The sequence below is a fragment of the Pollachius pollachius genome (genome assembly GCF_949987615.1).
Source record: "Pollachius pollachius genome assembly, chromosome: 6".
In the NCBI taxonomy this organism is placed as follows: Eukaryota; Metazoa; Chordata; class Actinopteri; order Gadiformes; family Gadidae; genus Pollachius; species Pollachius pollachius.
This window is the reverse complement of record NC_136939.1, coordinates 843,623-898,622: the sequence shown is the minus strand read 5'-3', so window position 1 is coordinate 898,622 and position 55,000 is coordinate 843,623. Positions and strand designations below refer to the sequence as shown.

At 50.2% G+C, this 55,000-nt stretch overlaps 1 protein-coding gene across 1 annotated transcript; it reads right to left on the bottom strand.

Moving 5' to 3' along the window:
• Nucleotides 1-6,668: 6,668 nt before the first annotated feature.
• gabrb4 (gamma-aminobutyric acid type A receptor subunit beta4) lies at nucleotides 6,669-48,830 on the bottom strand (the record flags this gene model as incomplete). Its single annotated transcript, XM_079738729.1, has 10 exons — nucleotides 6,669-7,025; nucleotides 9,667-9,756; nucleotides 10,980-11,236; nucleotides 12,948-13,100; nucleotides 15,080-15,217; nucleotides 19,133-19,215; nucleotides 27,556-27,776; nucleotides 29,418-29,485; nucleotides 46,446-46,540; nucleotides 48,751-48,830. 10 exons carry the CDS (start codon nucleotides 48,828-48,830, stop codon nucleotides 6,669-6,671), a joined length of 1,542 nt encoding a protein of 513 aa, XP_079594855.1.
• Between the last annotated feature and the right edge of the window lie 6,170 nt (nucleotides 48,831-55,000).

Below are 55,000 nucleotides of genomic sequence, written 5' to 3'. Positions count from 1 at the left end.
CCAGGCTGTTGTCCTACTGCGGCTCTGGGGTCTGACCACAGACCCCAGAAGCCGTCTGGGGGGAACCGGTCTGCAGGGACTCTGCTCCCTCCCGGCTCCGTGCTCTGAGCGGTGAATCATGTCAAAGCGTTATGCTGAACTCGACAAAACTACAGCGTTCACCTGCTGCTGTTACTCCAAACGGTCTACAGCGAACCACACACAACCCGGAGACAGGCCTACACACTGAGGGGGCTCCAGGGAGAAGGTTCTCCCATCGAGAGGCTTCTACCAGTGAGAACAAAATGTTCTCCAGTGAGAACGTCCTCCCATCGAGAGGGTTCTACCAGTGAGAACAGAAGGTTCTCCAGTGAGAAGGTTCTCCAGGGAAAACAGAACGTTCTCCAGTGAGAAGGTCCTCCCAGTGAGAAGGTTCTCCCAGTGAGAAGGTTCTCCAGTGAGAACGTTCTCCAGTGAGAAGGTTCTCCCATCGAGAGGGTTCTACCAGTGAGAGCAGAACGTTCTCCAGTGAGAAGGTTCTCCCAGTGAGAAGGTTCTCCCAGTGAGAAGGTTCTCCCAGTGAGAAGGTTCTCCCGGCGGGTGCTGGTCTGGGTCCATTGTAAACACGCGGCGTGGAGGTCCTGGTTGTGGAGGTGAAGTCCAACGCAGGAGGAATAGAAAAATAGGAAAATTAATCCTTCCCAAAACTCAGGTCATGCAAAACAAACCCTTGAATACGGAGCATGGGGACGGCACAGGGCTGACCCGGGGGCCGGGGTCCGACCGGGGGTGACCCCCCAGGGGCTGTCTGGTGGCTCTGTGGAGGGCGGCGGACGGAGACGTATGGCTTAGTGAGGCCGCTCCCACTTCCTGGTTTGCCTCGTCCGGGGGGCGTGGCCCGCGTGCGTCCGGGGGGCGTGGCCCGCGTGCGTCCGGGGGGCGTGGCCCGCGTGTGTCCGGGGGGCGTGGCCCGCGTGCGTCCGGGGGCGTGGCCCGCGTCCACCGTCTGTCTCCTAACCTACAAGGCACGAGGTCGCAACCTATCCGTGAAACCTACGAACTACGCCGGGAGGTCGAAACGACGACAGCTCTAAAGACGAACGGAGGGGCCCCGGACCGCCATGGCGCCCTAAACACCGACGCCGAACCTCCCTGACACAGACAAACAGTGAAACTTGTGTTACTATTTCCCGAAAAGCACTGGTCGTAAGAAGTGCGCGTCACGTTCCACTCCTTGTGCGAGTGTCGTTTGTATCTTTGGTTTACCGCCACCGTTCCTCAGCCGGTCGGTTCCGGCTGTATCGCCGCACAGTGTCGGTTGGGGTGTGATGGGTGCTGCTCTCTGCTACTGTTGGCCGACTGAGGGGCTCCACAGGAGCGGTGCGGTCAGGGTGCCCCCGGTTGAGGACGTGTTTACAGCAGCCTGGTGTCTCTACAGCCCCACAGGGCTACTGTGGGCCTCCTCGCCTACCAGTGGTCCTACATTAGCCCCCCCCAACATAAAGTAGGTTAGAAACGTCCACTAGTTCACCTGTTGCTCACTCTGGGTTTTACGGTTAAAACAACTATTATTATCTGAACAAACGCGCAGCAACAAAGAAATCCACCGGAAAGCAAATTACATTTCTCCCTATTTTCGCGTATCGGACGCGCCCCGGGGAGACGCGGTATGGACCCGGAGACGGCGGACGTGTTCTCAGTGCAGCTTCAGACGCACGCCGTTACGTCAGAGCTCTGGACGGACGGATGGACACCGTGCCGTGAGAGACGCACGCCTCCACAGAGCCAGTCAACGCCCCCCCCCGGGACAGCCCCCCGTCGGAGAACCTGCCGTCCCACCATGCCCCGTATCCCTCCTCCTCCTCCTCCTCCTCCTCCTCCTCCTCTTTTGTTCTCTTGTTTTGAGGTTTAGTTTGCAGAAGTTTGCCGATGCTAGAGAAGCCGTCCATGCCGTTAGCAGTGAGGCCAGCTGGTATCACGAACTGCCATGTTTTTGTCATGCATTAAGAACTATTTAGTAAAAGATATCATATTTACAGTACAATTCACATGTAATTACACATATACACTAGAGGCAAGAAAATTCACATTGAAATCAGTTCAACAGTTTTTTTTCTCCTCCTTTATACTCTTACGTCTTGAACATAAGTCTCGAAAGAAACATAGTTGTACTCTTAGATAAGAAACGAAAGCATAAAAACAGGTATTCTCACAGCTTTGGGGGTGAACGGGGGGGTTCCAGGTCCAAAAAGCAGGTCAACGTGTTTGGTGTGAGGATGACTTGTGGAATCACCGCAGGCATGCAGTGGTGAGCGTCTGGTGTGAACGTGTTCAGTCAGACCGAGCAGCGATCCAGAACCTGGGATGTAAACACACACCAGCGGCCAGGGGCGTCAGGACTTCAAGAAGAGCAACAACAACCTAAAGGCCAAAGGTTTGGGTGTATAGGTGTCACAGTTCCTGTGTGTAGGTGAGTGAAGTGATGGACAGCAGAACAGATTAATACGCCTTCAAACTCCTCTCTGTTTACGGCGGATTGTCCTTACTCACAAACCCTGGGGCCAATAGTGTATCGTCGTCAATAGTCAACAGTCAAACTCTCTTCACAGTTTGGCTGTTTGCCCCAAGGTGTAGATAGGTTGCACAGAACATGTACAAAATTTACTTTCTTTTATAAATACATCATTGAATTCTAAAGTTTCTTTGTGGAGGTCGAGGTTGGGGGGAGGGGGTCTGGTTGTGTTTAGGACACCCCCCTGAAGGATCCTGATTCAGCGATGATAAATCACTCTACGCACCGGGGGGTATCATTTGGTAACTATCAATCTGGGGAAACCGAATCAACCGCCATTCTTCACCTGATTGCAGGGTGCAGGAGTGGTGTAGGGAGCGGAGGTAAAGATGACTGAGATACGGAATGAAACCGTCCTCCCGGGCACCTGGGGTTACCGCCATGGCGCCCGCCTTGTGTTCGCGGTCCCACACGAGTCTGGACGTGACACGGGGGGGGGCGGTCCTGAACGACAGCCTGGACGTCCCACCACCAGCGCTGGTTGTACCTCAACATTGACGTCACACCGAAGAACGCGGACTAACGGAGGCTGTTGCCGACAACCACAGATCCCTTCTGAGGAACACCGCACAGAGAAAACCTACACCATAATAGAACATGATATGATATGTCAACGACCAGTGTGTCTGCCGTGACGCACACTCACCCCAGCCGGTGTCGCCCGGCTGGTCTGGCCGAGGGAGGGGGGGGGGCTTTATGTGGCTCTGGGAGGGGTCCCTGTTGGCTCAGATTTAGTGCAAATTCAATGGAGTCTTTACTCACAGTCTCTACTCACTGCTCACAGAGGGACGCTCTCGGCTCAGACGATGGTTTTTGTTTATTTCTTTTTTTAAGAGTAGTTTTAGCTACAGAACTGTACTGAAGGTATGTCAATCAATGACCCACTTCCTCTCTGCCCTCTCTCTCTCTGACTCCTTCCTCTCTCTCTCTCTCTCTCTCCTGTCTTCTCTCCCATCTCTCTCTCTCCACTCTCTCCTCTCTTCTCTCTCTCTCTCCTCTCTTCTCTCCCTCTCTCTATCAGAACTCATTAGTCATTTCAGTCGGACAAAGACCTTAACTACTATGTAACAGTGATGGAATCTTCCTAAACTTGCACAGGCAAGTAACTTGTGGTGAGCGTGTGGTGAGCATGTGGTTAGCGTGTGGTTAGCGTGTGTGTGCAGTACGAAGATGTGTTCCTTCTCTCAGATTGTTCTAGACCACATCCCCCAGGACGGTTTTTGGATCCAACGTACAGAACTCTGAGCTCCGAGAGGCCAGCGCCCGCGGCCCACGACTACGTCCATCAACATGTCAGAGACAATGAGCCTCATCCATTCTTTACCTCACCCTATTCTATCTATCCACACACACACACACACACACACACACACACACACACACACACCATGCCCAACAGAGTGCACGTGTTCAGCTAAGCCTTTCGTGGTATCGCGTTCTGCTAAATCTCTTAGTCTCCGGCGGGTTTCTGCTACTGTGTGGATACACAACGGCTCTCGGTCTCTGGCGCTGCACTCGTCTTTCCACGGGTTTCTTTGTGTTATGGTGCAAAATGAGGTCACTAAAAATGTCTCTGTTCTTAAATCTATAGGTCTTCACAAGCCTCTGCGGTCTCGGATGAGTTGAAATAAAAAGACATCGGAGAAGGATATATGTACTGGCGGAAAGCGATGCAGAGTCTCACTGTAATGTGTCTCACTGTAATGTGTCTCACTGTAATACTGTATGTCACTGTAATACTGTATGTCACTGTATGAATGTAACACTGTAATAATGTATCTCACTGTAATAATGATTCTCACTGTAATAATGAATCTCACTGTAATAATGTTTCACGGTAATAATGTTAGTCACTCTAATAATGTATGTTACTGTAATAATGTTTCACTGTTATGTTTCACTCTAACAATGTAAGTCACTGTAATAATGTAAGTCGCTGTAATAACAGCGTATGGACTGAACCCTGGAGGAGGCCCAGATGTTCCTGGTTTTCCTCATCTGGGCCGAGTCAGGCCCAGATGTTCCTAGTGTTCCTCATCTGGGCCGAGTCAGGCCCAGATGTTCCTAGTGTTCCTCATCTGGGCCGGGTCAGGCCCAGATGTTCCTAGTGTTCCTCATCTGGGCCGAGTCAGGCCCAGAAGTTCCTAGTGTTCCTCATCTGGGCCGGGTCAGGCCCCGTCTCCACCCTATGCCCCCCCGACCCAACACGACTGCAGCTGCTCCTAAACATCTTAGAGCGACTTCAGCCTCAATACGCCGTCTGCACGGCGCCAACCCCCGCAGGGCGGGACACGGCGCCGTGAAACCAACGGTTTGAGGAGCGCAGCGGACGATGGAGCCGGATGTGTAACACACATCAGGATGTGTAACACACATCAGGATACGTCTGACTCCTGCCCGGTAACAGGATGTGACCGGCTAAGGACTTTAGCCTTGAGAAGGCGGATCCATTTATGAATGAATATGACCAATGGAAACTTGCCAGGATAAAACTGAAAAATAATATCGTATACTGCAGGAGTTAGAGGCTTTTTGGTAAATATTTTAAATCCTGGATACCCATCATGACTGCATACTTTAGTTCATGTAATACTAATATGTGTCTAAATCACTACGGTGCTCGAGCCGTGAATCCTTTGTGTGTTTGTGTGTTTGTGTGGATGTGTGTAGTAAATAGTTTGGGTCTCTCTCCTCGACCTCATTTCCCCGGCCCGCGCCCGCTCAGCCAGAACGCTTCCCTCGGAAACACTCCACGCCTCCAAACATGCTGACGCTCTCATTCAACTCAGTCCATCTTTCACCGTGAAGAAAAACCAACAAACACAAAGTGTGTCTCTCACCAGAGCTCCCAAGTCTCTGTGTCAAACACGGAGGAGGATGTGATGTCAGAGAGCAGGATGTGATGTCATCTAGAGAGCGAGTGAAGCGGTCGTAATAAACTAAATATAAACGCGTACAGGTCAACTGTTAGAAACAGGGTCATGAGACTAAGACTTCAAAATGTACAAAATATCCTTGATCCTCGTTTCCTATTTTCTCCTCAAACAATCAAAAAGAGCGATGCAAACCGTTCACGCATAATGCCCTAACGCTAAAACAAACCCCAAATATCACAGTATCTCTCAGGAAACAAAAATCATATCTACAATGATCCGCATCTCATTTCTCTTTCTTTTTTTTTTACCTTAACGGAAAATATCCACACACACACACACACACACACACACACACACACACACACACACACACACACACACACACACACACACACACACTCACACACACAAACACACACACCCCTCCTCAACCTCCTCAAAACAAATAAAAAATGTGGTAACAGACATAACGGACAGAAGTTTGACACGAAGTCAGGGGCTCGGAAAAAAAAAAAAAAAACGTTATTTTTTCTAACACAGACCGTCGATGTCCGGTAAAGAGAGCGACATCACTTCCTCTAAATGAGGCAGAACCAATAGCCAATCCCGTGCATGATGTCCATGGGTGATGCATGTCTGTACGTGTGTGTGTGTGTGTGTGTGTGTGTCTTTGTTTGTGTATGTGTGTGTGTGTGTGTGTGTGTGTGTGTGTGTGTGTGTGGGGCACACGTGCATGTCGCTATGACGACACGGCCGACCAGAGCGGCCGCTGATCGGTCGTCGGTTTGATGACGACCCAGGAGAGGATCAATAAAAAGCCGATCGGCGTCTTCTCCGCGCTCTCGCCCCGCAGAGTTCCACTTCCTGTTGTTTTGTTTGTTTTTTAGCAAAAATATCATGCAGTCTTAAGCTCCGACGGCCACACCGGCGGTCCGATGTCGACCCGGCCGTTTGCCAGAGCGGGAAAAAACGGGAAAACAGAAGGAAAAGAAAAACTCCCAAGTGTTGAAACTCTTCCGGCGCGATTCTTCAGAAACATTCACGTCATCCGATGAACACTTTGTACAGCAGAAAGGTCCTTCGAATTCACATGTGTGTATATATAAATATAATATATAGAAATATGCATATACATATGTTCAACTTGTATATGTGTATACATATTCAGCAGGGGGGAACTGTATCAAAGCCAAATCAACGAGCTCTCAAAATATGGCCCATTATTCCTATGGGGGTGCGCCTCAGTTCACGTAGTACAGCCAGTAGATGAGGTTGAAGAAGCCAAAGGTGATGGGGAAGATGACGCGCGACCACTTGTCGATGGTGCTGACGTCCGCCAGGTTGGGGATCTTCAGCTTGAGCTTGGACGAGCGCCGCCGCAGCCGGCAGTTAGCACGGCTACGCATAGCGCCGCGGTCCAGTGAGTGGTGGCCGAAGCCATCGCGCTGCGTCATGGGCTTCCTGAACTGGACGCTGGAGCTGTCGAAGGACATGACCGAGTTGAGCGAGTCGCTGACGCTGCCGCCGCCGCCGTCCGACGGCATCACCTCGTTGTTCATCTCCAGCGTGGTGAGCAGGATGTTACCGTAGGCGTCCACCTGGGGGAGAGGGGGGAGAGGGGGGAGATGGGGGAGATGGGGGAGATGGGGGGGAGAGGGGGAGAGGGGGGGGGGGAGAGGGGGAGAGGGGGGGAGAGGGGAGGAGAGAGGGGGAAAAGTGGGGGGAGAGGAGAGGGAGAGAGGGGGAGGGGGAGGAAGAGGAGAGGGGAGAGGGGGAGAGGACAGGGAGAGGGGAAGAAGGGAGAGAGAGGGGGGAGGGGAGAATAGAGGAGGGGAGAGAGGGAGGAGAGAGGAGAGGGGGAGAGGAGAGGGAGAGGGGGGGAGAGAGGGGTAGAGAGGGGGAGGGGGAGAGGAGAGGGGGGGAGAGAGGGGGAGGGGGAGAGGAGAGGGGAAGAAGGGAGAGAGAGGGGGGGGAGAATAGAGGAGGGGAGAGAGGGAGGAGGGGGGAGAGGGGGAGATAAGAGCGAGGGTGTAGGGAGAGAATGAGGACGAGTAGAGAAGGGAGAGAGGCAGACCAGAGAGCGATAGAGAGAAAGAGAGAGAAAGAGAGAGAGTCAAAGTGAGTCAGGTGTGGCCTATATCCCCCCCAGCCCTCCTCCCCATCCCCTAAGTCCCCAGATGAGTTCTGATCTATCAAGTTAACTACACAGGCCATGCACCCCCCCCCCCCCTCCAATAAGCCCCTCCCCCTAGCTCCTAGCTAAAGCAGCATGCAGGGATGACACGGAGGTCCTGTCCATCATGCTTTAGAGACACACATAGCTGTTATCTACGTTCACATGTTAGCGGTACACAAGTGATTCATTAAAGAACCGCACCGGTCTGAGTGATGAAACCACGGCAACCGTCTCCTGGCTTCATGAAACATCCGCTACCCGTAGCATTTGTCAAAATTGCTTTGTTGTGGCGAGCAGCATTCAGAACGCGTTCACCCTCGCAACGAACACAACAGCATTCAGCACGCGTTCACCCTCGCAACGAACACAACAGCATTCAGCACGCGTTCACCCTCGCAACAAACACAACAGCATTCAGCAGAGTTCACCCTCGCAACGAACACAACAGCATTCAGCAGAGTTCACCCTCGCAACGAACACAACAGCATTCAGCACGCATTCACCCTCGCAACGAACACAACAGCATTCAGCAGAGTTCACCCTCGCAACGAACACAACAGCATTCAGCAGAGTTCACCCTCGCAGCGAACACAACAGCATTCAGCAGAGTTCACCCTCGCAACGAACACAACAGCATTCAGCAGAGTTCACCCTCGCAACGAACACAACAGCATTCAGCACGCATTCACCCTCGCAACGAATACAAAGCATTCAGTAGGGGTGGGAAAAATAATCGATTCTTCGATGCATTGCGATTCTCTCTAGAACGATTCTGTCTCGATGCATATCAATTAATAATCAGAATTAAAATATATATGTATATATATATATATTTTTCAATTTGTTCACCTGCTGCAACATTCTGTTCGCCAGAGAGGGATCATTTTAGAAATTTTAAAACTATTTAATTTATCTTCAGTGTGTATTGATCAATCTGATTTGTCTTGACACGATTGCGATTCAGCCTACTCATAGCATGCACACAAACTCACAGCCAGACACAGGAACTCCTTCTAATTCAAGAGCAGCCTTTTCTTTAATGACATAGAAAAGAAACATTAGAAAGAAAATAAAACTGAAACCAATTTTTACAGACCTCCATATTGTGTTGTAATGCAAGCTGCATTGATTATTGCATTGTTCATGGAAAGTCATGTTTGTAACAAAAGCTTTCTCTCTAATAAAATATAAGATAAGTTAATTCATCTGTTGATGTCTTTAATGATCATCACAAAAGTAGGAAGTGATTAGAAAACTCTGAGTAGCAAACTCAGATGTATATATATATTTTTGAAAATCACGCATGGAAATGTACATAAAAAAATTTGTTGCATCAAGATGCATCGATAATCGCTTTAGAATCGAATCGTTGACCTCATAATCGGAATCTAATCGAATCGTGAGGTGCCAAGAGATTCCCACCCCTAGCGTTTAGCATGCGTTCACCCTCGCAACGAATACAACAGCATTCAGCAGAGTTCACCCTTGCAAAAAACACAACAGCATTCAGCCCCAGTTCACCGTCACAACGAATATACACAACAGCATTCAGCACCCGTTCACCCTTGCAACAAACACAACAGCCTTCAGCACGCCTTCCCCTCGCAACAAACAACAGCATTCAGCAGAGTTCACCCTCAAAACAAATGCACACAACAGCATTAAACACGCGTTCATCCTCGCAACGAACAGAAAAGCATTCGTGACAAGTTCACCCTCGCAACGAATATACACAACAGCATTCAGAACTTTGTCATATAGGAATTTGATCACCACACAAGTTCTCGACCCGATGATGAGTTTCTACAGAGACTAAAGTGCTGCTGCTGTTGTCAACATTCGTCTGAGAAAAACTCTTCGATGCTCTTCTTCAGGATCGGTACCAAAAAGCAATTTTAACAATTTCTATGGGTTGCGGATGTTCCAATGATTCCAGGAGAGACAGATGGCTTGATCAGCGAGACCGGCGGGTCCTTTAAAGTCTGGCCTAGGTGGGTAGCCCTCAACTGGGGGGCTCTGCCAGCAGTGTCCTACAACTGTGATATGATTCCTAAATCATGTACCCCGACTTTTCTTTGCTCCTCGAGATAGAGATTTCTCCGCTGTGTAAATGACCTGAAGGTGTTGGTTTGATACGGCGCGGAAATGGAGTCCTTGCAATGTGAAAGAAAAGATGAAGAGAACATTAAAACACCTATAAAGTACTGACAGAGTAAAGCATGTTTTTGATATAAGGTCACAAAGTGCAAAAGACAAGTCATTTAAAAACAGGTACAACTCTGGAGAAGCATTAGTCGTCTTTGAAGAAACAAACCACTCATCACAAGGGGCTTCATTCAGGGTTCCTTACGAGGCCGTGTCAGGACATTTGCTGAAGCTGCAGTGGCATCATTGAACAATTTTTATCTTTAAAAGTTATGTAGAAAAACAAAAACGAAACACGAAAGTAAATAAGTCAATGAAAAGTTGTTTCGCTACTCTTTAAAAATAAAGAAATAACAAGCGAAGCAAAGGTGCGTATCCAGGACACAGCATAGAGGGAGGAGGGAGGGAGGGAGAGAGAGAGGGAGGGAGGGAGGGAGGGACGGAGGGAGGGAGGAGGGAGTGAGAGAGAGGGAGGGAGGGAGGGAGGGAGGAGGGATGAGGAAAGGAGGGAGGGAGGGAGGGAGGGAGGGAGGGAGGGAGAGGGAGGAGGAGGTAGGGAGGGAGGGAGGGAGGGAGGGAGGGAGGAGGGAGTGAGAGAGAGGGAGGGAGGGAGGGAGGGAGGGAGGGAGAGGGGAGGTAGGAGGTAGGGAGGGAGGGAGGGAGGGAGGAGGGAGGGAGAGGGGAGGTAGGAGGGAGGGAGGGAGGGAGGGAGGGAGGAGGGATGAGGAAGAGAGAGAGGGAGGGAGGGAGGGAGAGGGGAGGTAGGAGGTAGGGAGGGAGGGAGGGAGGAAGGGAGGGAGGAGGAATGAGGAAGAGAGAGAGGGAGGGAGGGAGGGAGAGGGGACGTAGGAGGTAGGGAGGGAGGGAGGGAGGGAGGGAGGGAGGAGGGATGAGGAAGAGAGAGAGGGAGGGAGGGAGGGAGGGAGGGAGGGAAGGAGGGAGAGGGGAGGTAGGAGGTAGGGAGAGAGGGAGGGAGGGAGGGAGGGAGGAGGGATGAGGAAGAGAGAGAGGGAGGGAGGGAGGGAGGGGGAGGGAGAAAGGGAGGGAGGGGGAGGGGGAGGGAGGGAGGGAGGGAGGGAGGAGGGAGGGAGGAGGGATGAGGAAGAGAGAGAGGGAGGGAGGGAGGGAGGGAGGGAGGAGGGAGGGAGGAGGGATGAGGAAGAGAGAGAGGGAGGGAGGGAGGGAGGAGGGAGGGAGGAGGAGGACGAGGAGGGAGGAGGAGGAGGCAGACCTGTTCTCGTAGTCTCTTCTCCTCGTATCGCGGGCGCTCGTTGTTGACCTTGTTGATTCTCTCGTTGATCTTCTTCTGCTGCTGCGGCCCGCGACCGAAGAAGACGTAGTTGACGAAGGCGTACTCCAGCAGCGCCAGGAACACGAAGACGAAGCAGCCCATGAGGTAGACGTCGATGGCCTTCACGTACGGAATCTTGGGGAGCGTCTCCCGCAGGTGGGTGTTGATGGTCGTCATGGTGAGCACCGTGGTCACGCCTTCGGAGGAGAACGCCATGCACACAGACCATCTCAAAAACCAGTTCAGGGCGGATCAGGGAGGCTTTTGGTCAATGCTGGCACTAGAAAAGCATTTTTTGGTCATTTTCAGTTGTTTTGAGCAACCAGATTAATGCGAGCTATGGAATCAGCATTAGCAGGAACAATTAGCAGTGATGAGTATTGATGGTTCTGGTTTCCACAAATGATACCACAAACAAGTACCTTCAATTCTAGTAAAGAAAACGAGCATCCACCGCTGTTCCTCTTCCAGGAACAGTGGGAGTTCTACGAACGTTTTTGGAGATAGCGTTTCGTGGAATAAGAATCTAATTTGACTTGATTCGTCTTGAGTAGCCAGAGACTACGTTCAGACAAGGTGCTGTTTGTGATTTCAGTTAAAGCAATCATTGTGTCTGTGAGGTGACGCCTTCCAGCTCTGTACCGCAATCATCTCATCACCAGACCATGCGAGGCAGCTCCGATGAATTTACACAACTTAAATTAAATCAATTTAGAAAAAAAATAATCACGCTGTACGACTCTTGCATAAGTCGTATAGCGGCAATAGGCGATAATAATAATCTACCACTTTATCGATCACAAAGATATTTGTGAGTGAAAGTTGGTAAACTATGGGGAGCGAGAAGGAAGGAGGAGTTGTTCCGATGCGAAAACAAAAATAAACCAATGCAAAAAGATGTAATAAGGCAAAACATCTAAGAGGTTCCAAATAACTGTGAAGATGGATTCCCAAGACTGAGAATCAGAAGAATCAATGATTTGACATCCATCTTCCAGTCGCCATCTTACAGCTTCTTCAGAACTCAACTGGCGGTGGACTGGAGGTTTCTATCTGGAGCTCCTCCAGAAGACCCTTCAGATAGACCAGGAGGACCTCCAAGAGGACCTCCAGAAGACCCTTCAGATAGACCAGGAGGACCTCCTAGAGGACCTCCAGAAGACCCTTCAGATAGACCAGGAGGACCACCAAGAGGACCTCCAGAAGACCCTTCAGATAGACCAGGAGGACCTCCTAGAGGACCTCCAGAAGACCCTTCAGATAGACCAGGAGGACCTCCAAGAGGACCTCCAGAAGACCCTTCAGATAGACCAGGAGGACCTCCAAGAGGACCTCCAGAAGACCCTTCAGATAGACCAGGAGGACCTCCCAGAGAACCTCCAGAAGACCCTTCAGATAGACCAGGAGGACCTCCAAGAGGACCTCCAGAAGACCCTTCAGATAGACCAGGAGGACCTCCTATAGGACCTCCAGAAGACCCTTCAGATAGACCAGGAGGACCTCCAAGAGGACCTCCAGAAGACCCTTCAGATAGACCAAGAGGACCTCCTAGAGGACCTCCAGAAGACCCTTCAGATAGACCAGGAGGACCTCCAGGCCGGTCTGAGGCCGGTCTACCTGGAGGTCCTCCTGGTCTACCTGGAGGTCTTCAGGTCTACCTGGAGGTCCTCTGGTCTACCTGGAGGTCCTCTGGTCTACCTGGAGGTCTTCTGGTCTACCTGGAGGTCCTTTGGTCTACCTGGAGGTCCTATGGTCTACCTCGAGGTCTTCTGGTCTACCTGGAGGTCCTCTGGTCTACCTGGAGGTCCTCTGGTCTACCTGGAGGTCTTCTGGTCTACCTGGAGGTGCTCTGGTCTACCTGGAGGTCTTCTGGTCTACCTGGAGGTCTTCTGGTGAGGCCGGTCTTACCCAGGGCCACGCGGGCGGCCGAAGCGTCGTAGTTGATCCAGAAGGAGACCCAGGACAGGATGGTGATCAGGATGGAGGGCATGTAGGTCTGAAGGATGAAGTATCCGATGTTCCTCTTGATCCTGAAGCTCAGCGACAGGCGGGGGTAGGAGCCTTCAGGAGGAGGAGGAGGAGAGGAGGACATTGCGTTAACATTGAGTCATTATCCACAGCAAGGTCCTACGCTTCATTCAGAGTAAGGCTGAGAAAAATGAATATATTCAGATCAGATGGAGCTACCAAAACGTTACGGTAATACCAACCAACTCAAAGACAACAGAAGGTCTGCAGCAGCCATCGCTATCAGAAATACATCATTACTCAATGTAGTTTTTGTTTTTCATCAGCCAATTTCATCCAAAGCAACTTACAGTGAATTGTTTGTCGATACATTACATTTAGGAGCATGTAGGAGCACAGACACCAGGATACAGCAGGCAGGGGTTAGACAGTAACAACGATCCTGTAGGTGTTAGACAGTACCCAGGATACAGCAGGTAGGTGTTAGACAGTAACAACGATACTGTAGGTGTTAGACAGTACCCAGGATGCAGCAGGTAGGTGTTAGACAGTCTGGACTGTGGATACTGCCAGTCATGGTTGGCGAGATACTAGGCAGTTAGTCCCCACTAGGATATCACCTCTAATTCAGATTATTAATTTATCCGCATCGAGACGGAATCGTTCTAGAGAGAATCGCGATGCATCGAAGAATCGATTATTTTTCCCACCCCTAGCTATCACTACGCTATCACTAGTCTATCACTATGCTATCACTTCGCAATCACTAGGCTATCAATAGGCTATCACTATGCTATCACTACGCTATCACTTTGCTATCACTAGCCTATCACTAGGCTACCACTATGCTATCACTAGGCTATAGGCTATCACTACACTGTCACTAGGCTATCACTACGCTATAATTACGCTATCACTAAGCTATCACTACGGTTTCAATACGCTATCACTTTGCTATCACTTTGCTATCATTAGGCTATAGGCTATCACTACGCTATCACTAAGCTATCACTAAGCTATCACTACGGTTTCACTACGCTATCACTTTGCTATCACTTTGCTATCAGTAGCCTATCACTTGGCTATTACTATGCTATCACTTTGCTATCACTAGGCTATAGGCTATCACTACGCTATCACTAAGCTATCACTACGCTATCACTAAGCTATCACTACACTATCCTGCCCCTCTCCTCAAACAGTGAGTCAATGACTCCTACAGTCGGTTCTCTGACGATGGGCGCCGCCGTCATCGCTCCATTTGTTCAGATGGAGCACTTAATTTCCCCACTGCGAGGGAGTTCTTTCCAGGGATGGGTTCAATTCCAATCAAACATGGCAGAAAGTCGCAAAGACGGCAAATTTTTCTGCAACCCCTTATCTGTGCAGGCAGATCACGGCCCAGAGGACCGTCATAGAGAGCGGACGTTTACCACCACTCAATCTGTCCTCTAAACATCACCAAAAGGGCGGTTAAAATGTGTTTAGTTACAGCGCGGCGCTGGGACACGACACAGCCCAGCGAGACGCAAAACGCAATATCAGCTGCTGCATCCATTGATTTGTGATTTTCTTCTTTGTCATTTCAAGGAAATACAGCAGCAAAGGTTTGACAAACCTGTAGAAACTGCCATCCATTATAAGGCGGTGGATCTATTCAATTCAAGAAATAATTTAAAGTTAGCTTTGCTTTTTGTTTACTATTGAGTCGTGTAGCGGACACCTTCTTCCATAGCTACTCGCAGTGAGGAAGATGCACGTCCCTACAGGCTGAACAGCTAGAGGTTAGCTCATCTTGCTCAAGGTTATGTTGCATACGTTGGGGATCAAACCCAGAACCTTTGGGGTTGGAGGTTCTGGGGAATCCCCCAAATCACTAGATTACCCTAGCCGATCCGAGCGCTGGTGGGTAGTGGCGCAGAATTAATCAGGGGGGAACACTTTAATCTTTTAGTCAGGAGTGGCGCTCGTGGGGGCCATAGATTTATATGTGGACCCGCCCCCAAACCCGGCCCTCCTGTCCCTGAGATCGAGGGACAGACGGACGACGGCGGTTACCCCGTCGGTCGTACCTGTGGTGAAGCGGACCTCCCTGGACACCAGGCGCAGCGCCACGATGGAGAACTGGGGCAGCTCCAGCTTGTCCACGCCGGTCACCGCGTTGTCCCCGCCCTGCCAGAAGAACACGATGTCGTCCGTGGTGTAGCCGTCTGGCCCGGGGAAAGCAGAGAGCACCAGAGTCAGTCTACAACAACCACCACTGTAGTCATGCATGCCTCCCCAAGAGGAGAGCTGTTGTTGGATTCGACCGTCTGGCGGAGGACATGTCGTAGCTGTGTCAGACAGACGCTCAAACCGAGAAGTAGGGGGTGTGTGGAGGACTTTGTGAGAGGAAAACAGGAGGATTTTGTTGTTAGAGCGGCAAAGGAAGACAGATTGTCTGTGCGGCGAGAATAAAGCAAAGTGTTGCATGGCTGTGCGTTCTCGCTCTCACCATGACGCTGGCACCAGATCTGTTCTCCAAACACTGCATTTTCAATTAGTGAGTCCAAAAAAAACTGACTGTTGCGGTAGTCATCCGCTAACTTTACTGGCTGCCAATGCTGGGTGTGGGGGGGGGTGAGAGGAGGTCGGAGGGCAAACAGAAAGCTGGCAGGGTGTTGCGTGTTAATGTGTTGGTGCCGGGAATTCAGTTTCACGCTGAACACAGCGCCAGCGATTAGTGGAAAACTGTTGGGAAGAGGTGACGATGTCCCGACCATGAAATTATAAAACGACAAAGGACAGAGGGCTAAGAATAGCGTGTCGGAGCGTCTGATTCGCTGCTGGTGAGGTGGTGGGAGACGGGTTTTGTCCTCGCTTTTATCTCCCCAGCGCAGGCGGCACATGGTGGTGTGTCGTAGTCCTCATGTACAACGGGGTTTCATCAGCATACAAACACAATTAAAGGCCAGTACTAATGATGCTCTGGCGGAGGCAGGGAGGGCCACTGATAGGCAAAGGGGTGGGGGTGTGTTTGTGTGTGGGACCTTGCAATAGCTCTCAGGGATATGAAATGAACGGAAACCTGAGGGGAACAATTGGAGTGAAGTGAGGGGCTGGATAGTGGTGGGAGGACGATCGTAACCTTGACATGAAGTCGCCGCGCTTGACATCAGTAAAACGAATGAGGAGGAGGAGGAGGAGGAGGAGGAGGAGGAAATGGGCAGGAGGCTGCTGGCTGATAAAAGGGTTCATCGCCGGGAACACGGGAAAGAGGTGAGAGGATTGAGATATTTCCCATGCTCCTTAGCGACCACAATACATTAAAATGACTTATGGTGCTCGCTTATGGCAAAGACCACTTTAAAATATCGGAGTTAACTTGATTTTCCCATTATCAAAGGGACAGTTCGCAGTTTTAACGCATTTAAGCCGACTGTTAGGGTTGTGAGAAAGAGCGTTTAAGTACCGCAGTTAAATTTTGCAATATAATCGTGTAACCAGATTGAAACGACTTGTAGCGTCAGTTGGTGGATGGAATATTTATCGAATGCAGTTCTTTTTAAATTTAGGTAAAAGAACAACAACAACAAAAATAAACAGCAAACGATCCCGTTAAGCTGAAGATATGAATCAAGGCGGTTTGTACATTAAGCTCCAGAGAGGAGTTTAACAGCAGTGTCTGCGGGGCGGCGGAGAAGTTCTTTGGAGCAGGTCGTTGTTTACGGGCTGGGCTCCCCGTGGAACGCCCAGCCCTCGGCCCGTCCGGACGCCACGCCCTCGCCCCAGAGGGCATGACCCCTCCCGGTCATTAAAGAGGCGGGGGGGGTCATCAACTGGCCTCTGAGGAGGTATGAGCAGCAGCAGATCCTCCCACTAACCTACAGTCGCCCGCCCAAAGCACGTATAAACGGAGAGCTGGCGCCCACCGCTTCTGTTCCTCCGTAACCACGGGGGGGTTGATCTGTCAGCAGGCCCCAGCAGGGGGGAGGGGGAGGGGGGAGGCTACGTCTCCAGGGACCAGATGAGGGCCCCTGTACAGTTGCGTTTTGTTTGTACATGTTTTATAAAACGCTTTGTGATTAGGGTTGAGATCAGAGTGCACTGCCCCCTAAATGCAAAACAGTCTTGCCCATTTATTACATGAATTATGCCAGCATATACTCATCTGCCTGTGCACTTTTTTATCATTTATCTAAGCCAATAGAATCAGGGGTGCCATGTGTTGAGCGCTCCTCAGAACCACCTCAGGTGTTTCTTTAAGACGTTTGCTGCAGAGAAAAGCTCCTGTAACACTCTCCTTCGTATTATATTTCATATGATAATGCGCTTGTTCAAACTCTGAACCATAACATGATCAGAGAACGCCGGCCCAGGTACCAGCTCCTCTCTGCTGCCGTCCAAAAAGACCCTGCATATTTAATAGACAGATCCAGATGGTCTGTAATTAAATTGATTCATGAGAACTATTGTAATACTGAAATATGCATTCCCTCAGCAGAAGTAAAAACCCATGAGTGCAGTAAAGTCTTTTAATTCGCTGTATCATATATACTGCATATCCACGTAGTCAGCAAAGTAGCGATGCCAATAAGGGAATCAAACACCATTTATTTTATGAAGCTTTTCAACAATTGACGGGGCATGATGGATGCGTGCCGTTTTTCTCGCAGCGCAAACGGTTTTCATTCAAATCGTGTTTCCACTCCGCTTTTCTGTTGACGAATCACAAGCCTTTTTCCCTTTAATTATTTGTATGGATTTACATCTGTGTGATCGGCGCCGCTGAAGGGCGGTTACACAACGGGGCGAGGGGTTCGTCAGAGCCGCTCTCTGCCCTGTCATGCGGCCGCCGCTGACTCGCAGACCAGCAAAGCATGCTCAGTGGTTTCCATGCCAACGCTTCTTTGGTAACCATGGAGCCAAGTCCTTTTTCTTTTTTTTGTGTGAAAAATAAAAGAAAGAAGAAGTTCCATTTGATGTATTCAGCAGCAGCTGTTTGGGAGCCCGTTCTAGCGGACTCACCACCGTTATCGATCAGATGAATCCAGCGCTGATGAGCTCACTATGATGATGTCGCTCATTAGTGCGCCACAAATTAAATGACTATTTGACCCCCCCTGAAAAAGCCACAAATCATGTTTGACTCTCCGTCCGATTAAATTGAAAGCGTAATCAATACACATTAGCCCGGGCGTTCGATTCCATCTCCATTTGTCATTGGGCGGCCTCTTGTTAACATGGGTGTGTATGGACACACTTCACACATTGGACTGATCATCAGCCTCACACCAGAGGGCTTTTAGACGCTTAAGAAGGGCTTTTGTACCTGAACGTGGATTCTTACGTTGAATTCATTGCACCACTGCATCTTCTACGCATATTTCCTATGTTTTAACCACAGTGTTTCACACATTGTGAAAATATTGTATCAAAATATTAAATTAAATCTATTTTATTACGCACAAACATTGTTTGGATGCATATCTATATCTGAGCTGGATGCAGCTGTGTGTTTGAGGCTGTGTTCAAATGTTGTGTCTGGATATCATTTAAAACTTGTATTTAATGTTAAGTTGCGTTGGGTTCTGACTCACCCTGGAATGAACTTTGTGACAAAAGATAATCTTGAAACTTTGGACTTCTCTCTACAAGCCAAACTTTTACAGCATCTTCCTGTGATCCATTCGTACCACCGAGCCTGATCACTGAACCCTCATGAACTCACTCAGACTGTCAGCCCCGCGGCGGGAGGCGTGAGAGGGGGAGGGGGAGGAGGGTGAGGAGTAGGGTGAGGAGGAGGAGGAGAGGGGAGGGGGAGGAGGAGGGGGAGAGGGGAGGGGGAGGAGGAGGGGGAGAGGGTGAGGAGTAGGGTGAGGAGGAGGAGGAGAGGGGAGGGGGAGGGGGAGGGTGAGGAGTAGGGGGAGGGTGAGGGGGAGGTGGACACCGGTCCAGGGGTCGGGATGTGCTCATGTTTAAGTGGAGATGGGCGGGGTGATAAGAGAACGGGGCAGGGAGGGGGGCCAGGGGCCAGGGGCCTCAGGGAGGGGGGCCAGGGGCCTCAGGGAGGGGGGAGTGGGCCCTCAGAAGTGTGGGCGGGGCCACAACAGATGACTTGTTGGTGCCTTTTGTTTTGCACTCACAGCTCTCGATCTCCAGGGTGCAGTTCTGCTCGTCCAGCGGGTAGCGCCGCAGGTCCATCATGCAGGCAGCCGTGGTGGTGATCCTGGAGAGGGGGAGAGGGTTAGTGAACAGGGTGGAGGAGGAGGGAGGGTTAGTGAACAGGGTGGAGGAGGAGAGAGGGTTAGTGAACAGGGTGGAGGAGGAGAGAGGGTTAGTGAACAGGGTGGAGGAGAGAGGGTTAGTGAACAGGGTGGAGGAGGAGAGAATGTTAGTGAACAGGGTGGAGGAAGAGAGAGGGTTAGTGAACAGGGTGGAGGAGGAGAGAGGGTTAGCGAACAGCGGGGAGGAGGAGAGAGGGTTAGTGAACAGGGTGGAGGAGGAGAGAGGGTTAGTGAACAGGGTGGAGGAGGAGAGAGGGTTAGTGAACAGGGTGGAGGAGGAGGGAGGGTTAGTGAACAGGGTGGAGGAGGAGAGAGGGTTAGCAGGGTGGAGGAGGAGAGAGGGTTAGTGAACAGGGTGGAGGAGGAGAGAGGGTTAGTGAACAGGGTGGAGGAGGAGAGAATGTTAGTGAACAGGGTGGAGGAGGAGAGAGGGTTAGTGAACAGGGTGGAGGAGGAGAGAGGGTTAGCGAACAGCGGGGAGGAGGAGAGAGGGTTAGTGAACAGGGTGGAGGAGGAGAGAGGGTTAGTGAACAGGGTGGAGGAGGAGAGAGGGTTAGCAGGGTGGAGGAGGAGAGAGGGTTAGTGAACAGGGTGGAGGAGGAGAGAGGGTTAGTGAACAGGGTGGAGGAGGAGAGAGGGTTAGCAGGGTGGAGGAGGAGAGAGGGTTAGCAGGGTGGAGGAGGAGAGAGGGTTAGTGAACAGGGTGGAGGAGGAGAGAGGGTTACTGAAACAGTGGACGTAGTTCTTATCCTTACGGTCCTGGGGGTCAATGCATCCTGAGCATGGGTGGCCAGTAGGGTCTCAAACCCCTAACCCTGCCAGTGTTAATGCCTTGCTCTAGCCGTTGACCTAGACAGGGAATCAGATCCCTACCATGACCGTGCCAATGCCTTGCTAACCAGTTGAGGTAGACCGGACCAGTAAAGTTTTAAATGGTGGCCTTATTTACTAGAAGTCTCTGGTTTGGACCGGAACAGAATCAGACCAAATTCTCGTTCCCCAAACCTTTCCTCGGCACTCTGTGATTGGCTGCAGCTCTGACCGCACAACAGGAAGTGAGTTGTGGCGCACTTCCTTCCTAACCTTCCATTCAAAAAGATGATCTTCCACATATGCAGACGTGATGATGTGGTGACAGAACACAGCAGAGGATTGGAGCGGAATCGTCCTCCAGGACATGTGACATGTTTTAACACGTGTTACGTAATGAGGACATCACGCTGTTGGCCTTTCATAACCTTCCCCATGTGTACCACATGCACACGGACACGCTGAATGTATTTACACCCAGAGACCGGGGGTTGGATGCCCGGGAGAGGGTTTGGTGTGAGGGATGAGCAGAAAACCAAATACTACAATATTCCACTCAGAGTACAATGTGAAGGAATGCTTACAGCAGCACAAAACCCCAGGTGCCGTGACAACCAGCCCCTCTCCCGTTATCGATTACCAGGTTAAATATACTTTATTATGTTCTCATGCGCTCCCGTAGGATTGAAACAAGAACGATTTTATTAAGATTAAAAAATATTGCCGGGCAATATGGAAATGTAATTATCTTTTTTTCAGATCAATCTCTGTCACACGTACACAAGGTTTTCTAAATTGATTTTAGATCCTTATTCTTTTTTCCGTGCTGCTGACGTGCAGGAGTGCGGCGTTATGAATGATGGATGCCCCGCCTCTCTGTGGCCATAAATCCTGTTGCCGTGCAGGAAGGCGGCGGGGGAGCCCAGCCGCGATGCTACGGCGGCGTTCAGCTGAAATATCTTATATACAGATAAATAATTCACCCCGAGCGCGGCTCATTGTCACCGTTCCGTCGACAGCGTGTTCCTACACGGCCGAGGTGTGGAGCAAGCGGCTCACCTCGGAGCTCCGGTCTGCTGGGGAGTCGACTGCTGCTGAGACCACGCACTAAATATTTACACCAGAGCTCCTCTCACTCAACCTAAGACTCCTTCTAGGAGGAGACATCTGCAGCACAGACCACAGACCACAGACCACAGACCAGACCACAGACCAGACCACAGACCAGACCACAGACCACAGACCAGACCAGACCACAGACCAGACCACAGACCAGACCACAGACCAGACCACAGACCACAGACCAGACCACAGACCACAGACCACAGACCACAGACCACAGACCAGACCACAGACCAGACCACAGACCAGACCACAGACCACAGACCACAGACCACAGACCAGACCACAGACCAGACCACAGACCACAGACCACAGACCACAGACCACAGACCACACCACAGACCAGACCACAGACCAGACCACAGACCAGACCACAGACCACAGACCACAGACCACAGACCACAGACCACACCACAGACCAGACCATAGACCAGACCACAGACCACAGAGATGAAAAATGTATACGAGAATTACGTCTTACAATTAGCAGTGCAGTCTTAGTGTTAGCAGTGTGGTCTTAGCATTAGCAGTGTAGTCTTAGCGTTAGCAGTGTGGTCTTACAGTTAGCAGTGTAGTCTTAGTGTTAGCAGTGTGGTCTTAGCGTTAACAGTGTAGTCTTAGCGTTAGCAGTGCAGTCTTAGCGTTAGCAGTGTAGTTTTAGCATTAGCAGTGTAGTCTTAGCATTAGCAGTGTGGTCTTAGCGTTAGCAGTGTGGTCTTACAGATAGCAGTGTAGTCTTAGCGTAAGCAGTGTGGTCTTAGCGTTAGCAGTGTGGTCTTACAGTTAGCAGTGTAGTCTTAGTGTTAGCAGTGTGGTCTTAGCATTAGCAGTGTGGTCTTAGCGTTAGCAGTGTGGTCTTACAGTTAGCAGTGTAGTCTTAACATTAGCAGTGTAGTCTTACAGTAAGCAGTGTAGTCTTAGTCTTAGCAGTGTAGTTTTAGCGTTAGCAGTGTAGTCTTAGCGTTAGCAGTGTAGTCTTAGCATTAGCAGTGTAGTCTTAGGGTTAGCAGTGTAGTCTTAGTGTTAGCAGTGTGGTCTTAGCATTAGCAGTGTAGTCTTAGCATTAGCAGCGTGGTCTTAGCGTTAGCAGTGTAGTTTTAGCATTAGCAGTGCAGTCTTAGCATTAGCAATGTGGTCTTAGCGTTAGCAGTGTGGTCTTACAGTTAGCAGTGTAGTCTTAACATTAGCAGTGTAGTCTTACAGTAAGCAGTGTAGTCTTAGTCTTAGCAGTGTAGTCTTAGCGTTAGCAGTGTAGTCTTAAGGTTAGCAGTGTAGTCTTATCGTTAGCAGTGTAATCTTAGCATTAGCAGTGTAGTCTTAGCGTTAGCAGTGTAGTCTTAGTGTTAGCAGTGTGGTCTTAGCAATAGCAGTGTAGTCTTAGCATTAGCAGTGCAGTCTTAGCGTTAGCAGTGTAGTCTTAGCGTTAGCAGTGTAGTCTTAGCGTTTGCAGAGTAGCCTTGGCGTTAGCAGTGTAGTCTTAGTGTTAGCAGTGTGGTCTTAGCATTAGCAGTGTGGTCTTAGTGTTAGCAGTGTGGTCTTAGGATTAGCAGTGTGGTCTTAGTGTTAGCAGTGTAGTCTTAGCGTTAGCAGTGTGTTCTTAGCGTTAGCAGTGTGGTCTTAGCGATAGCAGTGTGGTCTTAGCGTTAGCAGTGTAGTCTTAGCGTTAGCAGTGTATTGAAAAGAAAAAGATCTATCTATTATTATTATTATTATTATTATTATTATTATTATTATTATTATTATTATTATTATTAAAGTTAGCAGTGTAGTCTGTCAGGTTTCTATTATTATCTGTATTCATCCCTTTTGTTTTTCTATTTTCTGCTCAGCCCTGTCAGTTTCATTTATTTTGTTTTAAAAATAAAGTGTCGGGTTATTATTATTATTCTGACATGTTGGATCGATTGTGCACGTTCCCATCTACGATGCCCACGTATAGACGTCCAGAACCCCGCCCTCCCCTGCATGTGTAAGACATGATATGCAGTTATGTTTAAAATATAGCGTCTACACTGAGTTGTGTGCGTGTTGAAAGCTATAGCTGAAGGGACGAGGCAGCCCTGTTAAATTAACCACGTCCATTCTGTGAATGATGCTGTCGTTGAATATAATTGGAAAACAAAATATGTTGTCGTCGTTCCCCCCCCCACTCTGCGCACGCACGCACACACGCACGCACACACGCACGCACACACGCACGCACACACGCACGCACACACGCACGCACACACACACACACACACAAACACACACATAATTCACTTGCAGTCGGATGGTAGGATGGTTCTGGGAAGGTACTGGGAAAATACCAGGAAGATACTAGGATGGTACTAGGAAGGTAGGATACTATGAAGGAACTAGGAATCTAGGAATGCACTAGTAGGAGTATACTAGGATAGAACTAGGAGGAGGATTATAGGTAAGGATGGTAGGATGGTGAAGAAGAGTCACTGAGGATAAGGGAGGTATGTGTGGGGGTGCAAAGAGAAAGAAGAGGATGCAGAGAAGCAGAAGAGAGAAGCGCTCAGAGGAACGTCCTGTTTCTTTATGGCTCCCATTGATGCCGAGACGCTTTCTGCAGCAGCAGCAGCAGCAGCTCTGCATTCAGAGGCTCTGTATTGTGTTGCTATCTCCCGCCTTCCTCTCTACCGAGGACCAGGAACTATTGATACGTTGGCATCGCATTATCCATCCCGCCGATCCCAACTGAATTACCCCAGGAGTTGTTCCAGGAATGCAGTCTCAGGCGTTTGCGGACCGGGTTGCGTTTACGGGGGCCGTGTTGATTCTTTAAATAAGAGACCTATAGAGAAGACGTATGGCACAAACGTGCCATAAAAATGTGCACACGCCGTGCGGCCCCCCTCAGAACTGCGAAGGAAGCGCGATCCGGAATAAAAACCACAAAGTCAGGCGCCCGCCGCTGATGGAGTTAAAGCCGGAGTTATCGGCGATTTCTATAGACGTCGTGTTTTAAATTGATGTTTACGCTTCTGTCAGCACAACAGATTCAATTAGGAGTGAGGCGATGTTTCACAAACACATGTTCTCTATTATTCTAATGACGCGTGGACACATACACACACACAACTACCCACTGGAAACAACAATGTGAATATACCCTTTATAATAAGCTACAAGATTAGTTTGTTTGAAGATTTTGAACTTTTCTTCTTGGAAATGAAGGAAGTATCAGCAAACTGTTTTCATCATCAAGAACGTTTACTTTCTAACTAACGTGAGGTCTAGAGATGATCTAGAGACGGTCTAGAGACAGTCTAGGTACGATCTACAGATGGTCTAGAACCGGTCTAGGTACAATCTTGAACCGGTCTAGGTACGATCCTGAACCGGTCTAGGTACGATCCTGAACCGGTCTAGGTACGATCCTGAACCGGTCTAGTACAATCTAGAGACAGCCTAGTACGATCTAGAGACGGTCTAGGTATGATCTAGAACCGGTCTAGGTATGATCTAGAACCAGTCAAGTACGATCTAGAACCGGTCTAGTACAATCTGGAACCGGTCTAGTACGATCATGAACCAGTCTAGTACGATCTAGAGATTGTCTACGTTCAATATAGTTGTGGTTTAAGTACGATCTAGAGCCGGTCTAGGTAGAATCTAGAGGCGCTAACCCCTGACCCAGCACGGCGGTCAATCAGTCGTCTCTCTGCACACTCTGCAGATCCCGTCGACCATCGATCGGGTCCATCAGCGATCCGGCTGATCCGGCGGAGTCCTCACCTGAGGCCGCGCCCCGTTGGAGAGTCTCAGACGGATCGCTGATGGAGCGTAGAGACGCTGTGTGTAGGTCTGACCCCAACCGAGGACAGGATGTCCCCTAAGGCCTGGCCCCTATCCTAACCGGGCTCTAAGGGGTCTCTCTCTCTGGACGGAGGAACGCTTAGGACACATGAATATACAAGATGATGAAATGTTTCCTATGTTTTAATCAAAACCTTTTCTCCTCATTAATCATGAATGAGGAGCAGGCTGGTGGAGGGCGAGAGCGCCTGACTCCCTAAGAGGTTGGGACTGCAGCCTGCCCTAAACACCCTTACCCCGACCTGCTACTCAATGAGTACTGTCTAACCCCGACCTGCTCCTCAGTGAGTACTGTCTAACCCCGACCTGCTACTCAATGAGTACTGTCTAACCCCGACCTGCTCCCCAATGAGTACTGTCTAACCCCGACCTGCTCCTCAATGAGTACTGTCTAACCCCGACCTGCTCCCCAATGAGTACTGTCTAACCCCGACCTGCTCCTCAGTGAGTACTGTCTAACCCTGACCTTCTCCTCAGTGAGTACTGTCTAACCCCGACCTGCTCCTCAATGAGTACTGTCTAACCCCGACCTGCTCCTCAGTGAGTACTGTCTAACCCTGACCTGCTCCCCAATGAGTACTGTCTTACCCCGACCTGCTCCTCAGTGAGTACTGTCTTACCCCGACCTGCTCCTCAGTGAGTACTGTCTAACCCCGACCTGCTCCTCAATGAGTACTGTCTAACCCCGACCTGCTCCTCAATGAGTACTGTCTAACCCCGATCTTCTCCTCAGTGAGTACTGTCTAACCCCGACCTGCTCCCCAATGAGTACTGTCTAACCCCGACCTGCTCCTCAGTGAGTACTGTCTAACCCCTACCTGCTCCTCAGTGACATCAACCCCTACCCCTTAGGGGGTAGGGGTTGGTAGGGGGTATCTGAACCTCCTTTCTAGAGAGAGAGATGGATATATAGATCAATAGATAGATAAATAGAGAGAGAGATATAAAGAGATACACTGATACACTTTAAGAGAAAGATTAAGAGTAAAAAAGATTGAATAGAATAATAAAAATAGATCATGTTTGCATGGAAGACCAAGAAGAATGTCAGAGCGCAAGGTTTAGAAACTTCAGAGCCATATTGAGATTGCAATCGCTCAAAGAAAGTTTCCTGTTTTAACAGTTCTCTATTTTTCATGTATTTATAGTTTTTAACAACGCTGTGTGTGTGTGAGTGTGTGTGTGTGTGTGTGTGTGTTTGCCTGTGTGTTTGCCTGTGTGTGTGCCTGTTTGTGTTTGCATATATATATATGTGTATGTGTGTGTGTGTATGTGTGTGTGTGTGTCCCTTTGTGTGTGTGTGTGTTTGTGTCCCTTTGTGTGTGTGTGTGTGTGTGTGTGTGTGTGTGCATTTGTGTGTGTGTGTGTGTTTATATATGTGTGTGTGTTTGTGGGTGCGTTTGTGTGTGTGTGTGTGTATATGTGTGTGTGTGTGTGTGTGTGTGTGTGTGTGTGTGTGTGTGCGCGTGTGTGTGTGTGTGCGTGTGTGTGTGTGCACTTGTTCCAGGGTCAAACGAAGATCCTAAAATAGCCATTGATTGAACATCAGCTGCTGTAGATCGAGACCTCCTGTTGGGGGGGGGAGACATGGGACAGGGAGGAGGAGGGGTGGAGATAAGAGTCAGTGAGGAGGAGGAGGTGGAGGACGAAGAGGAGGTGGTGAAGTATGGGACAGGAAGGAGGAGGAGATGGGAGGAGGAGAGGAGGAGAGGAGAGACCTGGGGAGGTGTTGTTGTGTGTGATGGAGGAGGGAGCCATCTGCCGTCATCCTGACCGTGACCCCTGAGGTCTCTGAGGACCTGGTTCCCTTCAGCTGAGACACGACAACATAACATACGAGCTCCTAGAGGACCCAGAGCTGCTCCTAGAGGACCCAGAGCTGCTCCTAGAGGACCCAGAGCTGCTCCTAGAGGACCCAGAGCTGCTCCTAGAGGACCCAGAGCTGCTCCTAGAGGGCCCAGAGCTGCTCCTAGAGGACCCAGAGCTGCTCCTAGAGGGCCCAGAGCTGCTCCTAGAGGACCCAGAGCTGCTCCTAGAGGGCCCAGAGCTGCTCCTAGAGGACCCAGAGCTGCTCCTAGAGGACCCAGAGCTGCTCCAACCTTCACCTCTGCTTTATATCAAAAGCAAAGGTTTAGAAGACCTGGAAGCTCATTTCTACCACAAATAAGACCTCCTGGGTTTACCTACGCTTAAATGACCTTCCTGTAATGATTCTTACACATATAAGGCCTTCCTGGATCCTACCTCAGCCCATATAAGGCCTTCCTGGTTCCTACGGTTCCTACCTCAGCCCATATAAGGCCTTCCTGGTTCCTACCTCAGCCCATGTAAGGCCTTCCTGTATCATACGGTTCCTACCTCAGCCCATATAAGGCCTTCCTGGTTCCTAGGGTTCCTACCTCAGCCCATTTAAGGCCTTCGTGGTTCCTAGGGTTCCTACCTCAGCCCATATAAGGCCTACCTGGTTCCTAGGGATCCTACCTCAGCCCATATAAGGCCTTCCTGGTTCCTAGGGTTCCTACCTCAGCCCGTACAGCACGGTTCCGTCCGGGTGCAGGCGGATCATGCGGTTCTTAACGGTGACGCCGTGCAGGAAGGACTTCTTGTCGTTCAGGAAGTAGGTGTCGGGCAGCCAGAGCTGGTCGGCCACACGGTTGTCCAGCGTCAGGTTCAGGCTCATCTCGTTGTACGCCAGCCGCTTGTCCCGCCAGCTCTGCTGGAAATACATGGTGATGGTGTAGTCCTGGAGGGGGAGGAGAGGTGCACCGTGAGCTAATGCTAACACATGCTAATGCTAACATAGCCCTGTCGCAGGGTGGTGTAGTCCTGGAGGGGGAGGAGAGGTGCACCGTTAGCTAATGCTAACACATGCTAATGCTAACATAGCCCTGTCGCAGGGTGGTGTAGTCCTGGAGGGGGAGGAGAGGCGCACCGTGAGCTAATGCTAACACATGCTAATGCTAACATAGCCCTGTCGCAGGGTGGTGTAGTCCTGGAGGGGGAGGAGAGGCGCACCGTGAGCTAATGCTAACACATGCTAATGCTAACATAGCCCTGTCGCAGGGTGGTGTAGTCCTGGAGGGGGAGGAGAGGCGCACCGTGAGCTAATGCTAACACATGCTAATGCTAACATAGCCCTGTCGCAGGGTGGTGTAGTCCTGGAGAGGGAGGAGAGGCGCACCGTGAGCTAATGCTAACACATGCTAATGCTAACATAGCCCTGTCGTAGGGTGGTGTAGTCCTGGAGAGAGAGGAGAGGAGCATAGTGAGCTGATGCTAATGCTAACATAGCAACGTCGTATTGTGTGGTGTAGCGTACGGCGTTAACTGAGCTAATGCTAACACTACCCCGTCATATCGGGTGGCGTAGCGTACAGCGCTAACTGAGCTAATGCTAGCACAACCCCCATCAGACCGGGTGATGTAGCGTACTACAGCTAACTGAGCTAATGCTAACATCACCCCGTCGTATCAGGTGGTGTAGCATACTACAGCTAACTGAGCTAATGCTAACATAGCCCCGTTGTATCGGGTGGTGTAAGGTACTGCGCTAACTAAGCTAATGCTAACACAACCCCGTCAAATCGGGTGGTGTAGGGTACAACGCTATATATTTCTTTATTCGATCATATCCTTGTCTTCTACTTAGGAGAATGAAAAATATAAATAAATCTCTAAATGAAACCTTGCAGATCCAAACTAAGGAGCAGATGACAAAGACGATGGAAAATATCAGTTTGGAAGCAAGGACTCATTATCATTCCTGTTTTCCCAGATAAAAGCAGCCCTAAATAATGTTTTCATAGATGGCATATTTAAAATATTATTTTTTCCTCGATAAAAGCACCACAGAAGTCCAATATAACTGAGTTCTTATGACGTGTTCTTGTACATCCAGTCTTATAGTTGTAGACTGCTAAGTGGAGTGAGGAAATGTGAGTTATTCAGCTAGACATAAAATGACCTACATATCTCATATCACAGCCTTGTCTTGTCCTATTAAAGGCGTATCCAATACAAACGCCACACACACACCCATGAGGCAGTAGACCCTGCTTCTTCACCTTAAATACTCAAACATACATATTCCCATGCTGTTTTATATTGTAATGTTTACATTCGTAAATGCAAAAAATATTTATTTTACATTAACGTAGTTAATAGTAGAATTTACATTAACGCTGGAGTTGGTGTGGTTTTCGGGTGTTAAGATCAAAGTTGATTTAATGTAATGTAAATTTATTTGTAAAGCACATTTAAAAAACAAAAACAGTTGACCAAAGTGCTAAAAATATATTTAATGTATTTAATTGAAACATTGAAACAATAAAGTCAAGCTAATGCTTGTGCGTGGTTGTGGAAAAGAGGAAGGCTACCAACTCACCATGTTAACTTCGGATATCGAGTCGATGCTGGCGATGTTGATGCTCATTCCTACGATCACTGGAAGACCTAAAAGAGAGCAAGCAGAGAGTGGTCACCAATACATCCTCAACTCTCCTACATTCAAGACCTTGAACAACACTGCTCCAAACAACTAACCATGCTAATTTCAAAGCTAAGCGACTAACCCAAATCTAACCGAACATACATAGAACATACATACATCTACAAAATGTATACACATTCAAAAGGGGTCATTCTTTTACATTTAGAAACATCGGACAACCAGTTGGCAATTTGACCCGTTGATTCAAACAAAAGAGCTTTGTGTTGAAAAGCAGCAACATTTGATTGGGAGAAACGAATATAAGAAAATATTTGGAACCAGCCTTGAACTGCAGTGGAGATTAAAGAGAGAGTCATTCCAGCGACCCTCAGCTAAAAGCCATCATGTCGACACGTAGAAGACTTTTCTCGATAAACTGATATAACAGGGTTTCAGTGCACAGCTGCGTTTCCTCCACCCTGTCCTGGAGGAGCCGGGAGCCAGCGGGGGCCATCCTGTTCTAGGCCAACATACGCCCGGCCGTCCCCTCTTCATTCAGCCCGCATGGAAGAGCATCCCGCTGATTCAGTTACGGGGACGGAGTTAGCAGCGAGTCAAGCGATGTCAGGCCCGGGGGGGGCGGTCTCACCGCGGGCGAGGAGGCGTCCGACCCTCCTGAACTCTGAGCACGTGCAGATCTCCACGCCGTCAATCCTCACATCATCACCGTTACCGCCCGCCGCCTGGCACCGGGCCAAGGAAAAGACAAGTTGCGGCAAGTATTCCAATCTCTGGAGGAAGGTCACCGCCTGCCTCCGCCCCCCCCCCACCCATCCATCTCCCACCTCCTCGGTGTCACCGCCGGGAAATGGACTAATAAATAAGGGCATGCTGTGGTCCCGGGCCGGCACCCGCTGGGCAGGAACCAGATCCATCACCGCGATGAGCACTTATCACTTAGAAAGCCCCGTCGCTGAAACAATGCTTCATTCAGACGACTGCTGTTGTTGTGGGCGTACGTACACATCGCCTCGCATGTCGTCCCAGCATGCATTAGGGCTGGGGAAATGCTCTTCTGTCAGCGCATAAATCCAGATCGTCCTCATGGCTTGCTGGCCATGGCGGCTCTACCATGCGTACGTTTCAGGACCTTTTAAACTCTGCTTTGGTCACGGACCACCATGTACACGTGCTAGGAACAGTCCCTCACAGGGTGATACTGTACACTACTCGTCAGTTAACCGGGGTTGATTTAAAGCGACTTACAGCAAATTCAGACATAGGTACGAGGGAACTAGGAGGTAAAGGTAGAAAGGGGACATTGGGGATCGAACCCTGAACCTTTCCCCTGTGACTCAAACCCCATCATTAGGCGATCGGAGACCATCCGGTCTATTCATCCAGCATCCATCTTAGAGGTCATTAGGGCGGAGTGGGAGAGCCTTCTAGAATGTTTGGAATCCACGACGACTCAATTGGACATGTTTAGCTCTGCGTTCGTTCCATTTCCGACCCATGCAGCGTTTAAAACCTGTGTCAGTTGAGTTGCCATGGTTTCTCCCCCAATGGTTCTACAAGGTTCCCCCTGCCGCTGGGAGGACGAGGTCTGTGAACTCCTTCAGGAGGTCTGTGGTCTCCTGTGTCCTTCAGGAGGTCTGTGTTCTCCTGTGTCCTTCAGGAGGTCTGTGGTCTCCTGTCTCCTTCAGGAGGTCTGTGTTCTCCTGTCTCCTTCAGGAGGTCTGTGGTCTCCTGTCTCCTTAAGGGGACAGCGAGCTGTGGAGTTCTCCATAGCGGGCTGGGTGGACCAGGTTCCTGCGACTCTGGAGGAAGGCGGTTATGGTGTAACGGCCTGAAACCCTCCCCTCCCTCCCCCCTCTCCCCCTCAAACAGAGAGGGACCTGAGGTCGTGCAGAGGTCCACACGACACTGGCACTTCATCACTAATGTAGGGCAGAACTCCCCCCACCGCTCTCCTCTCACATGACACCACAACCGTCCAGCCACACACTTCATCCTCGGCCCGACATCACTTCCTCTCTGGCCCGGCAACGGCACTATGGATATGCGTGAGAGGCTCGTCCGATGAGGATGTATTATGCATGCCGGCCGCCAGATTATGCTCCGTGACATTTGCCCCGTCTCCCTGGATCAGGGGGAGGGGACCCGGGGTATTTATAACCTTCGGGGGAGAGGAGGCTCTGTGCTGGTGACCTTTGACCTGCACATTATCGAGATTCTGATTTATCCGTTTCTAATCTTATTTATTTTATTTGTCTCAGACCTTTTCTTGGGTACTCCTGAAGACAAATCTAAGACATTACTATTTTTAAAATTGTTATCATATGATATCACTGTATTGTTGTATTATTATAATGATTATTATGATAATAAGTCCTCAGACCACCCAGGACAGCAGATATTATTACATATCAACATATCTGTATTGTCATTTGTACACTGAATGGCGCAGTCACTCGTAATGGCGACGTTAAATAAGCCACTGGCAGGAGCTCTGAGGACCCGCTGGGCCTGCGTCTGTAGGAGAAAGGTTAGGAATTAGCATATTGCTCTCCCATCATTTGCATATCATTGCATATAAAACCCTGACGGGTTTAAGGTCGCAGAAGCTCCGCCCCTTCAGCGCAGAGCGGCGGTGGTCTTATGAGGGAGACATCTGCACGCGAACATCACCAGACAAACGCCCGCCGACCTCGCTGCCAACCTCGTCACAGAGCGGTGACGTCACCTGAAGCACCAGGTGTCCCCTTCCTGAGTCCTACACTATCCAGAGCCGGCGCGGTCGTGGTGGGACAGACGGAAGGCGATGCAGGATGCTCGGAGTAGACGAGGGACAGAACGGGAACATGGGACAGGACGGCGTTCCGGCATGGCTCTGGGAACACTCTACCGCTCCGACTCCTCGGTCCGGTTTCATCAGCGACTTCCTCCCACCTCCGCTCCCGCTCTTACAGTATTGATCGAGGAGGCCGGGGGTCCGTGGGGGACCAGCCTCAGACCCTCTGCCTCCATTAAGGTCGCCTCCAAGCTTGGCCTCACTCTGGCCTCCAAACTACCAGCGAGCGCACAGACCTTGACTGAAAGCCTCGGTCCTTCCACCGACGCCGCTTCCCTCCGCTCGCTACAATAAATGCCCTTCAGTGTTCCCACATTCCCTGACCCATCACTTTCTCAAATAAAAAATAGAAAGAACCCTCACAAAAAAAAATGTGAGACCATTTTCCAGCACCCCGTGAAAGCAACCAGAAACAGTTTCCCCCAGAGATGTCAAAGTACATTCGTTCACGAGATGAAAACAGAACGCGGAGAAAGTCCCTCTCTCCCTCCATCCCCCCCCTCTCTCTCCCTCCCTCCCTCCATCCCTCTCCCTCTCTCTCCCTCTGTTTCTCTCTCCCTCTCTCTCTCCCTCTGTCTCTCTCCCTCTGTCTCTTTCCCTCTCTCTCTCTCCCTCTCTCTATTGCTTTCTATTTCTCCAGCTCTGCATATTTTGACCCGGCTTCAGTGAAACAGAGGAATCCACTTTGTCACTATACAGCCTCCGAGAGTAAAACCATTACCCGCGACCGCGCTTCACAAGACGGGGAAAGGGGGAAAATACGACACTTCAGCAAAAGCACATTGAAGTAGTCTCCTGTCAATTTGGCCTAACTTAAAACACGCTGTAGAGGCAAGAATTTAAAAGGAAACCACCGCATTCGGCACAAACAGCTAACCCGCGACGGACAGAGAGTGATGCTGCCGGCGTTGTATCAGCGTTATTGAACGATAACTCAAAAGCAGGACAAGATTGTTTGGTGTGCGACGATGGCAAAAGAAACCCTGGTGGCGTTTCGCTGTGTTCCTACAGAGGAGCGTCTCCTCACGCCAGCCGACACACGGCGTAGCGCCCTGTTGATCACGCCAAGCCCTCGATTCAGTCGACTCAAATGTAGTGCCCCCCCCCCCCCCCACACACACACACACACACACACACACACACACACACACACACACACAGACACGAAAACCTTCTGATAATCAACTCATTGCTTAGCAACAGTGGTTCCATAGCAACTGTGGAGTATTTTCTGTGCTCTCTCTGTTCAGCAGCGCGGTGTGCTGGCCTCAGCCGGTCTGTGTCCACATTAGGTTTTTTTAAACGCTACGGTATGATTTCTGTTGAGATATCTTTATGGGAGACAGAAAAAACACATTGGATGAACCAACGTGCTGTCTCACACTACATGCCGTAAATAACCCCTCACCACCATTTCCTCCATCATCACCACGTCACCAAAATGGTGGAGGGAAGGGGGCTGCTTTGATTTCCTTTGTGTTGTGTTTGTGTTTGCTTTCAGTCGATCCCACATCCTTTAAATGCCCGCTACATGTCTGTGGAGGACGATTATAGTGAAGTGTAAATGGGACGTTTAGATTATACATTTACTGTGATTCTACTCTCATTTATTTCTATCTAACCGTCCCAAACCAGAGTAGCAGTGGGCTGCAGAATCAGCCGGTGACAGCAAAGACAAAGGTCTTAGGAACAGAGTAGAGACAAAGGTCTTAGGAACAGAGTAGAGACAAAGGTCTTAGGAACAGAGTAGAGACAAAGGTCTTAGGAACAGAGTAGAGACAAAGGTCTTAGGAACAGAGTAGAGACAAATGTCTGAAGAACAGAGTAGAGACAAAGGTCTTAGGAACAGAGTAGAGACAAAGGTCTGAAGAACAGAGTAGAGACAAAGGTCTTAGGAACAGAGTAGAGACAAAGGTCTTAGGAACAGAGTAGAGACAAAGGTCTGAAGAACAGAGAAGACACAAAGGTCTGAAGAACAGAGTAGAGACAAAGGTCTTAGGAACAGAGGAGAGACAAAGGTCGGAAACACAGAGTACAGACAAAGGTCTTAGGAACAGAGTAATGACAAAGGTCTTAGGAACAGAGTAGAGACAAAGGTCTGAAGAACAGAGTAGAGACAAAGGTCTTAGGAACAGAGTAGAGACAAAGGTCTTAGGAACAGAGTAGAGACAAAGGTCTGAAGAACAGAGAAGAGACAAAGGTCTTAGGAACAGAGTGGAGACAAAGTTCTGAAACACAGAGTAGAGACAAAGGCCTTAGGAACACAGTAGAGACAAAGGTCTTAGGAACAGAGTAGAGACAAAGGTCTTAGGAACAGAGTAGAGACAAAGGTGTTAGGAACAGAGTAATGACAAAGGTCTTAGGAACAGAGAAATGACAAAGGTCTTAAGAACAGAGTAGAGGCAAAGGTCTGAAACACAGAGTACAGACAAAGGTCTTAGGAACAGAGTAGCGACAAAGGTCTTAGGAACAGAGTAGAGACAAAGGTCTTAAGAACAGAGTAAAGACAAAGGTCTGAAGAACAGAGTAGAGACAAAGGTCTGAAACACAGAGTAGAGACAAAGGTCTTAGGAACAGAGTAGAGACAAAGGTCTGAAGAACAGAGAAGACACAAAGGTCTGAAGAACAGAGTAGAGACAAAGGTCTGAAACACAGAGTACAGACAAAGGTCTTAGGAACAGAGAAATGACAAATCTCTTAAGAACAGAGTAGAGACAAAGGTCTTAGGAACAGAGTAATGACAAAGGTCTTAGGAACAGAGTAGAGACAAAAGTCTGAAGAACAGAGTACAGACAAAGGTCTTAGGAACAGAGTAGAGACAAAGGTATTAGGAACAGAGTAATGACAAAGGTCTTAGGAACAGAGTAGAGACAAAGGTCTGAAGAACAGAGTAGAGACAAAGGTCTGAAGAACACAGAGACACACTCGACGACCCACCAGAAAAGCTAACCCCAATCGAAACACTAATCTAAACCCTGATAGAAACACTAGTTTAAACCCTGATAGAAACACTAGTCTATACCCTGATAGAAACATTAGTTTAAACCCTGATAGAAACACTAGTTTAAACCCTGATAGAAACACTAGTCTAAACCCTGATAGAAACACTAGTCTAAACCCTGATAGAAACACTAGTTTAAACCCTGATAGAAACACTAGTTTAAACCCTGATAGAAACACTAGTCTAAGCCGGGACATGTCACGTGCATACATGTGTACCTCATCCCGGCCGTGGATAAGAAACAGAGAGCTGGACAATAACCTGACGGATTAACAGAGACGCTCTTTTGGTTACAGAACAAAGAGATACTCCCGCTGACGTTGGCTGTTTTTAAGGATAGGAACACACAAAGAGAGCAAACAGCTAAAAGGACGTAGTTAATTAGTGATATGAATTGAATAGTAAAAATAATCATAATAACAACATTGTTAAGATGCCTCACGTGTAATGACTATAAATCCTTCCGGTAATGAATCATCTGTTTCATTACAAGAGTCTATTGTGGTGGAGGAGCATTGATCAATGGATGCTGCAGGCCACCTGACACTTTCATGTAAGACACTGAAACACTCCCAAATGGAAACAATAAATCACCCGCAAACCTATTCATCTGTGGAGAATATGACATATTGTGATGGAATAACTGTTTACCGGATGCTGTTTATACATAAAATACACGCTCATGAATATTTATAATCTATACCAGATCAAGGAACACTTTCTGTTCTACTTTGCAGAAGAGTTGTTGAAGCGTGGCTCCACTCATGGAATGGACCGTTTCTAACATGCCAGGTCTGCTGAAAAACGCTGCTTCTGTGGCCAATATTTGCCCCCCCCCCCCTATGAATTCTTTAGTCCAGAGCCGTACATACCCCCCCTCTCAGGCCGTATGTTCCGGTCCTAATGTATAGAGCTCAGAGTGCTTTCTGCAAACAGCAGAACTCACTCATGCCAAAGTTCCTGTGCAACCATTTGCATCAAAAGGCTTCCAGGTTTCCATTTTCTCCTCTTTTCATCGTTCCATTTTTGCGCCACAGTTATGAATTTGTTATGAAGGACACAGCCGAGCGTTTCCACGCACCACGCCCGTTCTGACAGTTTTTAGTCGACTGCCGTGGAGCTGTGATGGATGGAAGAATGACCCACAAAGAGCGGAAGAGCGCTGGTCCCAACGACCCAGCAGCCGTACTATGAGCAGCAATCCTGGTGGGATTAGACGCCTTTATTCAGGAGACTTCCTGCGTCTCACCTGGAGACGCATGTCGTTAGGGAGCAGGAAGGGGCAGGGGGACATAACCTTAGACCAAACCGGAGACTTTATTCTCCCAAAAGCAGAATAAAACCCTCCGCTACATGTCTGAAGAGCGCTCTGAGTTTGTCCGGGTTGAATTTGGGTCCAATCTTGTATCGGGTTGTATTTCCATTGTGTGGCTTCAAGATGGCCGCCTGCCAGGTTGAAGGTTGGACCACAGCGAGCGCGACAGAGAAGAGATGGAGTTCAGCGACAAACCGAGAATCCCAGGATGTCTGGTTCCTCTATTATGGGTTCTAAAGGCCCGTAATGTTCCCAAAACCTCTGACTCTCCTGAACTGCCCTCTAGAGCAACGTCTGCTGCTCCATCATTTACACAGAGTAGAGAGGAAAAGTAGTCTTAAAAAATGGGGAAAATTTGGGAAACATAGAAAACACCTCAAATGAATCATAATGATCTGGATCCTCAGGAACCGAAAACCAAAATAATCCAAACAATAGCGTACGAGAATCATCTTCTCCTCCTTAGTTTTGACCATGCCAGTAAGAGGGACAGAGATACTAACTAACTAGTTAGCATCGAAATTGTTTAGCACCAAAAGTTGTGACGCTTTGTAATCAAAGTGACTCACACTGAATTCACAAACATATCATGAACATTCTAAGCAATGCCTACAGGAAGGTTATGGACATTAAGGACCTGAACCTCAACTATCCTATCCTAACAGTAACTGTGGCAGTGATAGTATAGCCACAGTATAGTAACAGCAGTAGTAATATTGGTAGTAATAGTGTTGTCCCAGTATGATTAAAGTAGTAGTAATATCGGCAGTCATAGTATAGTCCCAGTATAGTAACAGTAGTATTAATATTGGTAGTTATGGTAATTTCGTAGTAATAGTAATAGTTTAGTTTAAGTAACGGCAACAGTAATAGTATATTAGTAATAATATATTAATAGTAAAAGTAATATAGACATATTATAGTCATAGTCGTCCTTATGGTATTAGAAGTAGTGATAGTAAAGGTAATGGAGATAGTAATAGTATTATTAATAGTTGTATTAGTAATAGGGATAGTAAAAGTATTAGCAATAGTAACATGGATGGTAATCATATGAGCAATAGTTGTAGTAATGAGGTGATAGTAGCTGCAGTAACAGTATTAGCAATAGTAATATTAATAGTATTAGTAATAGTTAAGTTGATCAGTCCATCATCCACTTGCGATGTGGCAAAAGTGATGGATTCTGAAATGGCCGCTTCAAAGCTGGATATGATGAGGAGAGGAGATTCCCACCGTTCAATGGAATTTATTACCATGGCACGAGCCGTCCTTAGAGATAGCCCTAATGCTGTGTAACACACGTGTATACACACATATATATATCTAAAGCATGAGGTTCAGTCATGTGGGGGTTCCTAAACGCTTCCCGGCACTACGGTCGTTTGTCAGCGGGACGCGAGCGGACGCCGGCTCCTTGTTTATCTATCGGCACCACGGCAACGCCCTGCCCTTGGTCGCCCCCCCCCCCGCCCCCCCCGCTGTCAAGGACACGCCTCTCATCAATCACCCAGCCGCCGAGGACCGGAGGATGGGAGGGTGAGGGTGAGGGGAGGGAGAGGGAGAGGGTGAGGGTGAGGGGAGGGAGAGGGAGAGGGAGAGGGTGAGGGTGAGGGGAGAGAGCGGGAGAGGGAGAGGGTGAGGGTGAGGGGAGGGAGAGGGAGAGGGAGAGGGAGAGGGGAGGGAGAGGAAGAGGGGAGGGAGAGGGTGAGGGTGAGGGTGAGGGGAGGGAGAGGGTGAGGGGAGGGAGAGGGTGAGGGGAGGGTGAGGGAGAGGGAGAGGGAGAGGGAGAGGGAGAGGGTGAGGGGAGAGAGAGGGAGAGGGAGAGGGTGAGGGTGAGGGGAGGGAGAGGGTGAGGGGAGGGAGAGGGTGAGGAGAGGGAGAGGGAGAGGGAGAGGGAGAGGGTGAGGGGAGAGAGAGGGAGAGGGAGAGGGTGAGGGTGAGGGGAGGGAGAGGGAGAGGGAGAGGGAGAGAGTGAGGGGAGAGAGAGGGAGAGGGAGAGGGTGAGGGTGAGGGGAGAGAGAGGGAGAGGGAGAGGGTGAGGGTGAGGGGAGGGAGAGGGTGAGGGGAGGGTGAGGGAGAGGGAGAGGGTGAGGGTGAGGGGAGAGAGAGGGAGAGGGAGAGGGTGAGGGTGAGGGGAGGGAGAGGGTGAGGGGAGGGTGAGGGAGAGGGAGAGGGAGAGGGTGAGGGTGAGGGTGAGGGGAGAGAGAGGGAGAGGGAGAGGGTGAGGGGAGGGAGAGGGTGAGGGGAGGGAGAGGGTGAGGGGAGGGTGAGGGTGAGGGTGAGGTTTTATTCTATCAGCGGTTCTCTTGTGTGTGTGTGGGGGGGGTAAACACCGGTCTGCATGAGGAGACGAGGCCTGTGCCATTGGCTGCACCCCGTCACCCACTGCCTTCGCCCCCCCCAACCCCCACCTCCGACCACACCCTTCATTTAATCTGAACAGAGGACCTAAGTGGGGAAAGGAATGGCCGCCTTCAGATGTTTTCTCTCTTCTCTGCGCTCATAAATTTCCCCATCGCCGCGGCGACCGCCTCCACACAGCCCGCCGTCCGTAAGCACCGCCCTCTATCCTCCACCCTCTATCCTCCACCCTCTATCCTCCACCCTCTATCCTCCACCCTCTATCCTCCACCCTCCATCCTCCACCCTCTATCCTCCACCCTCTATCCTACACCTCTATCCTCCACCATCTAAGCTCCACTCTCTATCCTACACCTCTATCCTCCACCCTCTATCCTCCACCCTCTATCCTACACCCTCTGTCCTCCACTCTCTATCCTCCACCCTCTATCCTCCACCCTCTATGCTCCACCCTCTATCCTCGACCCTCTATCCTCCACTCTCTATCCTCTATCCTCTATCCTACACCGTCCATCCTCTATCCTCCACCCTCTATCCTCTATCCTCCACCCTCTATCCTCTATCCTCCACCCTCTATCCTCTATCCTACACCCTCTATCCTCCACCCTCTATCCTCCACCCTCTATCCTCCACCCTCTATCCTCTATCCTCTATCCTACACCGTCCATCCTCTATCCTCCACCCTCTATCCTCTATCCTCCACCCTCTATCCTCTATCCTCCACCCTCTATCCTCTATCCTCCACCCTCTATCCTCCACCCTCTATCCTCCACCCTCTATCCTCTATCCTCCACCCTCTATCCTCCACCCTCTATCCTCCACCCTCTATCCTCCACTCTCTATCCTCCACTCTCTATCCTCCGACCTCCTCTGTGGTGACTGGTTTCCACCCTACACCAGCTACGTCCTCTCTCCCAGTAGCTCCGTTCTGAGGTGACTGGTCTCCACCCACTGCTCCACCACCATGTCGTTAGACCTGGCCCGCGGGCGCAGCTGGGCCTGTGGCTCGTGGGGGGGGGGGGGGGGTACCAGTGAGATGGAAGGTGTTAGCACGGCCGACCGGACACCAGGTCACCCGTCACACGGGCGCCTGGCGCTGTTCCGCCGCCCAGTGAGGGCACTCTGGGCGGCGTGGGGATCAGGTGGTCGCTGGTCAGCGCTCACGGCCCACGCCGTCTCTGGCTCCGCCCCCTTTAGGGTAGGGGACGTGTTTCAGTGGAAGCAAAGGAACTGAAAGGATGAGCTTGGTTCTGTGGAATATGTTTGTGTGTTTCACAGAGTGGGTGGTCTCTAGACCTCGTGAAGTTGGTGTTTTCTGGAACAGATGATCGCGTCGCTTGTGTCTCGCACCATCGGGCGAGTTATTGGAACACAATAACAGAATGTGCACACGACACAAGAACATTCGAGAACTTCCCAATGCTGCGACTCAGTGCCATGATTCACCGCCACCCCAGAGATATCTTCTCACACAACTCTCCTGCTATTCCACCTCTCCCTGTTTCCATTGCATGGGTGTCATGTTATTTAAATGCTCATTCCAAGCTGTTTCAAACCCTATAGCGACCACACCAGAGATGGATGGATCCGTCTGCCGGTTGTGACGTCACTAAAACACTAACTTGTACATTCCAACGACCGCCAACATCTTGGAAGCATAGCAGCATTGGAATGTTAGCAATAATCTCAAAGTAATCGTTCAGCGATTGATCGTGGCATGATTTATCATTATGGGGAACATGCTTATGTTCAGAACCGCCACAGCCTTTCTCATGTGAGACAAAACAAGTTCTCATTAGCTGAGGATACGGTGTACACGCGTTGATTTAAGGGCTGATTATGGTTCAACGTTCACGCAACGCAAGGACCACGCAGAGGCTTCGATGCAGCCGTGAACCTGTTGGTTCTGCGTCGGGTTTTAGTGAGCGGACCAATCACAGCCCTTGCTGCATTTTTGGGAGGTGCACGTCAGGTCCTGGTGGGGGACGCAAGGAGGGTCCGCAAGGAGGTAAGGGGTCCGTAACCCCCTTGCGTTGCGTGAACGAGGGACCGTAATCAGCCCGTTAGGATCTGAAATGACCTGAACTCTCTCTCCTCTCAACATGGTGGAGTATATATGGCCCATTCTGAATCTTTATAAGAAAATACTTAGTACTATACAGATAGATGAGCAATGTTTGCTACAGCCCACTGGGTAGGCTGGTGGACTGATCTATCCGTCAAACATCTAGGTGGACACGCTCACCTGTGATGTCATAAGGGGCGGATTTCCAAACCAGCTTGTAACGGCTTATCACACCACACCTGGTGGTATTTTCAAACTGACTTTATACTACAGCACTGCATTTTCTAGTTATTGTATAGTTTTTATATAGTTGAGTCTTGAGACTCAACTATATAGAACATACAGAACATAGAACTGCCCTCAACTCAGTTGAGAACAATAGCTCTATGTTCTATGTTTTATGTTTTATAAGCGCTACGGTAATGCTACAACACGTTAGCATGTCACTCCTCTGCTCCGCCTGCTGCTACGTCCAGATTAAGTTCTCCCGAAGCCCCGTCCATCACGGGACAGATCGCCGTCTCCCCGAGACGCTCCACGTGCGGCGGCGACGCTATATGTCATCCAATAACCTTTCTGAAGCACAAAGCGTATGCATAAGCACCGAAGGGTATCCCGCAGGGGGCGGTGCTCGCTCTGTTCCCCCCTCTGGTTCAGACGGGACAGAGCTCCTCCTGTCCGGAACAGACCGGCTCGTACGTCAGACACAACCCCACTGAGCATCTGTTACCCTCCATGGCTCGTGTTCTCCTCGCTCCAGAGCGACAGAACTCAAAACCTAAAAGGAGGAGGGTAAGGGGTACGGAGCGTCTCCCCCTACAGGTAGACTGTGGACATTGGGGTTCGAACCCGGATCCATCGGGCTGGGGGAGTCACCCCTCTCCCCAATAGACCACCCTGCACCTCACGTTGGAACTCATCACAATGGGAATTGAGATGCATTTCCAGCGCTCTGAAACCATCACCAGAACACTCTGAAGCAATCATTGATTTATTTCAACTGCAGCGCGAGAGTTATTTAAGAATGTAACTATGAAGCATGATGAGCCCCGCCCGTCACCGCCGCCCCCCCGGGCTCCGTTTCTCTCTGTACCTTAAAACGTTTCCACCTCGCTGTGGAATCGACCGCCACAAATCACCTCCCGCCGTGATTTATGAGACGAGCGGACGCACGCGCGGCAGCATTACCCAGACCAGCATTACCCAGACCAGCATTACCCAGACCAGCATTACCCAGACCAGCATTACCCAGACCAGCATTACCCAGACCAGCATTACCCAGACCAGCATTACCCAGACCAGCATTACCCAGACCAACATTACCCAGACCAGCATTACCCAGACCAGCATTACCCAGACCAGCATTACCCAGACCAGCATTACCCAGACCAGCATTACCCAGACCAACATTACCCAGACCAGCATTACCCAGACCAGCACGCGGGACAGCATTACCATGTCTGTTGAATGAATTTGATTTTCTCAACAGCTTTCCTCATGTGCGCCGTGCGGACTCCCGGCCCGCGAGTCCCTCGCATCAGACGTGTGTGTGTCCGTTGTTCCGGACGCATCTCAACAGGACACCGGGGAAATCGGGGAAAGAGGCGAACGTCGGCACGAACGTTACCTCGGGATGAAATGTTCCAGGGGGGGATTTCCACTCCTAGTTCAAGCACAAGTCGGATTGATTAGCTACTGCTACTCTGCTAATGGCCGTATTGGTTGTGCTCGGCTTGCGATTAATCAACAATCAACGTAGTGACTATCTATCGGCTGCTATAGCAACCGCAGCATAGCCCAGAAACATGAATGTTAATAGCGCCACTTGGGGAACAGCATGTTTCACCAGGAGAGTGAGCAGAGTGTAAAGTGTTTAGTGAGATACTTTACAAGACAACCGTTGCAGCAGCATGCCCTCCATGCTGTCATCGACCCATTAACAACAGAGGCCCCGCCCTGCCACCACATAAAACCCTGATCGTCTGTGTTTCCCATCCATGAACTCCACGTCCTGGGAGCTTAACGAAGCAACAGGGGTGTGTTCAGAGCTTCCGCTATCCATCTCCACCTCCAGGCGGCTTAATGGTCGCCGCTCCGGACCGTAAAAGCCATCTCCGAGGTGGATGATGACAGCCGGGTCTAAACGGTGTCCTTCTGAGAGAACACCGGGGGTATGTGGTCGAGGACATGACTTAGAGCCTGAATGGTCTCTCCCAACCCCCCCTCACTGGAGCAGCCCGTCTCTAGTCCTTCCAACCTTTTCGGGCGGGGTTCTTCCCAGAGTCGATGCGATCCGAGCCGCACTGTGCCCGGGGGTCACCCATGGTACCAGCTGCCTTGCTCGATGGCCCCGGGGTAGGAATTGACCGATTCCTCTCGTCCCCATTTCTCCTCAACCCAAGGGTCAGACGTGCCAACGGCCCCCGGGAACTTTAGAAGCCCCGATACCACCGAGCATAAGCTCATTCAAAATGTCTGCCAAAAAATCTCTCTTTTTCTCTCTCTCTCTCCCCCTCTCCCTCTCTCTCTCTCCCCCTCTCTCTCTCCCCCTCCCCCTCCCCCTCTCCCTCTCTCTCCCCCTCTCCCTCTCTCTCTCCCCCTCCCCCTCTCTCCCCCTCTCCCTCTCCCCCTCTCTCCCCCTCTCTCCCTCTCCCTCTCTCTCTCTCGTATATACTATATCTCTCGTATTTGTCATTGTGAACATGGATCTGAGATCCCAGCTCGTAGTCCTGCATGCGTTCTAACGATGTGAATGCGTAACCTCGTGTTTCTGTGTTCAGCCCTTCGATTGTCTCTGGTTTAGGTGTCGTTTGTTCAGTCGTTCTCTGACATGGATATTTGTGACGTGTGAACTGAGATGTAGCCATTGATCTTTGGATCGCACACTGAGCGGTGTGCTGAGGGCGTCTGCTCTAAGGCAGGACGGAGCGTGGCTGGTCTCCTCACAACAGAACCGCTCGAACCGGGCTCAAACTGGGCCTGTACCCGCTGTGGTCTCTGGCCTCAGAGGGTTTGAGGCGTCTGTAAAGCAGCCGATATCAGCGAGCAAGAACGCTACGCGTCGGAGTACGACTTTCAATACAGGTTTAAGGTCAAAGACAGCTTTCACTGGATGGAAACAACAGCTGCGTATTAGAGTCTAGTCTTGGTGCGATGTTGGAAATATCTATATGGGATGAGAGGCGTCAAAAGACCTCTGGACTTGATTGTATTTCAGAAGTATTACATCTTTATGATATTCACTATATACAAGTAGCAACTTTGAACTAGCATGATTTACTTCAACTACAACATTATTCATTAATCTGGAAAGCAATGGTCACTTCCTTTCAAACAAGCGTACATTAAAGGTTTTTAGGTGTTCTTAAAATTTGAGTAAAAGTTATTGTGGTGAACGTTATTTTATTACTTATTTATGAGATACCCATGTCCAACAACTTTGAACTCCTAGCCCTCTCCCCCGCTTGAAGGACAGTGAAACGCACTTAGGGAAGTAGGCTAAAAGCTGCTAAACCAAACATACATCCGCGCGGAGGAGGAAGATATGGGAACTGGGAGAGGCCACTCTGTTCTGATGGTCACACTGGGGAATCCATCTACCCAGCACGGCGCACACGCAGATAGATGGGAGGTCGGTCTGAACCACATCCTCCGTTCTCTTGATCCACCGCTGTCAGTGGCGTTCTGTGAGATGAAGCCATTGCACATTCGTTTTTAAACATAATTATGCATCTTTCCGACGAGTGAATCTGATGATTATTTAGATTCAGGAGGATGAAGGTGTCTTGCATTCGGACCACAAATCGCTGAATCAGCACCAGACACAGAACAAATACCACAATGTTGCTCTGTTCATTTTACCTTTTCCCCATCTCTCCTCTAACGGTTTGACAGACCAGTTCAGTGCCTGGGAGAAGCCACTGGTTTGACAGACCAGTTCAGTGCGTGGGAGAAGCCATTGGTTTGACAGACCAGTTCAGTGCATTGGAGAGGCCACTGGTTTGACAGACCAGTTCAGTGCCTGGAAGCAGCCACTGGTTTTACAGACCAGTTCAGTACCTGGGACCAGCCACTGGTTTTACAGACCAGTTCAGCACCTGGGAGCAGCCACTGGTTTTGCTCTGGTGTTCTTATCCCCCCTGATCAATATTTATGACTTCGGTTCTATAAATGGTCATTTATGACCATTTATAGAACCGCCTATTAATTGGATCAACAGCGACTATCGGGAATATTTTGACAGTCAACGAAACAAACCAATCCGATTCCGGCGTGACCCCGGGGTCAGATCGTTAGCAGAATCATTAACCCCCGACTTAAAATGGGATTATGGCGTTATTGCCATCGATTCAGCGCCGGGCAGAATACGGCGACAACAAGCCGACAACACCCAGCGTCTCAGCGGGCCGAGAGAGGAGAAGGCTCCACGCCTCAGCGGCCCTGCTCACCCCAGGGGCCCCCGCTCACCCCAGGGGCCCCGCTCACCCAGGGGCCCCGCTCACCCAGGGGCCCCGCTCACCCAGGGGCCCCCGCTCACCCCAGGGGCCCCTCTCACCCAGGGGCCCCCGCTCACCCCAGGGGCCCCTCTCACCCAGGGGCCCCTCTCACCCAGGGGCCCCGCTCACCCAGGGGCCCGGCCCACGCCTCCTCCACTTACATACCTCCTACAGTCATTGCTACATGAGGAACACCTCAGAAGGCTCCGGCGCAGGGCTGGGTCGGCCCTCCCAGGGGCTCCCCTCTCCAGGCGGGAGGGAGAGGAGCTGGGTCGGGGGATTCTGTTGGAGCCGTTGAATGGGTCACAGCCCAACTTGGGAGGGATTTCTATTGAAAGCTCCTAGATGACATGAGGGAATTTCTTACTCCTTGGATATTAGAGTATATTTTAGAGTATGTTATCGATAGATATGAGAGGTTCCTTAGTCAGAGTTGAACAGCCCTGTTGACCGTAAACACTGTAGCAGCAGCACGTACAAAAGAAAAGAACCAACCTGACAGAAAGACCTGGTCCCTGAAATATGAATTACTTCCCATTATAATGAACCATTGCCAAACAATGTTTAGGTAGTATAGAAGACATATACAAATTAGAAATCATATATTACAGAGCACAAATATTTTCCATTTAATGGGGAAATAAGCTGCATGAAACCATTTGAAACCAGACGATTCCTGAAAGTGACTTCCATCATTTAAAAATAATCCCGAGCCGACCCCCCCCCCGGTCTGAGAGCTCTGCCTCTCCTCCCTCACCCCCCTCCCTGAGCCGTGAGTCATAACCCTCTCCCCGCTACCCCCCCCCCCCCCCCACATCATCAATACACCGGGATGTGATTTAAGCAACGACGACAGCAACAGGGCAGAGACGGCGCTTCTGAACGTACCTCCGAAGTCAGGCCTCAGACGGATGTCATATCCCTTCAGCAGTTTGTCCACGGTTGTCTTGGCAACAGACATTCCTGTGTTTCCAGTGGAGGTGCTGAGGGGGAAGGCATGATGACAGTTAGCCATTTTATCCGGAAAACACAATCAAACAGAATGGGGTCGGATCACACGAGGACTCGTGTGCTGAGGATCACGGTGTCTCCGTTCTGTACGTTATTGTCTGGTTTTAACCCGGTCGACTAGCAGCTGAACCGCTCGGTTTATGGGAAACACACAGTTGGGATTCACCCGAGACATCATAAGGCGTGCAGTTTAATGCTATCTGTCCATCGTTTTACCATGTCAGTCGTCACGTTAATATGCAACGCATGTGGGTGAATTTATTTAATTGATAATCACATTAGGAAGATGATGGATGAGGCTCCATTTCCAAGAGGAACTATATATATGTTATAAATATTAATAAAATAACGACCACTTGATATAGGTGCGAGTGAGAAAAAGAGAGAGAGAGAGAGAGAGAGAGAGAGAGAATTAACAACTGTGGCACCTTTAACATCGGCACAGAGATCCCCCCCCCCCACTCACACACACACATATACACAAACATCTGTAGTGTGTGTGTGTGTGTGTGTGTGTGTGTGTGTGTGTGTGTGTGAGAGACGGGTGGAGAGACGCGTGTCCCTTCACATCACAGCCACCACCACCACCGCGGCCTCGCCGTCCGTCCAGGCTCCGAAGCGGCTGGTCACGCCGCCCACTCTCCAGCCTTTCAAGGCAACGGTCGCCCCTCCGTGACACCTGTAGCGCTAATCGGACGCTCTGCGTGGGTCCGGGGAGCCAGAGTCCTGCCCCGGCGACTGGGTTTAATGATACCGCGGGTCGACACACGACCACCACGTCTCAGAAACACGATATCCCCGGCTACAACCGTGAACCGACGCCGACACGCACGTCACGGGTGAACACATGTAGGCCGACACGTCTCGATGAAACGCTATTGGTGAACGGGATAGCCAATGGGAGTGCCCCGTGGAGTTGGTTGACAGGTGTCAGACGTGGGTTGATTAGTCCACTAAAGGTACAGATGAAAACATCACGTGGGTAGCCCATTAGACCAACCGGAGGCCACCCAGGACTGTGTACTGGTTCCCATTAAGCCCCCAGTACGCTGGTAGTAACCACAGCCTTGGTCAGGCCTAATTGTTGAAAGATCTATTGAGCCCACTGGTGTTGCTGGCGAGGAGGCCTGATTGGAGACATGTGTTCATATGGCCAGCGTCCTGTCTGTGCGTTGAGTCCTTAACGTCCCCAGGAAGGAGAGCAGAGGTTCTGATGAGCACCTCGGATCAACCGAGACCCGTGTCGGATCACACGTTCGATTCGTCATCGTTTGATTGGCTAATTGATTGGTTGATTAATTTCTGTATTGGTTGATTGATTGATTGGATTCAGACGGTGACGCCACGGTGACACTTGCAGTCAACAGATTCTCGACGTTGGATTTGCGATGAAGGCGTCAATATTCGAGGTCGAAAATCGCCTACATTGTGTGAAGATATAAACGTGTTCATATATAGTATACATATATATCTCCATTTTGTTATCTGGAGGAGGTTAGGCTGGATGATGTGCACGCGCATGTTTTTACGCTCGCTCGCGTCACATTGGAGCCTAAACGTGCACTCGTGTGAATCATTACTCAATGTACCATCTTATAGTACATGACAATCTTTTAGCATATAACCAAGTTATAGTGCATTAACATCTTATAGTGCATGACCATGTTAAAGTATATAACCATGGTATAGTGCATTAACATGTTATAGGGCATTACCATCTTATAGTACATGACCATGTTATAGTATATAACCTAGGATAGTGCATTAGGATGTTATAGTGCATTAACATGTTATAGTACATGACCATGTCATATTGCTTTACCATGTAATAGTGCATTACCATATAATGTTATAATGTTCATTACCATGTTATAGTACATGGCCATGTTATAGTGCATTACCATGTTATAGTACATGGCCATGTTACAGTGCATTAGCCTACTATCTTATTGTAGTGTTATAATGTTATACTATATTCCCATGTTATAGTAAAGGACCATGTTATATTATATGTTATAGTACCATGTTATAGTACATGACCATGTTATATCATATCGACATGTTATAGTGCCATCTTCTAGTACATGGAGTGTATTGGGACTCGAGCAATTCGCCTGATTGTGTTTCATCATGAATGCATCAGTTTGGTTCTCGGTTGGATCCTGAGTGTTTTTCGTCTTACCTTGGAACGAAGCAAACGAAGCACAAAGCCGCCAAAGCAGAGAAAATTCCACATAATTTGTCTCCTTGACGACCCAACATTTCCACAAATCATATAGTGTCAATAATCCAAGTGGTCCTCCGCCGCCTCCAAAAAATGTGTAAAGTAAAAAAAAAAAAAACGGGCAATCCAAACGAATCGCCTTTCTAATGAACGGAACCAGCAGCCCTACATCTACGCATGCAATGACTTCATTAGAGAGGAGAGGAGCGGAGTGGAGCGGAGTGGAGCGGTGAGCGGTGAGCTGCCCCCTGCTGAGCTATGGGAACCCGAACAGGTCGCACAGACCCTCGACCAGCACCAGAAGATCGGACATCTTGCTCCGACCAGCCCGCACGCAACACTTCCCCACGGGGAAAAAAAGTGTTGACAAGTAGGAATGTCCCTCGGAACGGTGATGAGAGTCTGGCGGGAATCGAAAACGAGCAGCGAAGCCTCAAACGGCTTCTCGCGCTCAGATCCGGTGGTGGACCCGGGTCCAGGCGCGCGGAGGGTACATGGTTCCGCTGAGGACCGGCGGGAGGATCCACGGGGTGACGGCTCTGCTCTCTCACCGGGAGACACGTCTGGCTCGGCTGGACGACGCTGGAGGATGAAAGAAAAAACCGGAGAGGAGGAAGGATGCAGAAGAGGTGGGGGTGGATAAAAAGAAAAAAAAGAAATCTTCCTTCCCCTTGTTGAGTGTCGCCGTGTGCCGCTGATGATGATGTGGATCAGAGCCGTTGAGGGGAGATGCACGCTGGAGCCCCGCCGCTGGTATATCTGATGCAGACGTCAGAGCAGCCCAAATCACTCCTCGTGAAACCTTACATGCCGAGAAGAACGCGGACGCGATGCGTGGACCACAGCTCAGTCTCAGAGAGAGGGAGAGAGAGAGGAGGGTGGTGCTGATGGAGGCTGTTGATCAGTCCGTCTGCCGCGCTGTCCACCCTCGAATGGCGTTTGAACGCGTTGGCAGGACCGCTCGCCTTCCCGCCGATCACTGGAACATGACACCCGTCCAGGAGAAAGCTTCCCTCTCCACGTTCAGCCCAATTCAAATGATTATCTTACAGTGTGGGGGGGGGGGGGGGGGGGGGGGGGGCGGGGGGGGTGGGGGGGGGCGGGGGGGGCGGCGCTGGACAACAAGGTGGATTCCTCAGCCGTCTGTCCGTGCACTCGATCGCGTGTCTGGTTTGTGCGTGTGTGTGTGTGTGTGTGTGTTGAGGGCGGGCCGGTGTGTTTTCGTGCATTTCTTCCACTTTGTTTCGCAGACACAGACTCGCGGGCGAGCACAAAGATCACCCCCCCCCAATCACACACACACACACGCGCGCGCGCGCGCGCACACACACACACACATACACACACACACACACACACACACACACACACACAAACATACACACACTTAAACGCACAGAAATCCCGTGCGTAATTGTTATGCGAGTCAAAGGACAGAAATATGATTTTAACCAAATCCCAAAGTCATGCGTTCATACACACGACGCACGCGCCTTTACTCGTTTGAGGGTTTTATACAGAAGAAGAAGAAGAAGAAGAAGAAGAAGAAGAAGAAGAAGACGCTTTCTTCAGGGATATCTGTGCTGTCCAGTTGCTTAGCAACCCGGCGAGCACTGATGCAGTTGTGGCGTTTCGAAGGCTATGCGCAAAGGCTCGTGCTAAAGGCTCGTGTTAAGGCAGCAGCGGCTGAGGCCGTCACTGCTGGTGTCGGTAGACACGCGCACCGCACGGCCGGCCTGGAGTGGAGCTACAGGCCGTGTAGCTCCCCACCCCCCGATCAAAATGGTTGTTTATGTTATTTGTGGTGAGACGGGCGGCCTTCAGAGCGGTGGTGGATATGATGTCCAGACTTCTATTTACCCTTCTTCATTTATCTACCCGTACACATAAACACGCACACACACACACACACACACACTCACACACACACACACACACACACACACATCCACGCACATACATAACACACACAAACACATCCAAGCACATACATAACAGACACACAACCAAACACACACACGCACAGACAATCTTCCTCTCTCACACATATATACACACACACACACACACAATGCTATAACCCACACCCACACACAGCCAACCAAACAAGCAAACAAACAAACACACACACACACACACACACACATTCTCTAGATCTGAGGCTTCCTGTGGGTAAGATTCTCGCCTGAATCAAAGGCAGAAAAAGCAGTGTAATGTTATGGTGATGACGATGGTGATGATGATGTATTCTGACATGTCATCCTTTTCAAAGCATGATAGATTATGTTGACATTCAATACACATTACAAGCATGACGCTGAATTAAAAACATTTGGACTTCAATAAATGAAGTTGATTGGATCCCCATGAGGCAGAAGAGGAGCGCAGCACTGCTTCACGGACGGACGGACGGACGGACGGACGGACGGACGGACGGACGGACGGACGGCATTGAGACCCGGAGAAGGAACCACGCTTCACTCCACCAGAGCTCTGACCGCTGCTGACTCCCTGTAGCCCCTTAACGTACACCAACATGGGGGCGCACCCCGAGCCCAAAGTACTGAACTGTTGAGGGAACCAGTGAGGGGGGAACCAGTGAGGGGGGAACCAGTGAGGGAGGGGAACCAGTGAGGGGGGGAACCAGTGAGGGGGGAACCAGTGAGGGGGGAACCAGTGAGGGGGGGAACCAGTGAGGGGGGAACCAGTGAGGGAGGGGAACCAGTGAGGGGGGGAACCAGTGAGGGGGGGACCAGTGAGGGGGGAACCAGTGAGGGGGGAACCAGTGAGGGGGGAACCAGTGAGGGAGGGGAACCAGTGAGGGGGGAACCAGTGAGGGGGGGACCAGTGAGGGGGGAACCAGTGAGGGGGGAACCAGTGAGGGGGGAACCAGTGAGGGAGGGGAACCAGTGAGGGGGGAACCAGTGAGGGGGGGGACCAGTGAGGGGGGAACCAGTGAGGGGGGGACCAGTGAGGGGGGAACCAGTGAGGGAGGGGAACCAGTGAGGGGGGGACCAGTGAGGGGGGAACCAGTGAGGCGGGGAACCAGTGAGGGGGGGACCAGTGAGGGAGGGGAACGAGGGGGGAACCAGTGAGGGGGGGACCAGTGAGGGAGGGGAACCAGTGAGGGGGGGACCAGTGAGGGGGGAACCAGTGAGGGGGGAACCAGTGAGGGGGGGACCAGTGAGGGGGGGACCAGTGAGGGGGGGACCAGTGAGGGGGGGACCAGTGAGGGAGGGGAACCAGTGAGGGGGGAACCAGTGAGGGGGGAACCAGTGAGGGGGGAACCAGTGAGGGAGGGACCAGTGAGGGGGGGACCAGTGAGGGGGGGACCAGTGAGGGGGGAACCAGTGAGGGGGGAACCAGTGAGGGGGGAACCAGTGAGGGGGGAACCAGTGAGGGGGGGACCAGTGAGGGGGGAACCAGTGAGGGGGGGACCAGTGAGGGGGGGACAGCGAGCATTCAGATACTAACAACATCTATCGACGTGAGCCCACACCTGTTTGTCATCACACGACACATCGGATGAGTCCGATATAACCGCTATGCATTATGGGATATAGTGTGGAGAAATGGCTTTTTATTGTACACTATTATTAACAATAAACCATAAGTCAGTATCCATAGATCTAGTGTTCAGTAGTGAACCATATGAGGAACCTGATTGGACGCCCTCCCGCATCTGTTGCACACCTGGCCCTAATTGGATTCCATAAAGAGAATCCCGCCTGAGCCAATCAGATGGCCAGGATCCCTAGCATGCCTGGGTTTCCTCCGTGCTACGCTCTCATGTTGCGTAACACATGCGAGTTACCGGGTTACCCTCGATATAAATAGTAACGCATGGTTAATGCATCCCAGCCTCCCAGCGACACCCCCCTCCTCTTCCTCATCATGCCTCCCACTCTTCCTCACATCTGACAGACACTCCAGAGAGAGAGAGAGAGGAGAGGGGGAGAGAGAGACGAGACGGGAGAGGGAGAGAGAGAGGAAAGGGGGAGAGAGAGAGAGAGCGAGAGAGAGAGAGAGAGAAGGGGGAAGAGAGGGACATGGGAAGAGAGAGAAAGACAGAGGGAGGGAGAGAGAGAGAGAAAGAGGTTGATACGGGGAAGAGAGAGCTAAGGGAGAAAGAGAGAGAAGGATGGAGAGAAAGAGGGTGAGAGAGGGGGGATAGGGAGAGGAATAGCTAGAGACAGAGTGAGAAAGGGGGAGGCGTCATAGGAGAGAGAGAGCCAGAGGGAGAGCTAGAGAGAGAGGGAGGGAGAAATAGAGAGAGTGGGAGAGAGAGCTCCAGAGACAGAAGGAGGGGGAGAGAGAGTATTAAGATGATGGGTGTAATGATGCTGGCTGCTCGTCGCCTCCTCCTGTCTCTAATCAACTTAGAATCACCATAAAGTGTGCCATAGTATATAGGAGGAGAGTTGAGACCGAAGATTCACTTGCTGCCTCCAATATTACAGAAATAATATTAGTATTTATTGCATGGAAAATGAAAATCGTCATGTTGAGGTTATTATTAGAACTATAAGAATAATTTTTGCTTTTATTCAGGATTGTTTGAAGGCTTTTTGCTCTGATAGAGATCAGAGAAAGCATAAGTGCTTCAGGCGTATCACAGCATGTTAGGGTCAGGGGTAGGATAGGGTTAGGGTTTGGGTCAGGCTTAGCATCCACACCTCAGAGATCAGAGAGGTACCCCCCTATCCAGCGGTCGAGTTGTAAAAAAAAAAGTCAAGGGGGGATGGTGGATTTTAACTTTTAGGGACAGATCATTTGTGCTGATAACAGCGCATATGGTGGGAGACCAACGGTGTGATAATTATTATTATTATTAGTAGTAGTAGTAGTATTATATTATTATATATTTTTTGGAATAAAATAAGAGCAATAACTACTGTCATCGCTCTTATTTAATCCCCAAAAACGCAGCTCATCGGACGCATCACACGATTCGAGGCATGCATCACTTTTAAGGATTTTAAAAACTGATTTTTATTCTTTTTTTCAAAAATGCATTTGGCAGAGAAGGGAGACTAGCGTTGCTCACGGGTTGGAATGAAAGGGAGAAAAGGGGACAGAGTTGTCTGCGGAAGCAAAGTCTGAGATGCAGAGACAGCTTCACGCTACCAGTGTCTGTCTCGTACGGTGTGGAATGAGAGCTCGTGAAGGCACTATTGCGCAAGTACGCAGGCGCACAGCAAGCGTGCCTGCGTGCTTCCGCAATAGCATACTGCCCGAGAATGCAGTATCGCTGTCAAATCTATGCCTGGGAAAAGTAACGTTGCGCCGAATTGAAAAAGGAAACCACTATAATGAAATAGCGGTAATATTTCCACATTAATTGATAACATAACAGGGGATGGGAAGGGGGGATGGCTGTTTCAGAAGGGGGATGATTTTGATCATTTTAATTCCAAAGGGGGATGCCATCCCCCCTCATCCCCCCTCAACTCGAGTGCTACCCCTGTCCAACATGGAGTCTCATCACGCCACCCCCTGACACAGTGGTGATGATGACGAGGGTGATGATGAGGGGGGTGATGATGAGGACAGAGGTGAAGTTGAGGCGTTCCTCAAAGTGCAGACCCAGTTCATTTAAGCACCGACCGTACCAGGTCATCTCAAACCCAATCAAAGCAGAGTCCGCCGCTCTCTGAAGCCCCACCGCTCTGCTGCCTGCGCTCATCGCTCGCTCACAAGCCTTCTCTTTGTGTTATGGATCTATTATGGATAAGGATACTCATACACAGTATGAATCAGGGACAGGGACAACGTCGTCAGAACGGCCCCAATGATCATCACATGATCAGCTCACACTCACACATCCGATGACATCACATACATCAGCTCTGCAGATCTAACCCTAGCCCACAATGCACCAGCGGTGTAAATGGTGCTGTTTACTCTGGGACGTCCAGTTCAATCGCTGGTGGGGAGTTTTCGGGGTCTTAAGGGTCAGCGTGTTCAGGGCGGGAGAGCGCTGTCCATCCGGGGAGAGGGGGGGGGCGGGGGGGGGGGGGGGAAGCAGAGCACCCCTGCCAGCTGGGGGCGGATCCAAACGTGCAAATCATCAGTATCCCCTCCATGGCCACGCCCAGGACTTCAGACGTGGAGACAGAGTCTAGAGGTGTTCACAACCCCCTGCCCGAAGGTCCTGGGTTCAAAGCCCAATGTCCACAAGCGGCCCTCACAGCTTCCTGCTTCCTAA